Source organism: Danio aesculapii, chromosome 24, assembly GCF_903798145.1.
Source record: "Danio aesculapii chromosome 24, fDanAes4.1, whole genome shotgun sequence".
Lineage (NCBI taxonomy): Eukaryota > Metazoa > Chordata > Actinopteri > Cypriniformes > Danionidae > Danio > Danio aesculapii.
Genome location: NC_079458.1, coordinates 3,601,465 through 3,673,553, shown reverse-complemented (window position 1 = coordinate 3,673,553; position 72,089 = coordinate 3,601,465). Strand labels below are relative to the sequence as shown.

Sequence of the window (72,089 nt, the reverse complement as noted above, 5' to 3'; positions counted from 1 at the left end):
GTTGAGTTTCTTAGTGAAGTTTGCATGCTCTCTCCATGTTTGTGTGGATTTCCTTCGGGTGCTCCGGTTTTACCAATGCACACATGCGCTATTGGTGAATTGGGTAAGCTAAATTGTAGTGTATGTGTGTGAATGAGTGTGTATGGATGTTTACCAGTGATGGGTTGCAGCTGGAAGGGCATCCGCTGCGTAAAAACATATGCTGATAAGTTGGCGGTTCATTCCGCTGTGGCGAATCCAAATTCATAAAGGGACTACGTCAAAAACAAAATTAATGAAAGAGTGTGGGTGTGAATGAGTGTGTATGGGTGTTTCCCAGTACTGGGTTGTGACTGGAAAGGTATCCGCTGCATAAAACATGTTTGAATAGTTGGTGGATCATTCCGCTGTGGCGGCCCCTGATAAATAAGGGGCTAAGCCGAAGGAAAATGAATGAATGAATGAAGATATACACAAATACTTTTTCAGAAAAAAATGAAGAAATTTCCTCCAAAAAGGATTTTAAAAGTCCCATGAAATTAAAATAAAGTTTTTTAGATGTACTATATTAATATTGTTAGTGTTTAGGTTATCTATAAGCTAGTGTGCTCCAAACCTGTGACAAAATCTGCATTTAGGAGATATAAAACTGATATAAACATGTAAAGCTTGTAGTTTGTCACTTCCACCTAAATGAATTCAATGGTTTTATTCACCCCACTTAATCTGACTAAAGTCATAACTGAACTAAACAGAAATGGAATTAAGACATGTGGAGGATGCAGATATTAGCGGCATTACTGAAGTAAACACCGCAATCAAACTATTACCGTCATGTAGGACTTTTAGCCGCATTTTGTGACAAGATCCACACACACGGCTGTCAGTAAATGACCGCACACACACACACACACACACACCACACACACACACACACACACAAACACACACACACATACACACGCACGCACACACACACGCACGCTCAAGTTTTTTTTCTCTCCAATCGACGTGCAGTATCAATAAAGCAACCTCTTCCACCAGTCCTTCATATTCGCGTCTAAAACCCCAGATAGTCATGGGGGCATGAATGAAATGTTCATGAGTGAAAGTTAAACTGCCGAACTGCAGTTAAAGTCGAGAAATTAAAGATGAAACACCCAAAATTACATGAAACTCTGCAGGAAATGTGAATAACGGTGACGCAACATTCAAAAAGTAATTATATTATTGTCTTATTCAGATTAAGGCAAATATCTATTACAGACGTCCATGTAAACATAGTCAGTAGTATCTTCAAAGTAAGTGAAAGATGCTGAAGGGCATCCTGCTGATTTGATTCAGAAGGGCACTGTTTTGTCAGACGGCTCACCGGTTTGACTTCCATTCACTCACCGTCATTAGTTTTAAAAAGCACCCGCTCCATTTTATTTGTATATATTTTACTGGAACGCATTGACTCTACAGGTGCCTGATAGTTAGCTGTGGAGCTAACGTTAATCATTATTCCCTCTAGTGAACGAATAAAAATCGTCATCATAATTTACTCGAGTGCACGCCTCAATGTCTCGCGCCTCCCTTAATAGGTGCGCCCCACAGTTTGAAGACCCCTGATGTAGCATGTTGTAAGGAGACGAGGTTACAATGTAACCTGCTCACCTAATGTTTCACTTGTAATATTTATATGATTTGCTAATTAATAACCTCATGTGGAACTCTGAATCTGCGTCTCATTTCAGAGTCTGCTACTGTCCACCGGAGGTCCAGTATCGGTTACAAACACACCTGAGAGAGCCTTCCTGATTGAATGAAATACGCTGTTGTCCAACAAGGCAACCTGAGGTGCTGAAATTTAATTGGCTTATCTGGCAGTGGGCTGGTTAAAGAGACCAAAACAAAGACGGGACGTGACACACATGTTCAAAGCAGAATATCTTTTTCAGATAAACAAGAATGTTCACTTAGCATGTTTAGAAGAGTCAAAACAGCATCTTTAAATGTATATTTTTGATATATAATGAGTGACTATATCCAGAACACTGTCTCCAAATCTGCCAGGTTTGTTGGAAGGCCCTTCAAAACCCAAATGGATGCTGATTCAAAATGAAACCAAAATAACAGGAAAATGCTAGATTAGTCAAGTCAATCTCTCCCTTCAGCGGACATGTTTTTCATCTCTTAAACTGGTGTTCAACTGAACGGGCACCTCACTTGCTGAAGAGTGACTCACAGCGAAACTCTCAGAAACAGGCAACAGCTGGAAGTTTCTTCTTTCAAGGTTTGGCACGGGACGGTGTAGTGCAAAACTAGCGACGTTGATGAGTTACAGACACGCCGTCGTTATTTCTTGCTGGAGATCTCCGACTAAATGCTAGGTTTTATAAGCTTTATATTTGTTTTGAAATGTCACGATACTTACACTCACATAAAACGGAGTAATAGTGCACTGAGAGTGCTTTATTTTAATTTACTTAATTGGTTACATGTGTTTAGGCCAGCCAAACATGAAAGGTGGCATTTAGTATATTTTTGGGGGGGTTTACAGCATCTTTCAGACTGTTTAGATACTGCCGCGCTCAACAGGAAATATGGAGTCCAAATTTTTAGGTGGCTTTGGTTTTACGCGAGCACAAACAATTTTTTTTAACAAGTTCTCCGACAAATGTGTGCTTTGAATTGCTGCACGCAAAGAAACAACAATCGACAAGCTGGTTTCGAAACACATAATCGTTGGCAGACTAACAAATAAACAGGAAGATAACACATCTCTACAAGGTTCCTCCACAGCGTCACAGCTTTATATCATTAACGCTCTGTTGTGGCGTTTTTTTTTTCTCCCTCGGAAACAGCATGTTTGGTTTGTGACGTATAGGAAATCTAAGGCAGTAAAGTGGGCTTGTGTGTGTTTTAATGAGGATATGTTAGTACTCATACTTCCAGTGTCCTGTGCAGGTGGCCATGAGTGGCATACATATATTACGTGCAGAGATGGAAAGAAACTAGAGCTGCACAATTAATCGAAAAAGATCGCGATCTCGATTCGCACCCCCTAGACCAGGGTCGGGAACCGTTTTCAGCAAAGAGCCATTTCTGATTTATTACTCAAATGTATTTTTTAAAGAGCCATGGGGGTGTGTATATAAACAAAACGTTTATTTATTAATAAACAAAACTTTGGTTTATGTTTATGACCAACTCAAAAATAAACAAATAGTACGCATCACAATGTATGAACAAAGGACAACTTTTAGATTTTTTTTCTTTTTGCCATCGCCACTCATGAATGTTGTTTGAAATTTACATGCGCAAGGTTACTATAGAAATGTAAGTTGCTTGCCCTTATTGGTGTCACGATTCAAGTTAAACCACAGCACCGCATATGCGCATTGGTTATATAGTCACTTTATTGTAAACTGAGTTCTGATTTATTTTGGGAATAAGAGGGAATTGTAAATTGTAAAAAGGAAATTGTAATTGTATTTTCAATAGGAAACTGATTTCTAGCGACAGATATAATTTTTTAAACTTTAAGGGCACCTATGGTAAAAATCTACTTTTCAAGCTGTTTGGACAGACATATGTGCATGTATGGGTGTATAGACTGTCATATTGGGGTGATATAAACACACCCAGTGCTTTTTTTTTCAATTTAACAACATAAAAACGGTGAACCAATTGGAGCAGTTTTTAAACCGACCGCAACTTTACGTAGAGAGCGGTCCCCCCGCCCACCAATATTGATTGACAGGCACGTCATCATATCCTCAGTTTGTTAATTCACGTCCGCCATTTTCAGCATGAGTCAAAGCGATATCACTAAAGGAACACGCTAGCTCTATTTTTTAGATGCAAGGCTCATTGGGCTCAACACAAGAGCAATATTCTTCATATTATCGCTCTAATCGGAATTATTGGTTGTATCTTTAGGTAGGTTTGCAAACATGTGTACTTCTCATTGAGTCTACCTTATACTTCAGCCGTTTGCATTTCTCGCGATCCCAGAAGCTCCCTGTGATCTTAAATAGCAATGCGTTGTAGAATCTAAACATAGGTTTCTATCAGGGTACACTCAAGTGCTGCAGAAACCTATGTTTAGAATTCAAAATGCGTGGCGCAACGATTCGGGACACTTCATGTTTCTGCCGCGCCATAGAGAGTGTCTGGTGTGCCGTGTTGCGGCTTCGGCGGCACATCTGGTGTGCCTCAGTCAATGTTAATTCAGTGTGCGTGGTTATTAGTTTCTGTGTACAAGCTCGGCACTTAAGACTAGCATACAGTTGGCTGTAAAAACTGTACAAAGACACCATATGATTTTATACTCTCTGCTTGGTCTGTGTCCGAATCGTACATGTACGACTGAATGCTGTACCTCTAACTCCAGCTCGTTCTCCGCAGTCTTCCTGTCAGACTCTGTTGCAAAACGCAGAGACGGGTGAGCTCATGGCCCCGCCCCCTTGTAACGTTGGCGGGAAGCCGAAACTAATCTACATTGTGAAGCAACACACCCATAAATCAGCGAGCTGTGGACACGCCCCCAACATGACACTTTTTAACACATTATAATAAACAATCTGAATTGTGTTTTAAACTGAACCTAAAACTGGCACACTCAGAAGAACCAGAATATTAATATTAAAATCATAAAAAGAGGTAAACTATGTGCCCTTTAACATAAATATCTATACTTTCGACTTCTACTGCCTGTTTGGTGGCACAATGTATACTATTTCCTGGACTATTTAAATTCCTATGTGAATCAATCTAATTTAAACCAAACAGCAAAGCTCATAACACTGTAGTAACCTCATAGCAACACAGCGACATCCCCACATAAAACCCTAGCAACAGTATAGCAACACACTAAACAACAGCTCATAACACCCTAGCAACCTCATAGCAACATACTAACAACAACCACATAACGCCATAGTAACCACATAATAACATAGTGACAGCCACTTATAACACACTAGCAACCACATAACACACTAACAAGCGCCATACATTTCAGAACTCTGTTCAGAACGGCACCCAGCCACGACTCATGACACTGTTCATTTCTCTGCCGCGCCACAGAGCGCCATCTGATTAGTTTCATGTTAAATATCGTGTGAATGTCCGCATCTGGTCTGTCTACCGAGCGGCGCTTCCGGTGTGCGACCTGCTTAACAGTGCACTAACAACAGCTCCTAACACCCCAGCAACTGCATAGCAACACACTGACAACCACTCATAACACTTTAGCAACCCCATAGCAACATACTACACAACAACTCATAACGCCCTAGTAACTGCATAGTAACACACTAACTACCACTCATAACACCTTAGCAAACCATAGCAACACACTAAACAACAGCTCATACCACCCTAGTAACCGCATAGTAAACACACTAACAACAGCCTCCTGACATCATAGTAACCACATACTAACATGCTGACAGCCACTCAACACCGTAGCAAACCACATAACAACACTCTAACAACAGCACATAACACCCTAGCAACACATTAACAACAACCTCTTTACACCATAGTAACGACATAGTAACATAATAACAGCCACTTATAACTCCCTAGCAACCACATAGCAAAGCACTAGCAACAGCTCCTAACACCCCAACACACAAACAAACCACTCATAAAACCTTAGCAATCTCATAGCAACACACTAAACAACAGCTCATAACACCCAAGCAACACCCTAGCAACACACTAACAACACCACCTAACACCATAGTAACCACATACTAACATATTGACAGCCACTCATAACACCCTAGCAACCACATAGCAGCACACGGACATGGCCTCTTAGTTTACACCATAGTACCACCACATAGTAACACACTAACAACCCCTTATGACATTCCAGCAACTGCATAGCAACACACTAACAATGGCCTCTTTAGACCATAGTAACCGCATAGCAACACACTAACACAACCTCTTAGTTTACACCATAGTACCACCACATTATAACACACTAACAGCTTCTCATAAAACCCTTGCAACCGCATAGCAACACAGTAACAACAGCTCATAACACCCTAGCAACCACATTGCAGCACACTAACAGCCCCTCATGACACCCTAGCAACCATGTACTGTAGCAACACACTATCACCAGCTCATAAAAGTCCAGCAATGACTTAGCAATACACTAACATCCAGCCAGAACTCCCTAGCATCCCTATAGCAACAACAACAACACTCTCTAGCACTCTAGCACTTACATAGCAATGCACTAAACAACAGCTCATAACATCCCAGCAACCGCATAGCAACACACTAACACAGCCTCTTAGTTTACACCATAGTACCACCACATAACAACACACAAACAGTCTCACATGAAACCCTAGCAACCACATAGCAACACACTACTGTAACAACAGCGTATAACAACCATATAGCAACCACATAATAACAATCAAACAGCCACTAACAAAACTAACACATTAACAACAGCTCATAACATCCCAGCAACCACATAGCAACACATTAACAACTCATAACACGCTAGCAACCACATAGCATCACACTAACAGCCCCCATGACACCCTAGCAACCACGCACTGTAGCAAAACACTATCATTAGTTTTAAAAAGCCCAGAAATGGCATAGCAATACACTAACATCCATCCAGAACACCCCCAGCAACCCTATAGCAACAACAACACACTCTCTAGCATCGTCAGTTTTGAAGGGCGCACTTTCAACAGAAAATGTAAAGAAAGTAGCTGTGTTTAATTCAACCGTCAGCCTCTCTGCTTGCGGTCCGCCACTCATTAGTCTGTTATAACTCTGCTAATCTCTTTGTCCTTGTTCTCTCAGCTGAACGGGGGGGATGATTTAACGAGATCACACTGAACCACTGCCAGGTCGGGCACAAAATCGGCAGGAGTCCTTGGCGTGTGTCGAGGCGAGAAAACGAGCGAGTGGAGCGTGTACTGGGTAGTCATTCAGAGACGGGGCCACCAAACCACAGGCAGATGCAAGAGCGGAGAGGTGAGAGGAGGCACAAATAGAAAACTCACAGAGCCGCGAATGCATTCTGACTTTCATTTTAGAAAAGAAAACGATTGAGCTTATTCTGAAATGCGGAAGTGCGCTCCTTACTGCAAATGTTTTAGCAAATCCAATTCAGTTGCCTATAGGAGAAATGACTTGGAATGCGAAATGGCAGAAAACACTCCGACTACTTCACATTACAAACTAGTGTGTTTATTAAAATACATGAAACATCAAGTAGATTATCTACTTTAACTACACAGCAAAGCACTGACAACACTCTAGTAACCCCATAGCAACACACCTACAATGCCTCATATCAGCCTAGCAACTGCAGAACAACACACTATCAACAGCTCCTAAAACCCTAGCAACCGCATAGAAACATGGTAACAGTCCCTCATAACATCCTGGCAACACACTACAGCCCCTCATAACACCTTAGCAACTGCAAAGCAACATACTAAACACAGCTCATAACACCCTAGTAACCTCATAGCAACACTAAACAACAGCTCATAACACCCCAGCAACCACATAGCAAAGAATCAACAACAGCTCCTAAAACCCTGGTAACCACATAGTAACACACCAACAGCCCCTCATAACACCCTAGCAACCTCATAGCAACACACTAACAACAGCCTCCTAACACCACAGTAACCACATAGTAACTTACTAACAGCCACACATAACACCCTAACAACCAAACAGCAATGCACCTAAACAACAGTTCATAACACCCCAGCAACCACACAGTAACACACCAACAGCCCCTCAAAACACCTTAGCAACTGCAAAGTAACACACTAAACAACAGCTCATAATACCATAGCAACCTCATTTTAACATATTACAGCAACTCATAACCCCCTAGCAACCCCATTGCAACACACTAACAACAGCCTCCTAACACCATAGTAACATAATAACACTTACTCATACATAAAAAATTCAAAACTGATTTTGTTCTAGCCGAAATAAAACAAATAAGACTTTCTCCAGAAGAAAAAATATTATCAGACATACTGTGAAAGTTTCCTTGCTCTGTTAAACATAATTTGGGAAATTTTTTAAAAAGAAAAGAAAAAAATCAAAGGGGGGGGGGTTTATAATTCTGACTTCAACTGTATATATATATATATATATATATATATATATATATATATATATATATATATATATATATATATATATATATATATATATAAGACCAGCTTCTGCTTTAAACTGGACTGACTGAATATCTACTGTTAAATATCTACTATTCACAAATATACAGACAAATGTAAAATACAGTAAAAACACCCTAAATCTGTTGAAATGTGTTGATCTGATGACGGTTGAGTTTGCAGCTGGATATTAAATGGGAGATCGCTGACAGGAACAGAGCCAGAGCGCGTCTCCAGCTCATATGCAAGTTTATTTTACATTTTATGACAGAAACACCATTGAGCCTCGCTAGATCCTCCTATATGGGCACATTATAAAACACTAACAACACATTATTTTGGACAACTATGCGGATATATTAAATAGTTCACACAAAAATACACAAAGAGAGAGTTTCACTTTCACTTCCCGCATACTTTGTGAATGAAGAGGCTTGCATGTACTAGGTGCAGATGAGATCAGGAGTTTGAAGTAATCAATCAGAGAACAGGAGAAAGTGAGTTACTTTGATCATTTTAATATAGCACATTATTAATGAAATCCAAAAATTATAGCATAATATTGAGAGTTCATTTTAAGCTATCTCCTTAAGCCCACTGGTTGAGTATCCCTGCAGTAGATAGATTTAGGCATTGATGGTGTCAGGGAATATTACTAGGGTACATAAAGAGTATAAACACCATAGTATTTTTATAAAGAGGAAGATACTTCAAAAAGTGCCAAAAAAACATGGTATGACATGATCTGTATAAGTGTAAAGCCACAATCACACTGCACTTTTTGCCCCATAGACTTCCAATCATATGCATGCAGCAGACTGGAAATCTAAGCTCATGCGACAAGTTACGCAGTTACTGGGTTAGTAACTGTACTATGCACCGTTTTGCAGGTGGCCGCTGCCGGTGATCGGATGCTAAGTTGGCAACCTGAGGGTGTTACAAACTGTACCAAAAAGCTGAGGACCGGGGGGTGGGGAGGTTGAAATTACAGGAGTTTTCTGGGAGAAACAACAAAGTAGGAGGGTGGTGGGAGATGGGTCTGAAGTACGGGAGATTCCCGGGAAAAACGAGAGTGTTGGCAGTTATGAATCCAAGATCAAAGCATGACCTTTCTGTACAGAAATTAAAATATAGACCAATCGCTTGCTTTTTTCAATGTCATCTCGTTTAATCCCGCCCCTTTTCACAGCGCTGTACGACAGAATTTGCATGCTCAAACTCTAGAGTGACCGCAATCATATAAACCCATCACACAAGTATAAGATTAAATAATTCAATACATAATAATACATAATTAAACATAAATTATAGTTTCTACTTGATTTGTTTTCTTATTAAACAAATGTTTTACAAAATAAGCAATAGGAAATAAGTAACAGTTTTTAAATTACAAATGTTGCTAATAAAATGTGTTCCAATGCAATAAAACTGTATATAAAAATATAAAAACTACTTCATTGAGTAAAATATTGATGATAATAAGCTTTCAGTAAATTTAATTTGTATTTAATTTGTATTTTTTATTGGGTTTGAGTCAGGTGATTGGCTGGGCCATTCTACAGCTTGATTTTCTTTCTCTGAAAGCATTTGAGTGTTTCCTTGGCTGTGTTTTGGATCATTGTCTTGCTGAAATGTCCATCCTGGTTTCATCTTCATCCTCCTGCTAATGTAGATGCTGGACTGAAGCAGCTGATATTCATTTACACAGAAGAAGGGCAGAGGGTTGCTGAAGAACTACTGAGAGATTTCAGCTGCTGTCTGGGCTTTCACTGCCGAACTACACCTTCCTTTCTTCATGTGTTCAATACTTTTTTCCTGCGTCATTTCATTTTATTACACATAACTTCATTTGCAAACTAATTAATAATGTTATCTTTGGTTATCTTCTGGTGGAGATTTCAAGTCAACGGCCCCTTTAGAAATACGTTTTCTGAGGAAAATGGTGACGTGTTCAAAATGTATTTTCCCCACTAGTTTTGTGCATAGATTTTCATATACTAAACATTTTAATGTTACTACTTAACCAATAATCTGCTGTACAAATGATCTTGATTTACTTAGATTTATATCACCGATAGTCGCCTTTTGGAATCCTTGATTAAATTGAAATGAATTATAAAGGTTTATCAATACATTTTTGTATTTTTAATTACACAACAGTGTTTTAGAGGGCTGAAAATGTGTTTTTTAAGCACACTTTTTTTACAACAGCACCATAATTATCTCTGCACAAAGTATACACTGATTTGAGCACACTGATGTCGCATTAACATTCTCCTAAAGTGTTCAGTGTCCTGCATTTCTGCTTCACACCACTGCACTGCACAGCGTAAATCACTGTTAATATGGACGCCAAAATAAATAAACGTTGCGTTCCCGAGAGGCGCGAAACAGCTCTGACGCTGCTGTCAGTAATGTGGGCTGTTCAGACACGTCCTAAGAGGAGAGTTTATGTAAAGATTAACATACTGTAAGACAGACATACACAAACACAGATCTCCGTCTCGCACTCGTGTGTCAGTCTGTATGTGTTCAGTGGAATGTGTCCAGAATTAATACAGATACAGCTAAAGAGATCCAAGTTCAATAAATCAAGTTCAGACGTGAGATGCCATGAGAATTAACCTTCACGTTTCTGCCAGGTGATGCTTGCGTAACACCACACTGAAGCTCTGTTGAAATGTGCATTGAGCCGCCTATCTAGACAGCATAATTACACTGCTTTAAATGACTTATTTTGGCTTATTTTTATTTCGCATTAAAAAAAGGCAATCTCAGAATTAACATTGGGATGTGAAAATAAGGGATATGCCACCATAACCCCCATCACTTTAAAACTGCACACATCTAACGTTATAATGAAAGCATTTGATTGCTTTCCTAAATGTTATGCTCATTTAGGAGAAAAAACCCCACCAAGACCGACATCTTTAGATGTTATTATTATAATTATGTGTAGATGTCTATTCAAACACGCACCCAAAACACAGACTTTTGTTCCATTTCAAATCGTGTGTACAGATTCCGTTTGGGAAACAGCGTCTGGTTTATCACTATGGAGCGCATCTAACAGTCACACACTGATACATGACTGATACATGACAATTTTATCCTCCTTACACTGGCTGCCTGTTAAGTTTCGTATTGAATTTAAAATATTGCTTCTTACATATAAAGCTTTAAATAATCTAGCTCCTGTTTATCTAACCAACCTTCTGTCTCGCTACAATCCAACTCGCTCTTTAAGATCTCAAAACTCAGGGCTTCTGGTAGTACCTAGAACAGCAAAGTCGAGTAAAGGAGGTCGAGCCTTCTCATTTATGGCTCCTAAACTCTGGAATAGCCTTCCTGATAACGTCCGAGGCTCAGACACACTCTCCCAATTCAAAACTAGATTAAAGACCTCTGTTCAGTAAAGCATACACTCAGTGCACCACTTAGCGGGCTTCCACACAGGTTCTGCATCTTGTTTATATACACTATGAACATCAGCTATGCTAATTATTCTCTTTATATCTCCATTTCCACCTGGGGATACTCTTCCCGAGGCCCTCAGACATTGCAGAGTCACTGATTCGATCCAAGACCAACGACGAGATGATCCCAAGGTTTCCATATCCTGGACCAGGCCGTATCCTGAGCAGCTACTGCGATGGTCATGGAGGAGTGGAGAACACGAGACTGATTCCTGTGACGCTCCAGAGACAGACGAGTCTTCGCTGAGGCCAGCTTCCAGCCTCCGCCGCGAGACTGCAGCTCTGCACAAGACGTTTGGCCAGCGGAGAAATTAAAATGCTCGTGCCCCACTGAGCCTGGTTTCTCTCAAGGTTTTTTTTCTTCACTTTCGCCATTAGTGAAGTTTTTTTTTCCCTCTCCGCTGTCGCACTGGCTTGCATGGTTCGGGATCTGTAGAGCTGCGCATCGTTGGATTTGCTCTTCAGTGTTTGGACTCTCAGTAGTGATTATTAAACCACACTGAACTGAGCTCAACTGAACTTAAACGCTAAAAACTCAACTACACTGTTCCAATTTACTGTGACCTTTTATGTGAAGCTGCTTTGACACAATCTACATTGTAAAAGTGCTATACAAATAAAGGTGTGAATGAATTGAATTGTTTTGAGGATTGCACAGGAGAGGCGCCTATAATGAAAAAGAAAGGACCTAAATAAAACGAACGCAGAGAACAGATTCACATTTAAGTGCAAAGGGGTGTCCCCTGGTGGTTCAGGGGTATGGGTTGCGTATAGGGAGGATCAGCTCTTTAATGTTTATTGCAGGTATGACCCCTGCATACATTTCTGGAGAGCGCGAACTATGTTGCCAGAGGCGCTATGAGGCGGTATGATGGCTCGCCATGTATATTGGCGGACTTGAGACACAGAGCGGAGTTGACTGCAACGACAGGGTTTGAGTCATGCGAAGAACAGTGTTTCAGATAGTGAGTAAGAAAAAACAAGGGCCGAATAATAAAATAAACAAGTAAATAACAGGGTGAGAATGTGGGTAAATCGGAAAACGTGGTAAAATCAGACGGCTGCGGCTTTTCTTTTCTGGATTGCTACTGAAAACACTATCGGTAGTGTTTCGAGAAGGGGGTGATAGTGTCAGTGGGTTTTTAAAAAACACTATCAATTGGGTTTAGGAAAGGGGGTGGGTGGGGGTTATCAGTTGGTCAGTCAGTCGACAGTAACCTCTGGTGGATTTACGCGAGAACAGCAGGTGCGAATGGCACTCATGAGAAAAGTTTGAAAATCGTTAAAAGCGTACACAGCGGCCTCTTGTGAATTTGTGAAAACAAAAACTGCAAAAAAACGTACCTCCCGGGATGTATTTGGCACTTTCCAGAAATGTAGACCAGGGTACGTATCCACAATGAGCCTGGATTGATTAAATCTAATATACAATTAAACTTACTTCAGAGAATCACTTCATTAGATAATCAAAAAGGTATTGTTTTTACTGAAATCAATGCATTATAAATGAATTAAGAGTTTAGCAATGCAACGCAAAAATGATATGACAAAAAGTCATGACAACAAATGATTTTATGTAACTTTAACTTAATTAAGAGCATCAGGTTACAACTTACTTTCTCTAGCTATACAAAGTTAATGTAATATTTTAGTCAGTTCGACCTGATTTAAATTGACATGACTAGATAGTTAGTTTGATTCAACTGAAATATTTAAGGCAGGATGATTATTTTACAGTGCAACAGCTATTAATGTAATGTATTAATGTTCACACTAATGTATGATAATGTTGTCTTGATCACATGAGCTATTACACCTGGTATTAAAGGATTAGTTCACCACAAAATGTTCTTTTACTCTATTTATTCACCCCTCAAGTCACTCCAAACCTTAAGGAGTTTCTTCTTCTGTTCAACACAAAAGAAGATATTTTGAAGAATGTTGAAATCAGGTAACCATTGACTTCCATAGTACAAAAAAAGTTAAATATATTAAAAAAAATAATTATGTTAGCCACGCCACTACCTCAGACAGCCCTAATCTGAGAATTTAACCGAAAACAGGAAGTTTTGATTAAAAAAAAGGGCAAAACTTTTTTGTTCTTGCTGACATACACAGATAATATTGTTCAGCACAAAACTAGCAGTGTGAGCTTACAAAATCAATAGGGTTAGTTTAGATTTCAAGTGTACGTCATAAAGAATAATTTCGTGACTTACGTAAGCACTCGTTGGCCTCTTTCGCCGTCGCCCGCTGCCAGGGTCGGTCATAATGAAACGGCTTACATCGATCACACTCCGGACCCTCAGTGTTGTGTTTGCATTCACACAGCAGCTTCCCGTCCTTCTCCCGCACACACCTGGAGGCGTGGCCATTGCATTTACACCTCCCGCCTACTTGGAAGTCACCAACTGCGTAATAATACGTCGGCAAGCTTCCAGGTGCACCGAGAGCATCTTCACTTTCACGTCCTGACATGGGCAGCGCCCTAGTGTGCTGCGGGCGACTGAAGACCACACCCGAATATCAGTGACCGTCACCCAATCCTGCAGCACAGGACTCGAGTCGAAGTCCTTTCCTGATGGACGCCCATCCAGCGTACTAAACGCAATGAGACCTCCAGACAGTGGGTAGAGATCAGTGTGTCCGTCCGTGCATAAAGCCTCCTGCTCGTTCTGTTTAGTGATCGCCGCTTTGTTGGGTCGGTTATACATGCGACGGCACTGAGACGAGTAGAACTGGTAAGGAGTCCAAGTGCGCCCGTAGTCCATGCTTTTATATATGGCCAACGATTCAGGACGCGGCGAGCCAAACTGAAGGCTCACATAAGTGATCTCAAACTTCTTCCCGAGGGATAATGTGAGCGTTACGTTGAGCGGCGAGCTCTGCAGGTTCTCCGACTGCCAGCAGGTGAGATTATGGGCAGAGTTGAGGTCAGTGAGGTAGCTGGCGGGATGGGCATTGCGGGGATCGGACGCATCACAGATTTGGCATGTGCGAACGGCGGGACGGTCGTCACGCTCTACTAAACTACATGATCTAGAAACTGGTCGGCCACAAACACTCGACACACTGACCTCCTGCCCAAATGCTGCGTTTATGAACTCTGGGATGCACCGGCGGGCAGTACCCGTCTCTTCATAACAGGGGTCTGTTGGAGTCACTTGAGGCCCGCTGAATGGATTAGGGCTGTGGCTGGAGGCTTGGAACACAGTGAGCATAGAAAGCAAAGTCTGAAATCTCCACATGGTGTCACGGGAGCGGATGATGGATGTGATGGGGAGGAACGTATGCAGATGGATGGCAGAGAGAGAAGGGAAGCCAAATAAACAAATATGGTTGTGGAGTCTCCTTAGACTGTCACAGTCTGGCGTATGTGCAGGCGTATGCGCAGGAAAAGACAATCCAGCCAGAAAAATGTCTTGGAGATAGACGACTTTCCCGAAATCGACCCTCGGCAGTGTGCGTCTGGAATGGAAAGGCACAAATTGTCAATAAATCAAAGTAAATCAACCATATTCATACACCATGAGATTTTTGCAGCTCTCTAAGGTACTTCAGAGAGGTACTTCAAGTCCAAAAAAAACATGGCTTTGCAAAAAAATATATATAAATAAATGTTATCAGACCTTTATAGAATTATATATATATTTACAGTTGAAGATCAAACTATTAGTCCTCTTGGGAAATTTTGTATATATATTTTAAGTGTTGTTTAAGAGAGGATTTTTTCAACACATTTCTAAACATAATAGTTTTAATAACTGATTTCTTTTATATCTGCCATCATTGAAGTACATATATTTGACATGATATTTTGCAAGACACTAGTACTGAGCTTAAAGTGACATTAATTAGGTTAATTATGCAAGTCATTGGGCAACAATGCCACTCTCAGAAAAAAATGGTACAATGTTGTACCAAGGAAGGTCAAACCCTTGTCACTGGGGCAGCACCTTTCATGCAACAGAATTGTACCTTAAGACAAAGAAACATATTTGTACCATTGCAGTTTGTACCTTTAAGGACATGATTTGTACCATGGGAGACCAAAATGTACCTTTGGTTTTAAAACCAGCAGATACAATATTGTCCCTTCATCAATTATACAAATGTGATCCATGAAGGTAGCACCACAGTGACAAGACACTTTCTACCATAACAGTGTCAAAAATGCTTACCAAACATTTATTTAAAATGCTTTAAATGTTTAATTTACAATACCTATAGTTTTATGCTTTACCAGTTGTTTTGTATTATAGAAATTAATAATTAATGTTTATGAGTTTCTTTAAACGTATGCTTTTAAATGATGATTCTTGTTTTAATATGGAAATTATCCATAAAATCACTTTGCCTATCCAGTAATATTCATTTCATAGATATTGTAATAAAGTAGTTGTTCAACACTTACGTATGTACAATTTTATGAGCACAATTGTGTACCTTCACTTCAGTTGTACCATAAAAGGTACAGAACAGTATCATAAGAGGTCTTTTCTGTACCATATAAGGTACAACTTTTACAAAAAAGTACAAAAGGTACAAAAAACTTTTCCTGAAGGTGCATTATTTGTACAACCGTGTACCTTTTTTTGAGAGTGTGATTTGTTCTGTAACAAACTGAAAACAAACATTATTAAAGGGGCTAATAATGTTGATCTTAGCCAGTTTTTTTATTTAAAGGGCACCTATGATGAAAACCATCTATTGTAGGCTGTTTGGACAGAACTGTGTGTAGGTATAGTGTGTCCACTGTCATGTTGGAGTGATATAAAAACAAGTCTCTTTTTTTATTTCCTGACGTTAAAATTGTACCCAATCCAGTGATTTCGAGGCCCACTGCAACGTCATGTAGAAGTGCGGTTTCCCCACCCAATTGATTGACATGCGCCATGTTTCTATCGTAACATACAGTTGAAGTCAAATTATTAGCCCCTCTGAATTATTAGCCCCCCTGTTTTTTCTGTTTAACGAAGAGATTTTTTCAACACATTTCTAAACATAATAGTTTTCATAACTCATTTCTAATAACTGATTTATTTTATCTTTGTCATGATGGGAGTAAATAATTTTTAACTAGATATTTTGAAGACACTTCTATACAGCTTAAAGTGACATTAATTTTTTTTATTTATTAGTGGCATTAAAAAATTTTAATTATTATCCTCTTTAAGCTATATTTTTTCAATAGTCCTACAGAACAAACCATCATTAGACAATAACTTGCCTAATTACCCTAACCTGCCTAGTTAACCTAATTAACCTAGTTAAGCCTTTATATGTCACTTTAATCTGTATAGAAGTGTCTTAAAAAATATCTAGTCAAATATTATTTACTGTCATCATGACAAAGATAAAATAAATTAGATATTAGATATTAGATATCAGATTTAATACAATTATTTTGTTTAGAAATGTCTTCTCTCCGTTTAACAGAAATGGGGGGAAAAATAAACAGGGGACTAATAATTTCTGACTTATATATATATAATTAAAAACCTCATCCAAACACAGAACATTTAGTTAAATACTTCACTCAAAGTCATCGCTGTGTTGCATATAAAACATTGTAAATTTCCTAAATGTTAGCATCATTTGTCAAATTGCTTCCTTGGTGCTACTCGGATCAATATGCAGTTACACAGGTGTTCTAATTGGATTTCAGTGTGTTGCTATGTAGTTGCTAGGCTGTTCAAATATCTAGAACAGACTCTAATGTGTGGCTGGGTTCTTCTGGAAACCGGTCTTGCCAAGTTAACTTGGAAGAACGAACTCGGGGACTGCGAGAACAGAGAGCGTGTCCTGTGAAAAATGAGATGCTGTGTTCTTCCCTGGTTCTTCCTGAAGGTCACATGACCATCCCGCGTTTTTAATTGAAAATTATTTAAACATTACAGCATTCATACAACGATTTATTGTTTTTTCCCCTTTTTACAATATATACACTTCACTTTTTCCACATTTTTTTATGTTACAGCCTTCTTCCATAATGGATAAAATTAATTTATTTCCTCAACATTCTACTCACAATACCCCATAATGATAATGTGAAAAGCTAAAAAATCACATGTACATCAGTATTAACAGCCTTTGCCTCAATAATTTGTTGATGCACCTTTGGCAGCAATTACAGCCTCAAGTCTTTCTGAATATGATGCCACAAGCTTGGCACACCTGTCTTTGGGAATTTTGGCCTATTTCTCTTTGCAGTACCTCTCAAGCTCTATCAGGTTGGATGGAAAGCGATGGTGTACAGCCATTTTCAGATCTCTCCAGAGATGTTCAATAGGATTTAGTTCTGGGCTCTGGCTGGGCCACTCAAGGACAATCACCCAGTTGTTGTGAAGCCACTTCATTGATATTTGGGTGATTGTCCTGCTGGAAGATGAACCGTCGCCCCAGTCTGAGGTCAAGAGCACTCTGAAGCAGGTTTTCATTCAGGACGTCTCTGTATATTGCTGCGTCATCTTTCCCTCTATCCTGACTAGTCTTCCAGTTCCTGCTGCTGAAAAACATCCCACAACATGATGCTGCCGCCACCATACTTCACTGTAGGGATGGTATTAGCTTGGTGATGAGCGCTGCCGGGTTTTCTCCAAATGTAACGCCTGGCATTCACTCCAAAGAGTTCAGTTTTAGTCTCATCAGACCAGAGAGTTTAGTTACTTATGGTCTGAGAGTCCTTCAGATGCCTTTGGGCAAATTCCAGGCGGGGAGTGACTTCCGTCTGGCCACTCTACCATACAGGCCTGATTGGTGGATTGCTGCACAGATGGTTGTCCTTCTGTAAGGTTCACCTCTCTCCACAGAAGAACACTGGAGCACAGACAGTGTGACCATCAGGTTATTGATCACCTCCTTGACTAAGGCTCTTCTCCCCCGATCACTCAGCTTAGATGGCCGGCCAGCTCTAGGAAGAGTCCTGGTGGTTCCAAACATCTTCCCCTTACGGATGATGGAGGCCGCTGTGCTCATTGGAACTCTCAGAGCAGCAGAAATGTTTCTGTAACTTTCCCCAGCCTTGTGCCTCGAAACAATCCTGTCTCGGAGGTCTACAGACAATTTCTTTGTCTTCATGCTTGGTTTATGCTTCGACATGCACTATCAACCCTGGGAAATAATATAGACAGTTGTATGCCTTTTAAAATCATGTCCAATCCACTGAATTGACCACAGGTGAACTCCAATGAAGCTGCTGAAACATCTCAAGAATGATCCGTGGAAACAGAATGTACCTGAGCTCTATTTAGAGCCTCACGCCAAAGGCTGTCAATACTGATGTACATGTGATTTTTCAGCCTTTTTGTTTTTAATAAATTTGTTTAAAACAGTTTCAAAACTTTTTTTTCACATTGTCATGATGGGGTATTGTGTGGAGCTGTAACATAAAAAACTGTGGAAAAAGTGAAGCACTATGAATACTTTCTGGATGCACTGTAACTATAACTAATTACTCTTTTAAAGGAACCTCCCCAACACTGAATTTGCCCAATCAGATGAGGTTTTAGTATGTTTAGTCCCGCCCCCCCAGTAGTTGCTGTTTTTTTTTTTATAATAATTTTTCGGGGTTTTCACCTTTAATGGACAGGACAGTATAGAGTATTGACAGGAAAGCATGGGGAGCAGAGAGGGGTAGGATTGGCATAGGAGGCAGGAATCGAACTCGGGTCGCCATGAGCACCAGAGTGCATGTGTCGACGCACTAACCACTAAACCACTGGCGCCGACCAGTAGTTGTTGTTCTGTGAATATTGGTGAACCCAGAGCTGAAAATAAACACTAATGCTGGGAGCTGAAAAGATAGAGCAAAGTGACAACAACCAATCAGAGTCAGAATATCTGCTGAGGTTTTCACTCATAAATGCTTGACACAGTTTTTTTAGTCTGAATTGAATGTATTAGATCTGAAAAATATCTTTTACCTAACCATAGCTAATAAATATAGCCCTTTTCTAGGGGAATGTTATATCATAAGAAATAACGCATTTTCCTAGTATTGTGCAGCCTAATTTCAACCAAAACAGCCATTTTAGGAGAGCAGAAACACACCGCAGATGTTATTTGATGGGTTAATTTTATCTTGGTAAACACATGCTGAGGTTCCTCAGGAGTTTGGGCCGTCGGGAATTTGACTGAGCACATTTAATATAACGTTGCCATGCACAGATGCTTCTCTAGATCGATTGCAAATTAAGATTTCTATGAAAGATGATAGTGATCATGTCTGAAAACAAAGAAAGTGTACTACCTCTACTGCTGGAGGAGTCTGCGGTCACAGTCCATTCCACATCCTATGTGCCATTATCCAGACAGACAGCGAACGCAGAAAACCCGATACTCTCAAACTCTCCTGATGCTTCAGTCTGCAGCTCCACACACATATGATCTGCCGGGAGGGAATCTGATGAGATCCGCTCGCTGTTTAGAGTTAATGAGAAACAGTTTGACATTAGCGCGTATCAGAGCCGAATCACACTTCTCCAGCACTACAAAGAGCAATGACCATGAAACCAGAGTAAAAACTCCTCTCTCAGGACCTGTCAGTGCGTGTGTGTGATGTGAATATCAATGCGGCGCTCTCCGCTCGGGCCTCTTTTGCAACGGACCCTCCAATAATGACTGTAAAAGCAGGCTATACATGACTGCGAAATGTATCGATCAAAACAATAAACGCTCACATGCATGAACATGTTATGTGCTGAAGTGTATAGCGATGAATGGCTCAGATGTTTACAGGTCTCGCATCACAGCTGTTCCCACATCATTCTCTTCCCATGGCCTTACAATGAAGCCGTCACGCATCAAGAACAGCACAAAACACTCATGTGTGCAAGACTTGAGAAAGCATGAGCGACAAACTACACAATTATGATGTTTTTTACTGAGACTCTTATGAAATGTTCTCAGCGAGATGAACTGAATGTTAGAATCACTCCTGGATCATTCTCATGGTTCATTTCCAGAATGCATTAATTCAGTGCCAGCCCATAGGGTTGAGGGACCCTAGGCGAGCTAAATAAATTGGGCCTACTAGTGTACAAACAGTAAGAAGTACAAAAAAATAGTGTAAAAAATTTTATATTTATGTGTAAACATTTTTATTAACTGTAAGATATTTAACCTATAATAAATATGTAAAAATATTTACTCTCAGATTTAAACAAATAAGTTTGCAAAGTATTGTAAAGTACTGTAATGGAAAGTGCAAGTATGTTGTAAACCAGGGGTTCCCAAACTTTTCAGCCTGCGACCCCCAAAATGATAATGCCAGTGACTCGCAACCCCCAATATCCTCTGAGGTGGTTATAAATACAGTGGTTATAATGCAATGGCGCACACACACACCAATAGACCCAAGTCTATTCCTGATTAATTTTTTTAATGTATGTCAGTGCTGTTAATGTGCCAGAAAGTTTAACCTGGTGTTATAGAATCAATCTGCTGCTATTGCTGTGTCTTTAATATAATGTAATTACCCCAGGGGTCGCAATCCAATAGAACTAGCAACTATAACCTACTATAGTAACTATATGGTAACCATGTAGTATATAGTAACTATAAATGACTTATTTTTTCTCTTTAGTAGGTTATGGATAAATATGGTAATTCTTATGGTTTAATAAAAATAAATAAGTTTTTGGAAATCACCAGGCGACCCCCCTTCATTGTCCCGCGACCCCTCTGGGGGTCCCGACCCCCACTTTGAGAACCACTGTTGTAAACAACATAAAATACAAATAAATATATGAAGAAGGGCACAGATTGAACACTTGTGATGTTAAATTACTTAAGATTTAAGACACTTTTTCAGGTTTATATCAGATGTGAACAATCTGGAGAGATTTGTGGAATCTGTGTAGCAATACGTTACGTCACTCTAGTTAACCCAATAGCCGATCGCAAAATATAGTGTAGTGCTGCATTTATTGTTGTGTATTTATTATCGTTTTCAGCATACATTTGTCATATGAGCTATTCTTTTAATGAAATGCTGAGATTTTTTTTCTCAACGTCATTAAGAATTGTATCGCGTTAATGGGGTTTGTGCATTGTTCATGATTTATACGTACATGCTCGCACTTACATTTACAGTAAGGCCCAATCTCTATACCACCCCCTAGCCCTTCCCCTTACCCCTACCCCTCGTTTTGTGCATTTTGTTTTGTGCAAGGGGTAGGGGTGTCCAAATTCTCTTTAGCGTGAAGGCGTAGGGCTAAGGGGTAGGGGTATATACCCCTTCGAACGAAGATTTTTCAGGACCACACTCGAAACCAAGGGGTAAGAAAATTTCCCAGAATACACCAGCCACAGTTGCACACTGGCACAAATTAGTATTTTTTGTCATTGTTACAACAAATTTTTACAACAAACAAGCACGTTTTAAGACATACATAACAGCGTTCGTGTTTTACCGTCATGCTTAAAAAAAACGCTAAAATAAAAACCGATAAATTTCGTGATCTATAATCCCTAATAATAACTCATGTATAGCAGTCCCACAACATTCTGACACTCGACGACACTCATATACCCTGTCAGAAAAGTCTAGTGGCTGGGAATGAGTTTTTTACAAAGTCCTTAAGATTTGAAGACACACTGTTTCGGGTTTATATCAAATGTGAGGAATTTGGAGAGATTTGTGGAATCTGTGTAACAATACGTTGTGTCACTCTAGTTTACCCAATAGCAGATCGCAAAATATAGTGTGGTGCTGCATTTATTAATACTGTTGTTGTGTATTTATTATCGTTTTCAGCATATATTTGTCTTGTATGAATTTTACAGAGCTATTCTTTTAATGAAATGCTGAGATTTTTTTTATCACCGTCATTGTGAATTGTATCGCGTTAATGGGGTTTGTGCATTGTTCATCATTTATACGTACGTGCTCGCACTTGCATTCACAGTAAGGCCCAATCCCAATTCTACCCCTTAGCTCTTCCCCTTACCCGTGAAGGGGTAGGGGTGTCCCAATTCTCTTTAGCGTAAAGGTGTAGGGCTAAGGGGTAGGGGTATATACCCCTTCGAATGAAGATTTTTCAGGACTACACTCGAAACCAAGGGGTATGAAAATTTCCCAGAATACACCAGCCACAGCTACACCCCGGCACAAATTAGTATTTTTTGTCATTGTTACAAATTTTTACAACAAACAAGCACGTTTTAAGACATACATAACAGTGTTCGTGTTTTACCGTCATGCTTTACCCCGGAGCTGCACCCGGAGGTAAGGAGATGCACAAATTAGTATTTTTTGTCATTATTATGAATTTTTACAACATGTTTTAATATATTCATAACCGCATTTGTGTTTTACCGTCATGCTTTAAAATAAAAAAAATGCTAAAATAAAAACCGCTAAATTTCGCGATCTAATATCCCTAATAATAACTCATGTATAGCAGTCCCACAACATTCTGACACCTGATGACACTCATATACCCTGTCAGAAAAGTCTAGTGGCTGGGATTGAGCTATTTACAGTCTGCTATGATGTTAGTGTTGTTTTAGTGTGTTTACATAGATGAATATGGCCACAGTGTAAATACACAGTACAGTTACGATCTTATTGACAACATGACATATGCCTTCAGTGATTTCCTGAAGATAAATACCAAAAAATAACACAACTAGAATAACTACAGCAGTCGCCATCATCGATCTCATATGAAGTAAGAGATCATGATGACATATGATGGCGTGTGCAGGTTCTGTAGTGCTGTCCCATTTCTTAGGGGTAAATTTTGAAGCCCTTCCCCTTCACCCTAAATTTTGAGGACCAAGGGGAAGGGGAAGGGGTCCAAAAATAGAATTGTGATTGGGCCTTATATGCAAGAGTAGCATTCGTGGGGCCCTCGAAGAAACGCGGGGCCCCAGGTGACTGCCTATATTGCCTATTGGATGGGTCGACACTGCATTAATTAATTTAACTGTGAATTCTGGACTGAGTTCAATGCATTTCAGGGTGCTATACACTCCAAAACAATGGTTGTTGCTACACTTGTTAAAACTATGCATTTAAATGAACTGCATCAACACAAATCTTGTGTTTTTTTTGGAACAACTTAATTGTTTAATGTTCAATCCACTTAAATTTGTAGAAACAATTAAGCTAACTTATTGATTTGTGTTGGGACAGCATGAAGCACCTGTGTGGAGCCCACCATTTCTTTACAGTGTACAGTATGTCAAGTTTTCTGGGTAAACAATGATTGTCATTCATTCGTTCATTTTCTTTTTGGCTTAGTGCCTTTATTAATCTGGGGTCGCCACAGCGGAATGAACCGCCAACTTATCCAGCATATGTTTTATTGAGCGGATGCCCTTCCAGCTGCAACCCATCACTGGGAACATCCATACACACTAATTCACACACATACACATACACTACGGCCATTTTTAGCTTACCCAATTCCCCTATAGTGCATGTGTTTGGACTGTAGGGGAAACCGGAGCAACCGGAGGAAAACCACACCAACACGGGGAGAACATGCAAACTCCACACGGAAATGGCAACTGGCCCAGCCGAGGCTCAAACCAGCGACCTTCTTGGTATTATTCTAAATATTTTTTGGTTGTCTGCTTTTTAGTTGTGTTGGTAATTAGTTTTTACTGATGTAAAGCACTTTGGTCAACCTTCATTGTAGTAAGGTGTTATATAAATAAAGGTTGATTGATTGATTGATTGATTGATAAATATTGCAATAATAATGTTATTACCATGTTATAAATAAAGACAAAGATCTTTTTCCTTAGTTTCTCTATCTACACACACACCACACTCATACACTTGTACTTCCCATAGACATAGTCATTTTTATACAGTATGTGTCCTAACAATACGCAATGTGACAAGATTCCAACAACAAGCAATTTGCCTTTCTGCACCAAACGTGACGTGGCATGACAGAAACATTTAAATTCCAGCCACCGCACTTCCAATAAAAAAGGTAAAGGCTTTTAATCTGATTAATCCCTATTAAACCTCTTTAACATTACTAATATTAGTAATGTTAAAGAGGCTACTAAGTGACTGTTGTTGTTGGTTTACACCGAGTTTCAGTTCTGACATTCTCAAACAGTTTGCTAGTTTTATTTTCAAGATCTGAGGTGAACTATCTATCTGCTGCTGCTTTCAGTAGTATGGCAATAAATGTCACGTGAAACTCACATTGAGAGCATTTAGCACTGAATAAAGCACATAATCAGTACCTGAGGTGATCATTGTCATAGTAGTATATGCTGTGGTTCTGCAGATACGTCAAGGAAATAGAAAGCATTTCTAAAATAGAAATTTTGCACAGGTGGTTAGGATGGTTAACAAGCAAAAGGTAGCTTTTATCACGTGTCACGGTGCGCATCATGTGTAGGACACATCGTTATACTGATTACTTTATACCATTTTTTATGCCCTAAACCAACCCTCATAGCAAACAATCTGCATTTTTACATTTCGAAATATTTCATTCTGTGTGATTTTTGAGCCGATTTGCCGAAATTGACTGGTTTTGCTATACTTGTGGGGACATTTGCTTCTCACAACGCAAGATACAAGATACACACACACCACAAGTGTACAGCTATCTTTATGGGTACTTCCCAGTAACGTAGGGATTTTTATACAGTACGTGTCCTAACAACAAACGATGTGACAAGATTCCAGCGACAAGCAATTTGTCTGTCTGCACCAAACACGATGTGGCAGAAACATTTAAACACCAGCTACTAAACTCCCAGCTAAATGTTAAAGACTTTTAATGTAATAATACACATTAAACCTCTTTAACTGAGTGTCTGTTGTTGTTGGCTTGCACAGAGTCACAGACTTTCATTTTCAAACAGTTTGCTAGTTGTTTTATTTTCCAGATCTGATGTGAACTATCTGCTGCTGCTTTCAGTAGTACAGCAATAAATTTCATGTAAAAAAAGCACATAATCTGTACCTGAGGCAGGGGTGTAGCGGACATTTTAAAAGTGTGGGGGGGGGGGGGGGGGGGGCGGCTATATGAGATCATACATTAATCTAATTATTAATCACCTGTTTCTAAATGGTCTGTCTCTAAAAGTGAGGGGGACGGATCCCCCCCCCCCGTCCCCCCTGGTTGCTACGCCCCAGACCTGAGGTGATCATTGACATAGTAGTTCCTGCCACAAAGTTACAGAAATAGAAAGCATTACTAGAATAGAAATTAAGCATCACTTTTGCAGATGGTTAGAACAAAAACATGGAAAATATAACTTTTATCCCATGTTGCAGTGCTATGTTGTATGTTGTTAGGACACAGTGTTATACTGGTTACTTTATACAGATTTTTATACGCTAAACCAACATTTTTACATTTCAAAATAGTTTATTCTGTGTAATTTATGAGCAGATTTCAAAATTGACTGGTTTTGCTATACTTGTGGGGACATTTGCTCCCCACAACACAAGCAATACAAGATACACACACACACACACACACACACACACACCTCTTCAGTCACACATCTGCAAACAGAATTAAGCTGATTGTTTGACCCTCACGCTGTCAGTAGAACTCTCTCACCCACCCTCTCTCTCAGCAGCGCGCTCCATCATTCTAGCAGAAACACACAGACACATAAAAGTGTAAGACCACTACTGAAAAGCCTTGTGTTTAGCATCTAATTCAATGCAAAAATAGAGCATGGGCCAAAAAATAAGACTGGAGGGTTTTTTTTAGGTTAACAGCGTCTGCAGCATGTTGTTTTGCACATACAGTATTAGTGGCCAATCAATGCAGATATTACGTAAGTGGCCAACAGAGTGCCTAAATACAATGCAAAAGTAAAATCTTTCTTTTTTTTTTAATTGTGGAATTTAAATGAACACTCATTTGACACAATATTTGGATATATCACTCACTTACACTCATTTAAGACAAGTATGGGTTTATTTATATACTTAAACTATATAAAAGTCTGATTTTGTTGTCTACGTCATACTAAAATGTACAAAAATAATTGTAAATGCATTGAATTGCTGGAAACCTGTAACCATTGACTTCTATAGTATTTGTTTTTCCTACTATGGAAGTCAAAAGTTTCATGTTTCAAACATTTTTCAATATGAAAAATTCTTTGCTACCTGGGAACCCTTTCTTGGATACTTAGACCTGAAACGTGCTCTATCCAAATCCAGCACCCTTCATGAAAACTGACTGGCACACTACCTTATAGGACTTTTTGATGTCTACATACTGTGTAACATTACATTTTGTATCCCCACATGTATGGCAATTCATATATTTACCTGCAAAGTGTGTATATTCTGTGACAATATTGTTTGTGGTGTTCTGTTGTACTTAAAAAACTTTAAAATAAAAGTATAAAAAAAAAAAAAAACATTTTTCAAAGTATCTTCTTCTCTGATAAAGCAGAAAAAGGAAACTCATGTGAGTGCGAGTACATTTTTATTTTTGGTTGAACTTCCCCCTTTAATGCTCAATCAGTAAATAAAAAAAATTAAATCAAACAGGACCAAAAGTTGATTTATTTACCAGAATTAAAAGTCACAAAAATGTCAAAGTTGTCATTTCAACCCCATTTTATGTATACACACATATTCTGATTGTGTGGTCCTTTAGTGTTTACACAGTGTGTGTGTCTGTGTGTGTCCATGCCATAACATCATTTACTGACGGCCCCGTTTGACTGTGAGGAAAGAAAACACAAATGTCTGAATCACACATACACACACACACACGCACACACACACACACACACACACACACACACACACACACACACACACACACACACACACACACACACACCGGGAGCATGAGGCAGAAATAGGTGAAAGGTTTGAGACAAACAGAGGGACAAATATGGTCAGCGCTGAGGAAAAGGGCCAGTGTGTATGTGTGGGTGTGTGTGTGTGTGTGGTGGATTAAAAAGACAGATAGAGGCTGAAGATAAAGGACATGAAGTATATGGGAGTAAAGGACAGAGAGATTGATCATAATGAAGAATAAACCTCTCTTTCAGAATAACTAAATATGGAGAGTCGGGTTTCTCAACAGAGAAAGAGAGAGAGAGAGAGGTGTGTGTGTATGTGTGTGTGTGTGTGTGTGTGTGTGCGTGCGTGCGTGTGTCTTATATTAATAATAACAACATTATTATGCATCATCTTCCTCATTTTCCACCCCAAATGTTCATTTCCAGATTCATTTCCAAATCTTCTGAAATGAATTTCTTTTATGTTTCATGAGGATAAGTAATAATGTTGCCTAATATTTAAGTCAACATTTGGGCATTCTGGTTTTGTTAATTAGAATAAAAAATATTACATATACAACAACAACAACAACAACAACAACAACAACAAAAGAATATTGGATGAAAAACAAATGTGTTTCACAGACTTCCTGAAATACTAGGAATGAAGGAAGAAAGGAAGGAAGGGTAATTAGGAGAGGAAGGAATGAAGTAAGGAAGGAAGCATGAAAGAAAGGAAAGGAAGGCGAGGAAGGACGGAAGAAAATAAATAAAAAGAGGAAGGAAGGAAGGAAGGAAGGAAGGAAGGAAGGAAATGAGAGAAGGGAAGGAAGGAAGGAAGTAAGGAAGGAAGGAAGGAAGAGAGCAAGTAAGGTAGGAAGGAAGGGAGGAAGGAAGAAAGAAAGAAAGAAAGAAAGAAAGAAAGAAAGAAAGAAAGAAAGAAAGAAAGAAAGAAAGAAAGAAAGAAAGAAAGAAAGAAAGAAAGAAAGAAAGAAAGAAAGAAAGAAAGAAAGAAAGAAAAAAAGAAAGAAAGAAAGAAAGAAAGGAAGGAAGGAAGGAAGGAAGGAAGGAAGGAAGGAAGGAGGGAGGGAGGGAAGGAAAGGAAGGGAGGGTAATTAGGAGAGGAAGGAATGAAGAAAGGAAGGAGGCATGGAAGAAAGGAAAGGAAGGAGAGGAAGGACGGAAGAAAATAAATAAAAAAAGGAAGAAAGGAAGGAAGGAAGTAAGGAAGGAAGGAAGGAAGGATGGATGAGAGCAAGTAAGGTAGGAAGGAAGGGAGGAAGAAGGAAGAAAGAAAGAAAGAAAGAAGAAAGAAAGAAAGAAAGAAAGAAAGAAAAAAAAGAAAGAAAGAAAGAAAGAAAGAAAGGAAGGAAGGAAGGAAGGAAGGAAGGAAGGAAGGAAGGAAGGAAGGAAGGAAGGAAGGAAGGATTGAAGGAAGGAAGGATGGAAGGAGAGGAAGGAATGAAGGAAGGAAGGAAGTAAGCATGGAAGGAATGAAGGAAAGAAATTAAGGAAGGAGAGGAAGGAAGGAAGGAAGGAAGGAAGGAAGGAAGGAAGGAAGGAAGGAAAGAAGTAAAAGAAAGAATGTGATAGAATTGTAACTGAAAGTGTAAAAATAAAAGTGAATTCAAAATGTGAATAAAACCATAAAAACATCAATTCTACAACATAAACTACTGTTTATCTCTGCACTGTAAAAGCATTTAAACTTAAACACGCCAGTCAAAACGCCATAAAACCAACACGTGGACTCGTCCTGTAATCATTCGGAAAGTTGACTTAAGGTATATATAAGCTCAATAAGTCAATCCATTCACACACATTTTGTAAATAAAGTCAAATAATTGCTTTAAGGCAACATGTTTACTCACTATTTAAAGGAACGTTTTGAAGACTTCTCATAATCCAGCCAGTTCCAGTCACACGTTTTAAAAGTACAATTCTTGCTATTAACAAACCATTAAACATGACTCTTAGCTCAATAAACAGCTAATTAGCTGCTTATTAGCGGTTATTAAGGCAGTTATGTATAGAGTAGGATTAGGGATATAGAATAAGATCCTACTTTATAAGTATCCAGTGGTTAATAATACAATTACTCACAGCGGTCCTATTATGCTTGTTTTTACAAGATGTAAAATAAATCTCTGATGTCCCTAGTGTGTGTGTGTGTGTGTGTGTATGAAGTTTCAGCTCAAAATACCACACAAATAATGTGCTATAACTCTCTGAAACTGACCCTTTTAGGCTTTGATACTAATTGTGTTGTTTTGGTGACTGTCGCTATACATTTAAATGAGATTGTGCTCTTTTTCAAAAGAGGGCGGAGCTATAAATGCCTATGTGTCAGAATAGTGGCAGATTCAAGATAAGACTAACGTCCTATGTTAATGAGGGAGAGATGGTCACTAGTGGGCGGGGCTTTCCCTCTTTGCTAACGTGTACAAACGGATAATGTCAGTCACAGTGTTTCTGCAGACTTTGTAAACAAAAAAATTTTATACATTTTTACCATTAGAAGCTGCTTATATTCCCGACAACTGTGTTTAAACCCCTTACAGAAGTGATTTAGCATAATAGGTCCCCTTTAAACAACCAATATTCTTTCAGAATATCTTTTTTCATTTGGAAATGCATCTTAAACTAAAGATATCAACTAAAAATGAGTAGTGAATGTACTGGAGTTTCTTGATGATTTTAATGGAAACGAGAGAGAGAGAGAGAGAGAGAGAGAGAGAGAGAGAGAGAGAGAGAGAGAGAGAAATTGGTCTGGACAAACTAATCCAGTGGGGAATAATCACATGTGTGTCGCTCCCACTCTTCAATATGAATTCTCCTTTAAGAACTCAAGATTATAATATTAAGATACAACACTGAGGCGTGTTCACCGTCAGCACAAATGAGTCCAAAGAAAACGGATTATCAGTGTTGATCTTAGGTGGAAAAGTGTTGACTTGCTCTGCTTTTTCTCTATTATTTGGGTTATCGAGTTTCGGGTGAATCTGCGGGATTTTTTTTCACCTGTATATTGTGTAACAGATGAAAATGGTGCGTCTGATCGCTTCAGCTTGATTTTGAAGAGCTGTTCGTGTCTAAAGGCGCTTGGTTTTTTGATTATTAAAACTGATGTAAGTCACATGTGGCTGAATGAGCAGTTAAACGCATGTCTGCAAATGGAAAGAAAAGCGGCTGGTTAAAGAATGCAGGCACCCTTCCTTCACACACACCCCAAGCCCTAACTAAAACAGCAAAACCTGATCCTCAGTCACACACACACACACACACACACACGATGACCGGGTTGTACATTGATTGCTGATTTGAAAATAATTTGAAGATCATTTTAGAAATCTGTGTTGCAATGCATCATGGGTTGCATCACAGTTCTGCAATTTCACTTTGGGGATAGAAATGGTTCACTTAAAGAGACAGATCACCCAAAAATGAAAATTTAAACTCCCCGGCCACTTTATTAGGCACATCTTACTAGCACTGGGTTGGAGCCCTTTTGCCTTCAGAACTGCCTTAATCCTTTGTGGCACCGATTCAACAAGATACTGGAAATATTCCTCAGAGATTTTGCTTCATATTGACATGATAGCATCACACAGTTGCTGCACATTTGTCAGCTGCACATCCATGATTCAAATCTCCCGTTCCACCACATCCCAAAGGTGCTCTATTGGATTTAGTTCTGGTGACTGTGGAGGCCATTTGAGTACAGTGAACTCATTGTCACGTTCAAGAAACCAGTCTGAGATGATTCTGTTGTCATAAAGGGCTGGACATGATCAGCAACAATACTCAGGTAGGCTGTGGCATTGACAAAATGCTTAAATGGTACAAATGGGTCCAAAGTGTGCCAAGAAAATATCCCCCACACCATTAATCCACCACCACCAGCCTGAACCGCTGATACAAGGCAGGATGGATCCATACTTTAATGTTGTTGACTCCAAATTCTGACCCGACCATATGGATGTGGCAGCAGAAATGGAGACTCATCAGACCAGGCAACGTTTCTCCAATCTTCTATTGTCCAGTTTTGGTGAGCCTGTTTACATGTCTACATGCCTAAATGCATTGAGTTGCTGCCATGTGATTGGCTGATTAGACATTTGCATAAACGAGCAGTTGGACAGGTGTACCTAATAAAGTGGCCGGTGAGCGTACTTGTTCTTTTTTAATTGCTTTGTTAAACAAAAAAAAACAAGATGTTCTGAGAAAAGTTGTCATTGACATCCTTAGTAGGAACAATAAATAAAAAGTCAATTGGTGTTTTTTTACAGCATTCTTCAAAATATCTTCTTTTGTGTTCAACAGTAGAAAGAAACATCATGGTTATGTGCATTTCACATAGTGTGTTATTAGCGTTATTTCAAGAAATAGTAATTTTAGACTCTTTACAATGAAAAAAGATGATTGAATATAAGATTAAAAGCAAACTAAACGTTCTTAACACAACAACTCTTAGAAATAAAATGTAACATTGTATTTCTATGAAAAATCTTTTGGACGCTTTGTTTCACTCTTTTTTTTTACATATTTAATAATTATAAATATCTTAAATATTTATTTTGCACCACAAAAATGGAAATTCACTCACTTTTTACTCATCTTCAAGTCGTTTAAAATCATTGTGAGTTTCTTTTTTTCTTTTCACCACAAAAGATGTTTTGAAGAATGTTAGAGACCGATATAGTGTTATTTAAAGGAATAGTTTTCAAAATCTGTCATTATGTAGTCATTCTTCACTCGTCACAAACATGTTTGAGTTTTTTTTGTTGTTGTTATTTTGTTGTTGAACACAAAAGAAGATAATTTGAAAAATGTTAAAAAACCTGTAACCATTGATTTCCACTGACATCCAAAACAAATACTATAGAAGTCAATGCTTACAGACCTCCAACATTTTTATTTGTGTTCAACAAAAAAAAACAAGGTTTGTGCAAGTGTAAAATGAGCACATGATGATTTTGCAGTTTTGTGTGAACTATCCCTTTAAATAATGCTGCATCAGTTTCTAACATTCTTCAAAACATCTTCTTTTGTGTTCAACAGAAAAAAAAGATTCTGAAAAAAGTTGACATTGGCATTCATAGTAGGAATAAAAAAAAAAGTCAACTAGTCTTTTTTACAGCATTCTTCAAAATATCTTCATTTGTGTTCAACTGAATAAAAAACTCAAGTGGAGGATGAGGAAATTATCATAAGAATGTCTGGGTGAACTATGCTTTTAATCTAATCCATATTTCTTTACAATTGAAGTCCAAATGATGCAATGTGCAACATGTGCAAATGTGTGTGGTTATGAGATTTAATGCGTGTTTTTTTTTTTAAATAGCATGCAAACGTTCACAAACTTACACACCTATTTCCACACGACAACAAAAATGCAACCGCAAGGCATCGCCAGCTTTGAACTCAAGAGGGAAACCACAAATAATTTTATGAAGTGTTCAAATACTGACAAACACATTTCATGCATCACACACGCTCACACACACACACACATGTAGAAAGTCATAAGGTACCAAGGATTCAACAGATTGAATCATTTAACACCATTCTTGACTGGACACACTCTGAGTATGTGTATGCGCATGTGTGTGTGTGTGTTTTTAGGCACACCCCAAAAGTTACAGCACAGGAGCTGCACGGCACAGAATAACATCAAGCACACACACTCCCACAATTACTCTTTTACAGCCGTCACCTGCTATTTTATGACCCCTGACCTCTTGACATGCTTAAAATCACATGCATAAACAGACAGACAAAACACACACACTTGAGGAGAAATGCAGGACTCTCAGAGTGCTCACACCGCCCATTTACAAGATCTTATATGTAGCGTATAGTTTTAAATCTGAGCTCCTTTTTTGCGCCAACGTGCAGTGAAAGCATGAGCAACTCCCCACATTTTAACCTGCTTTGTGCAATATACATGCTCAAATTCGGTCATCTTGAAGGCGATCAGTTGTGGAAGACCATCATCAGTCTTAACATTGTTTTTAAAGTAAGCCTTTTATCTAAAATAGCAATTCATCATATGAACACTTCACAAGAAAGTCCAGGAAAGCAGTTCATTCATTCATTTTCCTTCAGCGTAGTCTCGATTTTAGAGGTTGCCACAGCGGAATGAACCACCAACTATTCCAGCATATTGTTTAACACAGCAGATGCTCTTTCAGCCACAACCCAGTACTAGGAAACACCAATACACACTCATTCGCACACACACTCATAAGGTGCGTCCCAAATGGCATACTTAAGCACTATTCTATTCCATTTTGTAGTATAAATAGTATAAGTAATGCGTTCACATTGGAAACTCTAATAATGAGTGCACTTTAATTACCCGGATGATGCACTAATTCAGTCGGTAAAATGAAGTGTGGAATGATGGACACTTCACCAATACACACTCATTCACACACACACTCATAAGGTGCATCCCAAATGGCATACTTAAGCACTATTCTATTCCATTGTGTAGTATAAATAGTATAAGTAATGCGTTCACATTGGAAACTCTAATAATAAGTGCACTTTAATTACCCGGATGATGCACTAATTCAGCCGGTAAAATGAAGTGTGGAATGATGGACACTTCACCAATACACACTCATTCACACACACACTCATAAGGTGCATTCCAAATGGCATACTTAAGCACTATTCTATTCCATTTTGTAGTATAAATAGTATAAGTAATGCGTTCACATTGGAAACTCTAATAATAAGTGCACTTTAATTACCCGGATGATGCACTAATTCAGTCGGTAAAATGAAGTGTGGAATGATGGACACTTCACACACTTAATGGTCGCAGCTTTGCTCACGTAGCAGAAGGGGCGGAGCTATCGGGCACACATGTTGGATGACTTTAATTATTTTGGATTGTGAAAGCAAAGCGAGAGTGATGATAGCGCCTCCCAATGGTGAATGCGGTTATACTCATGGCTGGCGTTATTTGGTACTTTTGGTCATTTATTTCTCTAATTTGGCGACCATTAAATGTCATCTGGAAAACTGTTTGAATTTCCGCTTAGTAACAAAAAACCATTGGTGTTCCATTTAGGATGACACTACACACATATATTATGCTGTTGAGTGTGTAAGTGCATAAGTACATAGTGAATAAGTGCATAGTGTGCCATTTGGGACGCAGCTATACACTACGGCCAATTAAGTTAATTTAATTCCCCTATAGCGCATGTGTTTGGACTGTGGGGGAAACCGGAGCACATGAAGGAAACCCACAGCAACACGGGGAGAACATGCCAACTTCACACAGAAATGCCAACTGGCTCAGCCGGGAATCGAATCAGCGACCTTCTTGCTAACCACTGAGCCACCGTGCCACCGGAAAGCAGTTCATTACAAAAAGATGCTTTTCATATTTAGAGTTTTTGTCTTATTTCTAGTCAAAATATCTAAACAGGAATTAGATTAAATGTATTGTTAAGTAATGAGTCAATGTTAGGTGTGTTTTCCTTTACAAAAGGGCTAAATAATCTCCTAATGGGGTAAGTAAAATATTATTTCAATTATTTATTCAATAGTTTTTTAATCAATTATCTGAAACCAAAAACTTTTTTTTTCTTACCCCATTGTCAGATAATTTAGCTTGTTTTAAGAGGAAAACACACTTAACTTTGACTTATTATTTCTGAAAACAAGACAATAGTTTTATACATCCTAATTTAAAAGTGTAACTCTTGACTTAGGGATTTTGAGATTTTTGGACTTGAAGCAATCATCCATTTACAAGATCTAATATGTAGCATATATGTTGACGTCTAAGCTCCTTTCTTGCACCAACATGCATGAGCATGAGCAGTTTCCTACGTTTTACTCTGCTTTGTGTAATATAAGTGATGCTCCAGGGACAGATAAGTCTTCGCTGAGGTCCAGCGTTCTCCAGCCTTCGGCGCCTAGACTGCAGCTCTGCACAAGACGTTTGGCCAGAGGAGAAATGGTCGTGCCCAACTGAGTCTAGTTTCTCTCAAGGTTTTTTAATCCTTCACTTTCGCCAATTGGTGAAGTTTTTTCCTCTCCGCTGTCGCCACTGGCTTGCATGGTTCAGGATCTGTAGAGCTGCGCATCGATGAATCTGCTCTTCAGTGTTTGGACTCTCAGTAGTCATTATTAACCACACTGAACTGAGCTAAACTGAACTGAACTTAAACACTACAAACTGAACTGACACAGTTTCAATTCACTATGATCTTCAATGTGAAGCTGCTTTGACACAATCTACATTGTAAAAGCGCTATACAAATAAAGGTGAATTGAAAAATTGAACTGAATAAAGTACTAGCTCAAAGTGGAAGTTTGCATCAGCGTCCTAAAGGTTATTTTTAAAGTCTTTTATCTCAAAGTTTTCTTATTGAGAGTTTTTGTCTTGTTTCTGGTCCAAATATCTAAATAAAACTATTGTTTTGTTGTCAGAAGCAATGAGACAAAGTTAAGTGTGTTTATTCTTAAAATGAGCAAAATAATCTCCCAATGGAGTAAGTCAAATTTTTTTCAATTATTTATTCAATTGTTTTTTATCGATTATTTGAAGACTTTTAATTTAAAACACACTTAACTTAAGGAATACAAAACAATATTTTTTTTACACTTAATTTAAAATTTTGATTCTTGATCAGAAATTTTGTTCGATTATAGGACGAAACATTTATTCATTCATTCATTCATTCATTTTCCTTCGACTTAATCTCTATTTCAGAGGTCACCACAGCGGAATGAACCGCCAACTATTCCAGCATATGTTTTACACAGCGGATGCCCTTCCAGTGCACCACCCATACTTATTCCTTCACACACACGGCTATTTTAGCTTCTTCAATTCCCCTATAGCGCATGTGTTTGGACTGTGGGGGAAAGCGGAACACCCAGAGGAAACCCACACCAACATGGGGAGAACATGCAAACTCCACACAGAAATGCCAACTGGGACTTGAACCAGCGACCTTCTTGCTGTGCTAACCACTGAGCCACCGTGCTGCTGGACTACAAACAAGAACTAAGGAAGAAAAAACTAAAACTAAAGTCAGTGGACCAACTTTTTATTTTTGTTGGTGATAAAAGAGTAAAGGGTGTCATGCGCACACACACACACACAGACACACACACACACACACACACACACACACACACACACACACACACACACACACACACACACACACACACACACACAGATGAAGCTTCCTGTGCTGGAAGAGGAGGAGAGTGAAATATAGGCCATGTTGACTTTAGCTGCTAAGGTGAACCGAGCCAAGACTGTGTCAGATCCAAACCTTTCAGCGAAGTTTAAAAAACGCTGCTCTAATGTTGCCCAGCTCTGAAAAAAAAAGCCAATTATGTCTTAAAATCCAGCTAAAAAGAAGCAAACCATGGCACACACACTAGACGGTATGCATGGAGTGCATACGACCAAAAAAGCAAGATGCGTGCTAATTAAAGAAACGGTGGGACTAAAAATAAAACTCACCCTCGTGTCATGGGAATTTCTTTCCTTCTGCGGAGCACAAAAGATGAACAGATCTGCTCTTTCCACATAATGAAAGCATATGGTGACCAGCCGCTGTCAAACTCCAGAACGGACATCAAACTATATTGTGAAGAAATCCATCTGACCAAAGACTTCGCGAATCAACTGACAGCTTTATGTGAGGAGCGTGATGGTACTGGACGTTTTCAATTTGTTCCCCCCCCAAAAAAAACTAAACATCTTTCACATAGTGTGTTATTAGCGTTAAAGAGATAGATCAAGTAAAAAAACAATAAAGAATCTGTCATTATGTAGTCTTTCATCACTTGTCATGAATCTTTCTTTTTTTAAGACAAAAGAAGATGTTTTGAAGAATGTTCTAAACCGATATAGCATTATTTAATGGGATAGTTCACACAAAAATGAAGAATCTGTTATTATGTAGTCCTTCTTCATTTGTAACGAATCTGTTTCTTTTTTTTTAAAACAAAAGAAGATGTTTTGAAGAATGTTAAAAACCGATATAGCATTATTTAAAGAGATAGTTCACGCAAAAATAAAGAATCTGTCATTATGTAGTCTTTCATCACTTGTCACGAATCTGTTTCTTTTTTTTAAGACAAAATAAGATGTTTTGAAGAATGTTAGAAACCGATATAGCATTATTTAAAGAGATAGTTCACACAAAAAGGAAAAATCTGTCATTATGTAGTCCTACACTTGTCACGAATCTGTTTGAGTTTCTTTTTTAAGACAAAATAAGATGTTTTGAAGAATGTTAGAAACTGATATAGCATTATTTAAAGAGATAGTTCACACAAAAAGGAAAAATCTGTCATTATGTAGTCCTACACTTGTCACGAATCTGTTTGAGTTTCTTTTTTAAGACAAAATAAGATGTTTTGAAGAATGTTAGAAACCGATATTGCATTATTTAAAGGGATAGTTTACGCAAAAATAAAGAATCTGTCATTATGTGGTCCTACGTTTGTCACAAACCTGATTGAGCTTCTTTTTTATGTTGAACACAAAAGAAGATGTTTTGTAGAATGTTACAAACTGATATAGCATGATTTACAGAGATAGTTAATGCAAAAATGAAAAATCTGTCATTATGTACGCATTCTACACTTGTCACAAATCTGTTTGAGTTTCTTTTTTTATTAAACACAAAAGAAGATGTTTTGAAGAATGTTAGAAACCAATATGTTATTAAAAGGGATAGTTCATGCAAAAATTAAAAATCTGTCATTATGTACTCATTATTCTCTGAAACTGTTTAAGATTCTTTTTTTTGCTGTTGTTGTTGAACGCAAAGGAAGATAATTTTAAGAATGTTGGAAACCTGCAGCCATTAATTTCCATTGACTTCCAAATCAAATACTATAGAAGTCAATGGGTACAGGTTTCCAACATTTTTCAAATTATCTTCTTTGGTTCCACAAAAAAAGAAACCCAAACATGTTTGTGAAAAGTGCAAAATGAGTACATAATTTTGCAGTTTTGTGTGAACTACCCTTTAAAAAACATTTTATCGGTCTCTAACATTCTGCAAAACATCTTCTTTTGTGCTGAATAAAAAAGACTCAAACAGAGTTTCAAGGAAGAATGACATATTCGTCATTTTTGCTTGAACTATTCCTTTAAATAACGCTATATTGGATTCTAACATTCTTCAAAACATCTTCTTTTGTGTTCAACAGAAAAAAAGAAACTCATAATGATTTGAAACTACTTGAAGATCCTGGAAAGAGATTAAAATACATTTAGAAGCCATTTTTGAAGTAGAGATTGCTTTCACTTGTGAATATTTATATTTAGGTAATATAAATTTAGATGGATGGATTAATAAAGACAAGAAACTGTTATTTATTCTTCTGGCAGCTCGTAAAAGGTAATTACAAAAAACTGTTCAATTTACAGACACCTACAGCTGAATAATGGATTGATACAGTACACACTATATATGTCATTGGTTTTCTTTTTATTAAGAACACAGACTGAATACTTTTTCCTAATTTGGAGTAAATGGATTGAGTATATTTCACCAATATGTCCAGATTTTTCTTGAATTGTAACTATTAAATGTAATATTATGTGTCTATACATATCTTCTTTAACCCTTGTGCACTGTTCAAATGTACTACCCTATTGTTATGTATAGGGATGAAAGCATCCACTGAATTAACCTGCTGTAAAAATGCATCAGATCATTTTTTTTCTTCAAATTCTTTTGCATAAATCTGTTAATCAACCTCAGTCCAGATCAAAAATACCCAAATTGTTTACAAAATTAACAGGATTTTAACTCTAATTACCATGTTCATGAATGATGTCACTGATTTGGTGAAAAAAAAGATAAAATGGCGTATTTTCAATATAAAAAGTAATTGTGGACTAGATTTTTTTCCTTTTATCACAGTGTTGGACATGTCAACGATTAGTAACAGTATTGGTTTTGATGCATTGCTAGATTTAAATTTTTCTCCCTAATTTACTGTTGGTGACTGTCTTTTCCCCAATTGACTTCCATTATTGTGTGACGGTGCATAAATACACAGTCTTTGTTTTTATTTACTCCGTGTAGTTCTGAGAGCTGAGATGCATATTTTGATTTTCTCAAACAGATCGAGGTAAGTGCATAAAAGTCACTCTCACACACTCACAGACACACATACACACACTTTAGTTTTCTGTTATACTTGATACAAAATCCAGAAACTAAGCTTTTTTTTTTTTTTTGCACAGGCATATCTAAAGGGTTAATGCTGCCAACTGATGATCGACAGGAAAAATTACAAATTTTATCTCTTACCAACAGGGAAAACCACCAACGATCAAAAATACATGATCATATGGTGTTAAGATTTTTTTGATTAAAAAAAAAAAGTGGTTATAAAGGAAGACAATGGGGCAAAAACAGCCACCAACAGTAAATTAGGGAGAAAAAATTAAAATCTAGCAATGCATCAAAACCAATACTGTTACTAATCAGTAATCAGTAATGTAAATTAGGGAGAGAAAAAAGAAAACTAATTAAAAAGAATGCATCAAAAGCAAAGTTGTTTCACATATCCAAGACTTTGATAAAAGGTAAAAAAATCCAGTCCACAATTACTTTTTATATTAAAAATACGTCATTTTGTGTGTTTTTTCACCAAATCAGTGACATCGTTTATGAATTTGGCAATTAAAGAGTAAAAATACTGTCATTTTCTAAGCAATTTAGTAGTTTTGATCAGGATTTATGCAAAAAAAAAAAAAAGAAAACAATATTTATCTGATGCATTTAAACAGCAGTTTAATTCAGTGAATGTTTACATCCCAAACATAACAAAGGGGTAGTCAATTTGCCCAGAGTGTATCATTGAGCTTTATTTTTTAATTCAAAGCATTGTCTCAAAATATGTGTCATAATAAGATTAGTCACCAAAAATCTTTCAAGCTGAAACACAGAAAAAGTTAAGCCTCAAAATCGCCCCAGAGTGGATCAAAACATCCCCAACAGTGCATAAGGGTTAAAGGAAATCTTCTAAAGGATGTGTAGCTCCCCATGTTTTACTGTTTAGTTGTTGTTGTTGTTTGTTTTAAAGGGAAGAAAACACAAAGCATATGCAAGATCTGTAAGTCTCTTTCTGTATGAGCGATTATGTAAGTTATATATGTATTTTCTATTGGAAACCAGTTGAAGAGAAGCCAAAAATGTAATACTTTTCATTTTTTGGTAAACAATCCCTTTAAATATATACAAATGCAGAAAAAAGTGCTCAAAAGCTTACATAAGGGTTTTTCGTTGAAATGCAATATTGCATTATATTTTTAAGAGTTTTATAGTGTTGAGAATGCTTAAACTGCTTTTGATTTGATAGTCAATCATCTTTTTTCATTGTAAAGAGTATTACATTTGTATATTTTCCATTTTAGAAAAGTGCATGCTTTTTCATGAAAACTTAATTACATTTAAGTCTGTTCCTCGCATATTGTCAGGTGACTTCAGAAGACTTTATTTCAGAGGAGAGATTTTTAGGATACTTGTATGTTTGTTTTTGCAGACTGACACCATGTCTGCTTTCAGAACAGTATTTTTTATATCCTTATATCCTTTTACATCCCTCGTGCACTAAAAAGAGGAGGCTAAACATCTTTTGAGTTGCACAGAACAATAAAAAACCCGTGTGGATTTGAAACAACATGAGGTAAATGACGAAATTTCAGTGAACTATTTCTTTAGGTATACAGCGCTGGCTGAGATGTTGAATGTAAGTAGGTCAAGAAACAATCTGACACACGGTTTAGTTATCAGATATCTCTCTCTTTGTCTGCTACACCTCTGACTTTACTGTCAAACACAGCGCTTTTCGTTTTGACAGCTTTGAGTTCTTTTTTTCCCCCTTTTCTTGAGGGCCGGCAGTGGGCAGGATCAGTAAACTGAGCTGGCGTAAATGTTTTTCCCCAAAGTTTAACTCTGCAGTTCATCTGTGACCTCAGGGAAACCAGAGAGGGGCTTCACTGCAATAAAATCACAGGAATCCACACAAACACACAGTCAAACGTGTGTGTGCCACGTCCATCAGGGGAAGCAGAAATCTCGACGGTGTCACGCATACCTAAGAAGACTCGTGAAGAGTTGCTTTGCTTGGCATCGCTCATGGACTGGGAACGAAACACAGTTTGGAGCGCTCTGTTAAATTACCAACAAAAAATAAAAGAGGGAGAGAGTTTTGACTCACCGCTCACCTGTTAGAGAGTATGAGCAGTGCACAGAGCCCTCGGTTGCTCTTTAATCAATATAATCTGATTATTCATAATACAAAATCACTCAATTAACACCTTAATAGTGTGCTAATTTAGAAACCACTCAGTGCTTCATTAATTGCATTTAAAAAAATCATTCACTTAAATCTTTGTCGCTATAATCAGACCACAATACACTCAATAGTAAAGTGTAAACACGTTTCCTAACACTATAAGTGGCCATTATCACTCTATAATTGGTTCACTGTAGAAACAATCACTAGTAAATGGGGTTTGAAAGGGAACTATTACCTAAAAATAAAATTTAAGACATCATTAAAGGGGTAGTTCACCCGAAAATGACAACTTACTCACTTTATACTCTCCCTCAAGTGGTTATAAACCTTTATGGGTTTATTTCTACACAATAGAAGTTATTTTGAAGAAAGCTTAAAAGCATGTAACCATTGATATCAATAGTAGATATAAATACTGTGGAATCCAATTGTTATTTTGCATTCTACAAAACATCTTCTTTTGTGTTCAATAGAAAAAAAGGAGACTCAAAAGAGATTTCAGAACGAGTAAAAGGAAAGTAAATGATGACACTTTTAATTTTTAGGTGAACTATCCCTTTAAATCAACGTAATTAGTAACTAATCAGTCGGAAAACTGATTGTAACCCGTCTAAGCTCTCATTCACATCACTAACCAATCACATGTATACCATAAATATATTATTCCGTACACTTCTCCATTTATTATCACAAAACACATGATGTTGATAGACTTGAAATGTGTGTGGGAACTCACCTGAATTTCTGAATCCCGCCAAACCTCATTCAGGCGCAGATGTGCGTAAAATAAATCCAGATCGCTTGTGATTTAGTCCTGTTGTCTGCTGGTGAATGTAACTCACAGAGCAGCGGTCAGTTCCGTTCATGAGACAGAAACACACTGACACGCGCGCACACGAGAGAGAGAGAGAGAGAGAGAGAGAGAGGAGAGAGAGAGAGAGAGAGAGAGAGAGAGAGAGAGAGAGAGAGAGAGAGAGAGGAGAGAGAGAGGAGAGAGAGAAAGAGGAGAGAGAGAGAGAGAGAGAGAGAGAGAGAGAGAGAGAGGAGGGGTGACCGAGAGCGAGCCAAGGTGAGAAACTCGACTGAGCCCCCTTTCACACACACACACACGCACACACACTATTTCACACACAAACTGCATTGGCGAGAAAGGCTCTGTTTCAAATCCTAGTCAGCCCCCTATCTAGACAGCATTTTAGGGCATCATATTGGTACACGTCTTTTTGGGGGGAATCAGTCTCGTGATTTTTTAAAAATCTTTATGCTTAGCTTTTGATTATAAAATTGTATTTATAGGAGTTGATGTTTGTTTATTGTTATTTTATTGAGTAATGTAAACGCACTGAGAAAAATGATTAATTGGATTCACTAAGTTTTTTTAAGTTAGTCTAAGTGGATGCAGATAATTTATATGGGCTGAATTTAAACAAACATGTTAAACTTAATTTGTTTGTTTAAATTCAGCCAATATAAATAGTTTGCAACCACTTAGCCTACCTTAAATAATTGACTAAATTCAATTAATTTTTTTCAGTGCAACTGGAGAATAAATGCTTTATAAAATGTAAGAAATTATATATGTAAATTAAATGCATGTAAATATGTATGTAAATTACATATGTAAATAAAATAGTTGCTCTTGAATTGAGAGAGCACGCCAATTATGCCATAAAATTAATATTCTGCAGACGCATGCAATGGGTGGTCGCGGGTTTGGCAGTGGCATGTCATAGTTGGGTACAGCTTTTTTTTTTTTTTTTAGTTGTTTATGAATTTCTGGCAAGACGACTTACAAATGATGATAAACGGGCAATTTATCATCAGGAGCTACAGTAATGCTGGCTGAATAGCATGATGGCGGGAATCAGGACACCAGATGCGCGCCTGTACTGAACACCCAATGAGGATGCTGTCTAGGTAGGGAACTAGCTTGGTTTTGAGAGGCGTGTGGTCGGACAGAATGGGAGTATGACTTTAAGGTGGTTAAATAATGCCTTTAAAAGGATTTGCAAGCATCTGTTTAAAATATCAAAATATCACAGTGAATTTTTCGTAGTGCGTAAAAGTTCAGTCAGTATGCTAGGATCCCCTATGAACAAAGACTTTTTATCATAAACAATGTGATATAAAATCTATTGTCAAGTACTACACAACGCAAGCCAATGTCTGTCGTGATTTATCGATTTAAAAACAATGAATTATAACAAATTATCCTTCCTCCTCAGCGGTGAATTCATTATAGTCTGTTTCACAACAGACGGAAATAGGCAATATTATATCTTATAATAGACATTTATTAACACGGAAACACTTTTAAAACATAATAAATTGTTAATCCATAACTAATAACTTTCACAAATACCGCTGGACTGTTTGTTTTAAGCAGTTTGAAGACGGGTGTGGAGGTCAGAGCCAAATAATTCGCACCCTCTTGCATTAGGCGTTTTCTGCGCATGCGGCTTGCGCTCCGCTGATGTTCCGGCGCTCGGTTTGACACTGATGTTTATTTATTTCCCGATACTATCTCAAGGAGTCGTTCAAGAATCCTTTGATTCCAGTAAATCATCGGAAACAGTCGGCGTATGTGTTAGATGGAGTATCCAGATGGCGCGCGTAATGAGAGTATAAAACACGAGACAAACCAAAGACAGTTGCGGTATGTGTGTGCGTGTGTGTGTCTTAAACAGATCAATTATCATAACCGTCCCGCAATACCCGAGTAACAAACTCGGGTGGAATTCCAAAAAAACATTGTGTACACACCCAATCTTGAACATCACGTGATCTTTAGGATGGAATCTCAGAGCTAGGAAAAGCGCACAGGTGGCCACAAATCACTATAAAATTCTCTCCAAAAACATCCTGTCTCATCACCTACGAAGCAACCTCAAATGTTCTCCGGGTTACAGAACTCCATTCCTCACATATGTAATTGAGCTATTTAACATGATACAGAACATGTCAAAGGAAACATTCATCAGCAGAACATTCAGAGCTGATCCTAAACAGTGCTTAGAAGAAGTGCAGGAAATTTCCAAAACAGTAAGTGCACCTCAAAGAACACCATTAAAAAGATGAGTACATGTGGAACAACTATGATTCTGCCCAGAACTGGCCACAATCCACACCTGAGTGTCTGGGCTGAAGGAAATGTTGTAAAGAACAGCAAGAAGCAACAACAGTATCTGGATGCAGCCTTTATGATGCAAGCTGAGATTGCATCATTCAGCAATGCAATGTCAGACACAATGCACTCAAATGGAGCTAGTGATGTCAGTGTGTGGGGTAGGGTTAGGGTGGGGTTAGGTGAGCCCACTCAAAAGCATTTGATGCAGCCCAGATTTCACATGCAGCAGGTCTGCATCCAGACCCCTCTCAGAAGCAACATAACTGTGCATGAGTTTATATACATACACTTAACTATATATTTCACTCACCCTGATGAAGTTCACTCATCTGTGGAAGATAAAAGGTGTTTATTACATATTTTTGCATTAAATGAAAGTAAAAATTCTGAAGGAGACAAAAATGCATATGATTTTGCATGTCCTGTGGAACAGACACAAATTGTTGTTGTTTTACTTATTAATATTTAAATACATTCAAATGAGGCATCAACACATTTCAAAAGTGTAAAAAAGATTCAGTGAAGCAAAAGAACTTCTCTTCTATATTATCTAAACAAAAAAAAACATGTTTTTTACACCATAAGAAGCATCTGTGCAACTGTAATGCACTATGAATGTCATGAGTCTTCTGATATTAATTGTGATTCAACAAAGTGAGGTTTATTAATAAACTAATATCGAGAGGATCACGTGCTTATGATTTATCACAGTCGGTCTCATATTAAGCCAATCAGTATCATCCAATCATATGAGCCATAAGCTACTATAAATAACCACAGTCTTCAGTCCACTTTATCTTCGTTTGGAAGAAACCCCCCTTCCTCCCCGTTCTCCTCCTTCACTTTAGATTGGGCGGCACGGAGGCCCAGTAGTTAGCACTGTTAGCCCCACAGCAAGAACACTGCCAGCCCTGGTCCTGCCAGGTCGGTAGGTGTTTCTGTGAGGAGTTTATATATTCTCCCCGTGTCCGCGTGGGTTTTCCCCGGGTTCTCCGGTTTCCTCCCACCATTCAAATATATACATCATGCATAACAATCAAGCATTTGTCTAGCCCCCTTTTTTTCTCACATTTTCCCTTAGCTACTGCAGACGGGGAGTTCTGAGATCCACCGAGCTCAGGTTCCCCTCTCGCTCTGCAAACGGGAGGAAGCCCCGGGCTTGAGGATCCCTTGAGCTTGGGGCTCTCTCCCAGGACAGCATGCCAAACAAGCTTTTGATGAATCATCGGCTAAGTGTAAACTCTTGAATTTTGGTAGGCAAACCTACAGTGGATTAGAATGATAAAACAAAACCAAAAACAGTAATATGTAAAAGAGCAGCTCAACAAAAGATACAAAGAAATCATGCCAATGATATAACAACTCGGATGTTTTAATTTTAGAGATCTAAACGTTTTTTTAGATCAATCTAGCATGACTACACTGAAAAAAAATCTTTGGATTTTAAATTCTCTTTGGATACTAAATTCTTTAAGGTAAAAGGTTGCAAACAATTTATTTGGGCTGAATGTAAACAAATGAAATTTTGCTGTTGTTTACTTGTTTAAATTGAGCCCATATCAATTGTATGCAAACACTTACCTTAACACTTACTTAAAAACTTGAGTAAATCCAACAATTATTTTTTCAGTAGATGTGAGAGGTCAGAATGTGATAAATTAGTTTCTCTCCAAAGTTAAATCGAAATCGCACATCAGTCAGACGATCAGCTATTCCTCCACCGCGCAGCCCAAAGATGTTTAGCGTATAATTTGTATTAAATGAAAGTAAACATTCTAAGTGCACACAAAGTGGTTTAGTTATAAACTAACTTCGAGAGGATCACGTGCTTATGATTGCTAGCGGCTGGATCTGTATTATCCAATTCTCAATGCACCAATCAGACGACTCCTAAACTATTACAAATACCCTGGGTTCCGTACCACCGCTATCTTCGTTTTGAAGAATCCCCCCATCTACCCCTACTCCTCCTCCTTCCTAGATGGGTGACACGGTGGCCCGGTGCTTAGCACTGTTGCCTCACAGCAAGAATATCTCTGGTTCCAGGCTTTACCAAACCAGCAGACATTTCTGTGCGGAGTTTGCATTTTCTCCCCGTGCTCACGTGGGTTTCCCCCGGGTTCCCCGGTTTCCTCCCACCGCCAAAAAAACATGCAACATAAGTTAATTGACTAATCCAAACCGGCACTATCGACATGCTCCTAGTAAATGGTTATCTCTCAAGAGCAATCACTGGCTGTTCATTGGTTATTACAGCGGGGGAGTTCTCGAGATCTACCTGATCTACCTCAGGGCTCTCTCCCGGGACAGCATGCCAAACCAGCTTATAATTATTCATCAGCTAAGTGTGAACCGTTGAAATAATATTTTTGTTGCTTGTTCAAACTACTTATTCAAAATGAGCTGAAACAACAAAATTCTTGAGATTCCGTTAATTGTTTTATGTTTATTCATTCATTCATTTTCTTTTCGGCTTAGTCCCTTTATTAATCCGGGGTTCCCACAGCGGAATGAACCGCCAACCTATCCAGCACATTTTTGCGCAGTGGATGCCAATCCAGCTGCAACCCATCTCTGGGAAACATCCACAGACAGCCTGCCCAATTCACCTGTACCGCATGTCTTTGGACTGTGGGGGGAAATCGGAGCACCCGGAGGAAACCCACACGAATGCAGGGAGAACATGCAAACTCCACACAGAAACGCCAACTGACCCAGCTGAGGCTCGAACCAGCGACCGACCTTCTTGCTGTGAGGCAACAGCACTACCTACTGCGCCACTCCGTCTCCCTGTTTTATGTTTAATCTACTTTAATTTGTAAAAACTAATAAGCTGACTTTATTCCTACAGTACATGTTGCCCCTACACAAACGGGTTGTGTGGAAACAAAGAGTTTGTACAGTATTGTAAGTGCATACAACTATGCATGTGTTTCAAGTGTAATCCATAATTTTACTCATTATTATTTACAAATATTCATATATAAGGGATCAACACATTTAAAAGTAAATATCCCCCCCCCCCAAAACCCCCCCTTACCCTCAAATCACTCACACTATAACAATACCATTACTAAAATGAAGCATCGGTTGATTTTCCTCCACTACGCAGACTGAAAAACTCTTTAAGGTAATCAAAATGTTAAATGTTACCCAGCAGGCACAGGACGTCAACATGATGTCAGATTGACGTTCTACCCCAACGTCATGGGGCATTGCATTGTGTTTGGAAATGAAAATCCGATTGATGTCAGACACCAACATCAGGTCGATGTCAATGTCCAATGTCAGACAGATGTTGCATTTTGGTTACTTTCCAACGCAAACTAAAAACAACAAAATATAAACGTTTAATGATGCTACAGCTTGATGCTGTGTGGACATTACCAATATGACGTCTATCAGACGATGGATTTTGGTTGCCACACCTGATGAATAAATGTCAGCATTTGACGTCAATATGACATAGGTTTAAGATGTTGGCTCGACGTTAAATTTGGCCACTTTCCAACACAACCTAAAATCAACATAATATCAACGTCATTTCATGTCACTATTGGACATCAAAATAACATGGTTCTTAGAAACTGGCGATCTAAATTTAAGCTAATATTAACGCTCTATGATGTTGTGTGTCTAATGGGTAGTATCACTATGTTAATTTTAAGGATATCCATAAGCTAGTGTGCTTAAAAAATGTAAAAATTCACATTTAGAAGAAATAAACCTGATATAAACATCCAAAGCGTGCAGTTCGTCACTTCAGCCTAAAACGATTTTTTTGACGTCACCTCATACTTCAGTTTCTCATTAAATCTTCTGACCAATCAAATGCTCTCTAGTATCTGACATGCCCCGCCCCTTTTTCTTATTTGCTTTTAATTTGATGCGCTGGCAGAGCTATGATACAACAAAATGCTATTGGCTGTTTTTAAGGGGAGGGGCTAATATATGCCCCGCCCTCTCCTCATATTTCATTTGAGATTACATCAAATATACAATAAAAAATGCACCTTTCAAAGCAGTTCAAGAGACCTTTCAAGAAAGTAGAAAGAAAGATGATGGAATGCTGGAGGAAAACGTGCCGAGCGGTGGGAGCTGGAGGATGATTCGCCTTTCAACACAACAGTAAACCAAAACATACAGCCAAAACCACAGTCAAGTGGCTTCAGACCAGAGGGTTAATGTCCTGGAGAGTTTCAGAGCAAAACCCACTCCATCTAAACATCTGTGGATCTGACTTACACTCCACTTGCTGTTTTTCTCCTACAGTAGTGCTGTTGAGATGATGAGTGGGGAAAACGGATCATGCTTTCAGGGCTGTAACACAATAAATAAACATCTGAGATGCTTTTATATGCTCTATATGGCAAACACAGACTCCCGCTGCTGGTTTTAGGGCGACTCAAAAGATTTAGGATTGCACACTGCGGCGAAATCCAATTGAGTTTTCAGTAATGTGGCGCAAAATAAAGTCAATGAATAGTGTCCATGTGTTTGTGTGTTAAAGTGTGTGTGTTTCTCAGCCATGTGTAAGCTGCTCAACATTCCTGTGGTATTTATGGCACCATCCAGTGTTTTCCTCTGATGAGTGTGTGTGTGTGTGTGTGTGTGTCAGAGTGTGTGAGAGGTCAAGGAATAAAAGAGACAGAAGCAGCCTCCAATAACTCACCACAAACACTTCACACATGCTTATGAAGCTTTCAGGATGATCCGTTTCACACAGGAGTATGTGTATGTGTGTGTGTGTGTGTAGTAGTAGAGAGAGAGCTAGATAAAGTGCTGAGCATAAATGAGTACAGATCCTTTTTACATCGATATTTTTACAGGATGCTTTAATATATTTGTGCATATACAATCACTGGCCACTTTATTAGGTACACCTGTCCAACTGCTCATTAACGCAAATTTCTAATCAGCCAATCACATGGCAGCAACTTAATGCATTTAGGCTTATAGACATGGTCAAGACGATCTGCTGCAGTTCAAACCGAGCATCAGAATGGGGAAGAAAGAGGATTTAAGTGACTTTGACATGGTTGTTGGTGCCAAACAGGCTGGTCTGAATATTTCAGAAACTGCTGATCTACTGGGATTTTCAAGCACAACCATCTCTAGGGTTTGAACTGAGACTGGTCTGAAAAAGAGGAAATATCCAGTGAGCGGCAGTTCTGTGGGAGCAAATGCCTTGTTGATGCCTGAGGTCAGAGGAGAATGGCCAGACTGGTTCCAGCTGATAGAAAGGCAACAGTAACTCAAATAAACACTCGTTACAACCTGCAGAAGAGCATCTCTGAACACACAACACGTCCAACCTTGAGGCAGATGGGCTACAGCAGCAGAAGACCACACCGGGTGCCACTCCTGTCAGCTAAGATCAGGAAACTGAGGCTACAATTCACACAGGCTCACCAGAACTGGACAACAGAAGATTGGAGAAACGTTGCCTTGTCTGATGAGTGTCCATTTCTGCTGCCACATTCGGATGGTCCGGTCAGAATTTGGCATCAACATCATGAAAGCATGGATCCATCCTGCCTTGTATCAACGGTTTAGGCTGGTGGTGGTGGTGTAATGGTGTGGGGGATATTTTCTTGGCACACTTTGGGCCCACTAGTACCAATTGACCATCGTGCCAACGCCACAGCCTACCTGAGTATTGTTGGTGACCATGTCCATCCCTTTATGACCACAGTGTACTCATCTTCTGATGGCTACTTCCAGTAAGATAACGCACCATGTCATAAAGCATAAATCATCTCAGACTGGTTTCTTGAACATGTCAATGAGTTCACTGTACTCAAATGGCCTCCACAGTCACCAGACTCAATCCAATAGAGCACCTGGTGGAATGGGAGATAGGCATCATGGATGTGCAGCAGACAAATCTGCAGCAACTGCGTAATGCTATCATGTCAATATGGTGCAAAATCTCTGTAATATTTCCAGGACATTGTTGAATCTACGCCACGAAGGATTAAGGCAGTTCTGAAGACAAAAGGGCTCCAACCTGGTACTAGTAATTGGCCGGGGAGTGTACATTAGATTAGTCAGGAGCAAAGCCAAAACTGGAACTAATCTAACAAAATAATTTGTACACCCAAACCGATGTATTTCGGGGGGTTTTAAAGTAATTTGTAATAAACAGGAAAAATGAAAAGAAACATTTTTAAAAATTACATTTTGTAGTTTATAATCTCTTTTTTGCAATAACTTGTTTGAATTTTAAATGTATTATCTTTCTATTGCTAAATAGAATAGGAGACCAAACTCTTACTTTAATGGATATTACATGAATGAATGAACTCATTCATTCATTCTTTTTCTTTTCAGCTTCGTCCCTTATTTATCAGGGGTTGCCACAATGAAATGAACCGCCAACTCATTCAGCATATGTTTTATGCTGCAGATGCCCTCCCACTACTGGGAAACACCCATACACACTCTTTCACACACATACACTACAGCCAATTTAGTTTATTCAATTCCCCTATAGCATGCAAACTCCACACAGAAACTGACTTAGCCGGGGCTCGAACCAGCAACCGTCTTGCTGTGAGGTAATTGTGCTACCCACTGCACCACCTTTAATGCAACTATTTTGGAGAAATAGATGCAATTAATAATGATCAAAAACATTATTTTCCGTAAACTCTGTATTTACCATGGCAATACACTGCATTTATTTTTATTATTTTTTTATTAAATGTTTTTTTATATATTATTATTTGTTGTTTATTAAATTTGTTTATTATTATATTGTTATTTTTATTTTTCACAATTTTTTTAATAATCAATATTAGTCTTTTTCTTTTGTGTATATATTGATCAAAGTTCTAATTGTTTTTAAGTATGTATATTTATGTATATGTGTATTACGTAATAATACTATACACAGAGAAGGGCTGCACGTTTTCTCAGTGGTTAGCACTGTCACCTCACAGCAAGAAGGTCACTGGTTTGAGTCCCGGCTGGGTCAGTTGGCATTTCTGTGTGGAGTTTGCATGTGTGTGTGTGAATGAGTGTGCATGAGTGTTTTCCACTACTGGTTGCAGCTTGAAGGGCATCCGCTGTGTAAAACATATGCTGGAATAGTTGGCGGTTCATTCCGCTGTGACGACCTCTGATCAATAAAGGGACTAAGCCAAAGGAGAATAAATGAATGAATTTGAGAGAGAGAAAGAGACATTTAACACACCTTATAATAACATATCATGTAGACATAACCAATAATTAACCTTCATATTAAAAAATATTAGAAATAATATGACATATCTGAACATATATTAAATTATAGCTAATATATTTGAACATATACAGTCAAGCCCGAAATTAATGAATCCCCTGTCAACTTCTGACTTAAAAATTATATATATAGTATTCATATAATTATATTATATATATATATAGTGCTGTTGCCTCACAGCAAACAGGTCACTGGTTTGAGCCTCGGCTGGGTCAGTTGGCGTTTCTGTGTGGAGGGTGCTCCGATTTCCCTCACAGTCCAAAGACATGCGGTACAGGTGAATTGGGTAGACTAAATTGTGTGTGAGTGAGTTTGTGTGGATGTTTCCCAGAGATGGGTTGCAGCTGGAAGGGCATCCACTGTGCTAAACATGTGCTGGATAAGTTGGCAGTTCATTCCGCGGTGGCGACCCCGGATTAATAAAGGGACTAAGCCGAAAAGAAAATGAATGAATATATATATATATATATATATATTTGTGTGTGGATTCATGCCTCTTGTATGTCTTATCTTTTGGGGGTAGCCTGTAAATGAGAGTATCTTTAAGTCAGAATTTGCCAGGGGTATGAATAGTGTCGGGCTTGACTGTACAAATATATAAGCTATAATTCAATATACGTGTCCATATATGTCCCATTTTTCCATGACAGTAGCGCAAACAGCGTGAATAAAATAGACGAGTCCAGTGCGCCACCTGCTGTCTGTTCAGCACACTTACATCTCAAAACTGAGAAAACAACCTTTCATTATGGTGTGGGAGGAGAAATTTACTGTAGTAAAACAATTAATGCCAGAGGAGCAAGAGATTGATCTAAATCACAGGGTGTATTTAAGGTTTTGAGTGAGATCAATGACACAAATGTTTATTTTTCTTGAACTGGCTCGTATTTTAGCGTCATAAATTATGATTGCTTATGACAAAAATGCTTGAGTAGTGTTGAATTTTTGAATTATACTAGTAAAGTGTATTATATAGTACATGTATAGACTAAAAATTGATTAACTGGATTTACTTTGAGGCAAGTGGTTGCAAGCAGTTTATATGGGCATGTGAATGAGTGTGTATGGATATTTCCCAGAGATGCAGCTGGAAGGGCATCCGCTGCGTAAAACGTGTGCTGGATAAGTTGGCGGTTCATTCTGCTGTGGCGACCCCGGATTAATAAAGGGACTAAGCCGAAAAGAAAATGAATGAGTGAATGAGTATTAACTAAAGTGAACTGATCAATTCTGTATTACACTGTACTGTGGTGTATTGTAGAATAGTATACTGTCTAAAGCTGTCGAAAACTAGAACAGCATTGGGTTATTTATATTTCTGGTTATTGTATTGCCATGGTAACTAAAGAATTACAACCAAAGAGATTAATTCAAGTGCTTTACTATAGAATGGGTTAAAAACACTATACAGCATTTACTATAAATTACTATAGTAATTTTAATTTAACGAATTTTTCAACTTAATTTAACGGATATGGTTTATAAAACTGACATAAGGACAAGAGTATAAATCTTCATACTAATAAATTAGTCAGGCTTTGTTTGTTTACAGTATATTATTATTATACAATGGCGGAATATAACTTTAATTTTCAATTTATAATCAAACTACTATTTGTTTTAATTGAGATTTTTGTAATTACAAGGATTATTTTAGACATTCATGTATTCATTTTCTTTTCGGCTTAGTCCCTTTATTAATCTGGGGTCCCCACAGCGAAATGAACCGCCAACTTATCCAGCACATGTTTTAAGCAGCGGATGCCCTTCCAGCCGCAACCCATCCCAGGGAAATGATTTCAGACAGATAATATTAATTAGGACAAAACAACAGTACACAATACAGGAAAGACATCAAAAAGGGAAGACTATAAACAAATTAGTATTAATACGAGAAATGGCTGCAACACTACTATTACAACAGAAGGCGTTGAATTTTAGAGGGTATATTTTAGATTACATGGCTTTGAAATGAAACTGAGAAAAAAATACAGAACAGTCAAGAAAGAACAATCAAGCACAAATGTAAAGAATATTCAGATATAATTAAAGAACCGCAATGTCAAACTAATGTTTTACATGTGTCATTTCATTTTTTTAAATCATTTTAACAATAAACTTTGAACTTATATATTGTAATACACATTAGAATATGTATGTTGCCTCATTTTTATCATTCATTCATTCATTTTCCTTCGGCTAAGTCCCTTTATTCATTAGGAGTCGCCACCGGCAACTATTCCAGCATATGTTTTACACAGCGGATGCCCTTCCAGCTGTAACCCAGTACTGGGAAACACCCATACACACTCATTCACACACACACACACTCATACACTACAGCCACTTTAGCTTCTTTAATTCCCCTATAGCGCATGTGTTTGGACTGTGGGAGAACCCGGAGGAAACCCACGCCAACACGGCGAGAACATGCAAACTCCACACAGAAACACCAACTGACCCAGCCAGGACTCAAACCAGAGACCTTCTAGCTGTGAGGCCACAATGCTAACCACTGAGCCTCCGTGTCGCCTGCCACCTTATTTTTATATAAATATATTTATTTATATTTTTTATCTCACCCATATTCTGACATATTGTCACAAAAGTATGTGAACCTTTAAAACAGACACTTGCATTTAATGCTGTTTATGTAAAAATATCTAAAAAAATCTATTTAAATATTATTTATTATGTTTTTTGCGTAAAAAATAATGTAATTATTTAAAATGTAATAATGTAAAAATATATTAAGTTTTTATTCTTAAGTGGTTGTTAATCAACAACATACTGTTATTCCAAATTAAAGATTTATATTTATCTAAAAGTGGCCAATATATATTTGTTTATTTTTACATTGATTTTAAATTATGTATTTATTTATCATTCATTCATTCATTTTCTTTTTGGATCAGTCCTTTTATTCATCAGGGGTCGAAATAAACTGCCAACTTAGCCAGCATAGGTTTTACACATCCCTTTCCAGCTGCAACCCATCATTGGGAAACACTCATACACACTCATTCACACACATACACTATGGTCAGTTTAGCTTACCCAATTCCCCTATAATGCATGTGTTTGGACTTGTAGGGGAAACCGGAGCACCCGGAGGAAACCCACCCACACCAAGAAAGGGAGAACATGCAAACTCCACACAGAAATGCCAAGTGACTTAGCTGAAGCTCGAACCAGCAACCTTTTTGCTGTTAGGCGACAGCGCTACCCACTGCGCCACCCCATTTATTTATAGTGCAAAACTAATTAATTTTATCTCAAGCTTTAAAAATGTTTTACTTGTTGCGAGTTTGTTACAGTTCTATACACGGTAAAAGTGTTTTCTGTTTATTTACCGTTGGGAATTGCATTATGGGAGCTTGATCTCTGTCCAATTTTGATGATGTTGAGAATTCAGTTTAACAAAGTGACTTATATTGACATTTAAGTAGTTTGAAATTATATAATGTATAAGAAATTATAATATCTAGAGAAATAAGTGTGTAAAATAGCAGAAAATGTGCTGGCAGTTTATTACAAGGTGTTTGTAATGTAATATACAGCACCAACCCAGACCATATATCACTGCAAACCCTTACAAGTGTTTACAAAAGTCACTTTTTTCCAACTTTTCAAGATTAACAGTTGGAAGAAGGATCAAAGCACCAATAATGCAATTCAAAAGTAGATATAAACAGGAATAAATAATAAATAAAAACATGAATCACTAAAATTAAGGATATTTGTACAGTGTAATGTTATTAATAAATCCAGGTGTATGTAGGAATTGCATATGCTTTAAAATCTATTTCTTCTTCATAACGTGTTTCCATATTCAACAGCAATATGACCAGTGGTGTAGTCCTAAAAAAAGGTGGTGTACTTATACACCCGATCCAAATTTTAAATGAAAGTAGGCAAAGAAACGATGAAAGTCAATGTTTCTTTGATTCATTAGCTATAAATAAATAAATATATATATATATATATATATATATATATATATATATATATATATATATATATATATATATATATATATATATATATATATATTTTTTTTTTTTTTTTTTTTTTTTTTTCATTTTTTTACATCAGTTACCTGTAACTATTAACTTTCACGAAAGGAAAGGAAAAGCAAATACTTTGTCAATGTAAGTCAATGGTTACAGGCTTTCAGCATTCTTCAAAATATCTTATTTTGTGTTCAACAAAAGGAAAAAAAGACAAACCGCTTTGGAACAAGTAAAGGTTGAGTACATTTTCATTTTTGGGGAAAACTATCCATTTAAAAATATATATTTTTTAAAAATTGTTCATTTTAAAGGGAGATGCTAATAGTCTAATCCTATTTATCGATTTATGTTTAGCTAATAGTGCCCTCACAGCTGCTGTGGTCGTCGGGGCGGGGAATGGCGCAAGTTGAACAAAACAAAAATGCACCAGTTGCAAAAAATTAGGATGCGAGTTAAAAAACACACACATTTGGTATACAGTTAAAGAGCACATGAATAAACGTAAATTGGGGAAGTTTAATCAGATAAAAAAGTGGGTATGCCGAGGGTATACGCAATTATTGATCCTCAGAAGTGGTAATACCGAAACAGCTCGTGGAAAAAAGTGAAAATACTGAGTATACGTGCGTATAGCCCCGACTACACCACTGAATATGACACCTAATGATGATTTCTAATGTTCATGCAGCATCTTATTTTACCTGTGTTGGTCAGTAGGGGGCAGTGCGATCTGTTAAAACAATGTTTTCTTCATAACCAGAACACGATCTACTGTATGAGTGCGTTACATGCAGCCTTGTTAACATTCTAACAGCTACTTGAATGACAAGTAAACACAAACCGAGATTATAATGCAGACAGAAAACAGAAAGTCTCCTACCAGTGATGCGGAGGGGAAACAGACGGTCACCATGACAACCAATCGACAGCATTCTGTCCATTGATGGGATGTTTGAGTCAGAGCTCGATGATGAGCCACTGACGCCTACAGAAACTAAAAACAAGTTAGGAAAGCACGCGGAGATTCCTGCAGGATGAATAAAGGAAGCATCAAATGCACAGTGGTGATTTCCAGAAATGAGGAACACTTTGCTTCCCACTAAACATTTCCGACACATTTCTAGACTGTGCATGAGCAGACACATGGCTGAAGACAAAAATTAAACAGATTCACAATATATAGTGATCATATTTGCCAGGATAAAAATGTAATACGCAGACATTTATCATTAATTTCCATTTGCGGACACTAAGCTTTAGTTTTTGAAGTCTCCTCTATTCGACGAAGCTGCATTTACTTGACCTAAAAATAACCTGTTTTTGTAATATTTAAGCATATATTTATAATATTGTACGCATGTGATTCAAAGCCGAATATTCAGAGTAATTACTGTACGTGTCATTGTCACGTGATCCTTCAGAAATCCTCCAAATACACTGATTTACGCGTCACTTAATAAACAATAACGAATGCTCTGCTGTTAATGGGTTTTTCTTTTTGTAAAAACACATTAAATGAATAGAAAGTAAAAAAAAACAGTATTTAATTCAAACTAAAATCTTGTGTAAAGTTATTAAACTTATACAATCAATTAAAAGCATCATGTTAAGTTACTTCAAAAAGTAATTAACCTCTATTTACATAATTTAATGTGTATTTATATTACTTTTATTACCTTGTATGAGAAGTAATTTAATTACTCTAATTACGTGACTCAAAACTACTTAAAAAATCCACACAAATAACAGCTATTAAACTCTTAATGTATATTTGCGTAAAATTTGGCCTTTTAGCTTTATTTAACACTATTAATTTATTAACTATAAATACTTATGCATTTTAAATACAATCATAACGTTCTCTAGTTAACAAAAATAATTAATTCATTTATTTTCTTTTCAGCTTAGTCCCTTTATTAATCTGGGGTCGCCACAGCGGAATGAACCGCCAACTTATCCAGCATATGTTTTACGCAGCAGATGCCCTTCCAGCTGCAACCCATCTCTGGGAAACCCATACACACTCAATCACACACATACATACACTATGGACAATTTAGCCTACCCAATTCACCTGTACCACATGTCTTTGGACTGTGGGGGAAACCAGAGCACCCGGAGCAAACCTACACGAACGCAGGGAGAACATGCAAACTCCACACTGAAATGCCAACTGACCCAGCCGAGGCTCGAACCAGCAACCTTCTTGCTGTGAGGCGACAGCACTACCTACTGCGCCACTGCATCGCCACAAAAATAATTATTCAACAAAAAATAAATACTTATGTATGTAAATTAATAATTATTATTGCTTAGTCATTTGCAAGTGTCTTGATAAATTTAACCTTTAATTGAAAAATATTAATATTCTGCATAACAAAGAAATACTTCTCTAAATTGATTTATAATAACTGTTCGATTGATTTAAAGTATACTATATGTAACCCCACCGGTCCTACACCACCTAACCCGCTCCGAGCTGGGATCGAACCGGCAACTTTCCGCATGGGCGTCGGTTGCTCTAAAAAGGAGGCTAAAGACCATCCCCTATAGTCTCTGTCACCAGAGCACCTTTAGAGGTCAGAGGAGTGAGGTTTACCTGCACAGCACCTACTAGCTGGCCTCTGTTACACTCATCCCCCTAAACCTCACTCCCATCTGGGTCACAGCACCAATGTAACCTCGCCAGTCCTACACCACCAAACCTGTTCGAGCTGGGATCGAACCGGTGGGCTTCTGCATGGGAGTCTGTTGCTCTAACAAGTAGGCTAAAGACCATGGCTTCTAGTGTCTGTCGTTAGAGCACCTTTAGAGGTTAGAGGAGTGAGGTTTACCTGCACAGCACCTATAGCTGGCCTCTGTTACATATATAAGTAACTGTAATTAAATTACCTAAAAATGAAGTTATCCTTTACTTTTGTGCTTAATTACAGCAGTTAGTTACATTGTAATTACACTCAAACCTGCACGTCAGGATATATGTCTAACTTTTGAATGTTATTTAATGCTTATTTAATTTTTACACCCAACACAGGTAAAATTCTACTCCTGACTACTGAAGTTCTCTGGATAGTGTAAAATCTCTTCTCGGACATCAGAAAAAGTGCATCATTATATTAATGCACTGGTGACTTTCTCATGGTCAGCTTGATGGAGCAGTCTTAATTATAGGAAAAACTCACTAACAGCCTAACCAGTTTTACTTATTTCCAACAAATGGGTTTAAATAAGCACTTAAATGCTTTGCCAATATTATAATAATCTGTTCTCAGACCTGTATCTGAAAAACCTGGTATCCCAGACACCCTAAAAGTATTTGTGCTGGCAAGAGACATTTATGAATGTCCGAATGTCATTGAATAAGATGCTCAAATGCTTTCTTTTGACTGATATCTGTGTTTGAACAGTTTTAAATTATTTTAATGCATACATAAGCATTCAAAGAGAGTTACATTTTTAACACAACATTTGTTTTAACATTTTTCAGCCCTATAATCAGTTTATTCTTTTTGATTGAGTTAAGTATATTTCTGTTACTTTTAAAGTGAGCAGTAAAAGTGACAGTATGATGACAACTACAGTATTTACCCTTAAAAGGTGTATACCTTAGAGCAGTGTTTCCCAACCCTGTTCCTGAAGGCACACCAACAGTTCATCTGTTGGATGTCTCTCTTATCTGAACCATTCATTTCAGGTTTTCAAGTCTCTTCTAATGTTCTGATGATTTGATTCAGGTGTATTTGAATAGGGAGAGATTGAAAATGTGTACTGTTGGTGTGCCTTCAGGAACAGGGTTGGGAAACACTGCCTTAGAGTATAAACCTTTAAGGAATTCCGATAAACCCTTCAAGGATAAAAAAGGTACAAGTGTGAATATTTTTAGGCCAGCGTTGAGGGTAATGCATTAGTTACATGATGTGATGCAAGGTATGTAATCGGATTACTTTCTCAAGTAACTAATAAAATAATGCATTACTTTTTCCTTTTCTTGATTTTCTCATTAATTAACTGACGTTTATTCCCCAGTCCTTCTGTAGAGAGAAATCAGAAATAAGGCCAGATGTGTGTGTTGTGTATGATGTGTAAACGTGAGACTTACTGTAGCACTAGATTAATTGTGAACTTGTATTTAGTCATCTCGATTGCACAAACACAGATTCAGAACAGTTTAGAATTTAAGAGTGTTACGCGCCATTTTCATGCATCCTATTCTTCATGTGGTCCAGAAAGGCAAACATTTTGTTTCTTCGAGCTTCGCCACAACTACAGACATGAACAGTATTGGGGAAAGTTACTTTAGAAACTAATGCATTACAATATTGAGTTACTCCTTACTAGTTGTGTTACTTTTGATGTTACTTAAGTTACTTTTGCGTTACTTTCTCTGACCTGGCTGAGGCTTGATCTCTTTCAGAACTTGCAGGTTTTTTTTTTTAAATAGAGGAGCTCTGCAATTAACAACACACCGTATAAACTTCATTTAACTTTAAAATAAAACACTTTAAAAAATTAAATGTAGGTTAATGTTATCTTTGGAGAACCTCCTGACCCCATGCTGTATTTACAGATTGATGACAGTTTAAAGCAATGTGTTTGCTACTTTTGTACTTTCTGCCTTATTAAAAAGTAAATCACTGCACATTCAGATACTCCTCTTCTCCTTTTCTTCCATCTGTTCAAAATAATGAGAATATTTCCATCGCGGAACTGTAAGGCTCTGCCGTCTTTACTTCTGTCTGTTCTTGCATTCTCTCATTTCAACACAGGCTCATTGTGAAAATGTAGCCCTTTATATATTCTGGAGATCACGAATTATGTAGCCTAGAAGTTTGTATAGCTGCATTTCATCTTTGAAACGAACGCTACGGGGAAGTATGATGCCGTTCCTTTTTGAGCTTACCCGCTGACCGCTTACCTCCATTTGGGCGGCTTTTCCGCTGTTTGGGTTTGCCCATGTAGCTCGTCACGTACATCAGCGGACTTGAGATGCAGAGGCTTTGACCACGACAACTTGATTCAAGTCCAGTGAAAAAGGTTCCAGAAAGCGAGTAAGACAAAAACAGAAGCCAAAAAAATAAATAAACAAGTAAATAATAAGGTGAGAATATGGTAAAATCTGAAAACGTGGTAAAAATCAGGCGAGGGCTTTTCTTTTTCTGGATTGCTTTTTAAGACTGTCGGTTGGGTTTAGGAAAGTAGGTGGGCGTGGTTTAATCGGTGCTTTTGAAAACACTATTGGTTGGTCTAGGGAAGGAGGAGGGTGGGTCAGTCAATCGGTCAGTCAATCGGTCAGTCAGTCAGTCATTACTGCAGCCTCTAGTGGATTTACGTGAGAACAGCAGGCACAAATGGCACTCGTGAGAGAAATTTGAGATCTGAAAAAGCATACACAGCGGCCTCTGGTGGACTGTGAAAACAAAAACTGCAAAAAACACAACTCCTGGGACGAATTTCGCGATCTCCAGAAATGTATATAGCGGCACGTTTTCAGAATGAGCCTGGGTTGTCTCATTGTGTGCAGGATTCAACGTGACTACATTCATTTTAATTCAGCAATGTATTTTTTTTAAGTGAATTAACTAAACTAAAAAGTAACTCACGTTACATTTTTTAAAAGTAGCTCAGATATTATTACTTCATTTTGAAAAGTAATGCGTTACTTTACTCGTTACTTAGAAAAGTAATATTATTAGTAGCTTGCATTACTTGTAATGCGTAACCCGACATGAATTTATATTTCCTTCAGCCTGAGCATTATTCACTTCACATTTCACTTTTGCAGTAAAATGCTCTACATTTAAAAAAAAAAATGAAGTTATTTTATTATTACAAACAAGCAACCCCAGGCCAGACTAAAAATGTAATACAAAAGTAACACATTTAGTATACTTTATTTATAAAGAAGTAGTGCAAGATGACAACATATTACTTTTAAAATGTATTTTTTCCATCTGTGATACTGTGAGGTGATATTATGAGAAATGACATAAATACTCATACATTCTAAACATGCTGGGTTTGTTTTAAACCAACTTTGGGTCGAAAATAAACAAAATAAACCATTGGATTAAAAAGTGTTGTTTTTATATGTTGGATTTTATCATATTTGACCAGCATTGGGTTAAAACAATTAAGCAGTTTTTGTAAACTGTATCAACATTTATTTCTGATCAGCATAGTATGAAATTCAATCTGGATTTAACATCCTTCAGTTCTCGCCCTAGTTGATGTGTGAACTTCCCATTGCTTACCTTTCTACCCCCTCTCCTGGACGGATGTGGAAAGAAAGAGACCATCATCTGGCTCATACAACAGCCCCATCCCCATGACTGATTTATTCAAGCAAATAATGAAGAAGAATAGCATTTGGACTCACAAGCAACTATTAAACGGAAGCAGATTTAGAGACTCACACACATGCATATACTTTAAGTCACACACACACACACACACACAAACACAGACAGAGAGAGAGAGAGAGAGAGAGAGAGAGAGAGAGAGAGAGAGAGAGAGAGAGAGAGAGAGAGAGAGAGAGAGAGAGAGACATCATGAGTTAAGGCAACTGTTGGTGGTCCCAAAGCGCAGTGTGAATGTCACCCACAAGACTAATGGAAACATCTCCCACACACACACGAGTTTGTCTTTATGAATTGTGGGGACATTCCATAGCTTTTCATATTTTCAATTACCCTAAACCTAAAAGGAAAGTATTTAAAGATAAAAACAAATCATTCTATGTGATTTTTAAGCATTTAGAAAATCGGGAACATGAGTCCTCATATTTCACCATCTCCATGTAATTATATTGCACACACACACTCTCAACATACATCAAAAGCAGAACAAATCAAACCAAAACACTATTAGAGACACGTAGAAGATCAACTGTTCAACTTTTACACGGGTCCCCCCTCATATAGCTGTAATTCATCCCATTAAGTGAGCTGTTTTGCTTTTGTTTTCGCAGCACAGTCTCCATGCACACTGCAAACTGGAGCATTCGCTGCATTCTGTATCTCACTGGCCTCTGCCAAGGACAGAAAACATTGTGTTTAACTTTGGTCTCAAAGAACTCCCTGATTCACTCCAGCTTGGGTCATATTTTTAATGATGAATACCCCCCCCCTCCTCCTCCTCCTCCTCACAGAAGGCTGAAGTGCTCCGCCAGTCTGACGGCTGTGTGTTTTGAGGGCTAGTTTGTCGGGGATTGGCTTTCACACACACAGGCTGAAAGGGTTACTGTTCAATCTATTCTGCGCTCGCCAGAGTGCGCGGCCGAGTGGCGCCGGCGCGTCACACACACACACACACATACACTCGCGCATACGTACACACTCTCAGCCTCCTCCAAAAAGCTCTAGACATCATCAAGAAACAGAGCTGACAACTGCCCCCACCCAGCGCCAAAACACAGCACCAGCAGTGTGTCTGTCACAATAACTTCAGCAATAACGCGCGCGCGCACACATGCACTTTCACTCGCTTTAAATGACAGGCGTGATTCACTGCGAGCGTGCACGTGAGTCTCTGGAAGACGGCGAGTGTGTGTGTGTGTGTGTGTTAAAGCTGCGTTTTTACGAGTCTCGCATCTCTTGAACTCGCAGACAGTGTGTTTGCTGACTAATTAACAGTCTGGTACCGTCAGCATCAGTTCACAGTCATTGTAGAGGGTTGCAGTGTTTCTCACGCCGAGACTTTTGGACAAGAATCGGGCTCAGATTTCTGTCTCTCAGACTTTTTTTTTCTTCCCCCCCTTCCCTTTCCCTTTCCAGAAGCAGTACGCCAGGAGCTGCTGGCTCTCCCTGCTCTATTTCACCAATGACAGTGTTTGAAAATGGCTGCATCATATTTTAGAGCTGTGTTAACATCGGCGCGCTTTTACGCACGGCGAAGAACTGACGGTTCCAAGCGGCCCCTGTGGAGTATTTCCACACCTAAAGAGGGTTATTGGAGCACTGGATGTCATTCAGAAACACCACCTATTTATCATACGCTTATGCAACATATGCATCAGTTAGTACTGCGGGAAAAAACAACATCAGAACACAGGCATTTCTCAGATCCTTCACACTCAGTCCACGTTTAATAGATTTTATTGCTAAAACCATGGCATTTTACACTGACATGTTAATTATTATTATTAATAATATTAATATTCTCTTAAATTCATCTTTAAAACTTTTCAAGTAGAATTTCTGGTATATTCTATTCTCTTCTCTTTATCTATACTCACAACCGTTAAAACAATAAATAAACCGTACACATGTGTGTCTTTTTACTAAAATACTATATGATTTCCAAAAGAAAATAATAAAAGCCGAGTTCACCGTATAACTTTCAGCCCAGCCTCTTTTTTTCCACAATTATTGACATTAATATTTGTACAAAACGTCTAGGCATCACCGCAGTGTTCTTCAGTCTCTATAAATAGAGTTCGACAGAAGGAGGAAAGTGAAGTTCTCTCTTTCGTCTTCGCAATAACTTCATAAAAATAACCACGAGCTGAAGTGCTCCTCGTGAGAATATGGTCCTGATCCTTTAACAAAAATAGCTGCATTCTTCTTTCTTCGACTTAAATATGTACATATATGTCATATATCTTGAATTAAAAAGCTATATATATATACACATATAAAAATAGAATCGCTATGTGGCGCCACACATCCCTCTGTCCGTGGGTAAACAGTGCAATCATTCATATTGGATAAACCCTTTCGCGCACGCGCAGCTCAGCACGAGCACTTGCACTGGGAGATGATGGGATACTGCACCTGTATCCACGTGCAGTATTTCTGCCGCATGAAGCCCTGGCAGTACCACCGCAGGAAGGTCTTGGTCACAGCCTTGACCGGTTTGCAGGACATGCCTTCGGGAAAGGAGCACGAGCGCTCGCTGAAGCAGTTCCCCTCCTTGATGTAGCGTGGCCAGAAGCGCAAGCCCAGGTCCTTCCAGGTGTAAAGCACCGGGCAGTGCGTGTACATCCACAGCCACTGCAGAAACTTCCGCCGCGCCTTCTTGCCCACCTTGACGCGCCTCCCGTACGGCGTCTCCGTGAGGTCCAGCTTCTTGAGCTCCGCGGGCATGGGGAGGCGCGGCAGCTCCGGCGGCGCGCTGGCGTTCAGCTGCGCGGGCAGGTGGATGGACATGAAGTTGGCGTCGAAGTTGCTGCCCAGCTTTTTGAGCAGGGTCTTCTCCGAGAGGTCCTGCTCGCGCGGGTCGTGCTCCGGGTCGGGGTCCTCGATGAGGCCTGGGACGGGCAGACCGTCGCTGGGCAAGGGCCTGAGGCGCAGGTGGTGCTGGGCTGCGGTGCCGTGCGCGCACAGGAGCAGCAGGAGCAGCAGCGGCAGCGCGCGTGTGATGCTGCCCATGACTTGTCTTCTGTCTGTTTACGGAGTGGAGTTGGCCCTCACTGCGCCCACGTGCATAAATAGTCCGAGGGACAGCACGAGCGAGATCTTTTAATAGATGGCCGCGTGGCCGGGTGTGACATGGGACATGAGCTGCTTTTCTTTTTCTTTTCTCTTTTATTCAGGGATACTCGCTCAGGTGAGGCGTGCAAAGGGTTCAAATGCGTAACCTCATCAGATTTTCTTCTAGCGACTGGTTACCATGGTAACCAGTCACGATGGGATGGCACCGTTTCTACAGCCTGCTCGGGTATATGTTGCCGGGTGCCACCCAAACTGGCGTTTGAAATGTCAGCGCGCCCGCGGAATGGAGCGCGTCTTAGCCAATGTTATTTTTACGCTCTCTCTCTCTCTCTCTCTCTCTCTCTCTCTCTCTCTCTCTCTCTCTCTCTCTCTCTCTCTCTCTCTCCTGAGCAGAGAGGCTCCAGTGCGTCCCGCCGAACCGGCGCTGCTAACCCAGGACGTGAACCGCTCAGTCTCTTCACAGCGCGGGCAGATCCTGCTGAACTCCGCGCGCAATCGTAACTTCAGAAGCGCCTAGAACATGTTGGCTGTCAGTCCGGTATAATATCAGGCTCCTGTCAGCTCCTCTACAAGTCAAGCGTCCCCAATGAATATCTGCTGCATGTTCTCCAGACGCGGCTGCGGTGCTTTCAAATCCCCGCCGTGTCACAAATCCGTCCGGAAAACTCGCCTGGTCCTGATCTGGGACAGAAGAGAATGAGCGCGTCTGGAGGAGAGCTCCTCTCTTTCCCAAGTTAAATATCCCCTCCCCTTCCCTCCCCCCGTCAGCTTCAAGAACGCGCGCGTGAGTGAGTGAGAGTGTGTGCGCGCGCGCGCGGGGCCAGCTCACCAAGAACCCTCATTCTGACTGACAGCAGAGCACACACACACACATACAATGAGACCCCCCTCCCAACCTACTGCACACATACACACATCCCACCACAACAGCTCTAGATTTATCACAGGCTGCTAAAGAACACCAGAAAACACACATTTGGGATTTTCCATATCTTGCACATTCCGTGACACTTAACCCACCTATTATGATCGTCTTGCATAAATAATGTTCAAGTGGAAACCTTATAATTCATTCATACCACACTGAAATTACACTCTGTGCTGGATGCTTCAGTCACCGGGGACTTTTGCACACATTGGCACACGATGCACAGAGAAATGTTAAAGAATCATTATTGAAATGCTTTTCTTTCCCCCAATAAAGGCAGCCTGACATGAGCAGTTGTGCCACACACACACACACACACACAGAGGCGACATCACTTTTCCCAAGGAAAAAGAAAAACAAAGTGAAGTGCTTAGGAATCCAATAATTGGTCCATTAAAGCGCCTCTGGTTTGTGTGGAGGTTTGTGGATTCGGCTTCGACCTTTGCTCTTGCCACTGGCAGGAACCAACATGCATGAACTCTTGGGGTCACCAAATAAACGGCCGCAATTAAGTGTTTAAACGGGCCACATAGAGAGACGTGTCACCTCTCACGGTGCCAGAACTCCAGCTCCACAAGCAGCATGATGCTCCAATGAAAAGCACAAATTCAGCACCAACATCGCCATCAACCAACCAGAAGCCGAGCGGCTCACAGGTCAACATGAAGCATTATCTCTCTGACAAAACAACCGCAAATGTTCAATCGCAATTGTGCATAAAAAACGTCAAATAAGTCATCAACAATATAAATGGAGCTGAATAGGATTGCTCAAAAGTTGCAGTGTTGTTTGCTAATATTAGTAAAGAGTATGAATAATAGACAGATAGAGACATATAAATGCATGGATACACTATAAAAACAAACTATGAAAATTGCTGGTTTGTTTTAAACCAACTTGGGTCAAATATAACCCCAACATTGGTACAATTACTTTTAAATGAAATTGAAATGACACTTTTTAAGAGTGGGACTGGTCCACATGTGAGCCAACATTGGGTTGAATAGGATTGCTCAAAAGCAGCGGTGTTGTTTGCTTATATTATTAATGAGCGTGTTATTTTAAGCGACTCGGTTCTGTTGTGTTGTGTTGTGGATTGCAGAGGCTGGAGGGATATCCCTCTGTGAGCTGTGGGCTTCATGACATGAGGAGTGTGAGGCATGTAAAGCAGGGCCCCAGCAGTCTGTGGATCGGTGGCAGACTGTCTGGCTGCGGTTCTGTGGTTCTGCGGTTCAGCTGCCGGTGCAGAGCTGCATTTTGGCCGCTAGAGAGCACGAGCGAGAGCACGGCTGGAGCCTTCACAAACAGATCATCAGCTTGAGCACACTCACACAGCTAGAGATGTCCTGACATTTTGGCTCTCAGCTTTTCAGATTTGAACTTGAACAGCTTCTGATCTTTGGCAGTGTATCATTTAAACTGATGATCTGATAATTGTTATAAAGTGCTGCAAGAAAACTCAAACCTTTACTTTAATTCTTGCACACTCATTCCTTTGGTTTGGTTAAAGCCAAGAACTGTATCCATCCACTGCCAGTATCTCAAGTATCTCGCGCTAGCATTCACTTCACATTCACATTCAGATTCAAAGTGATATTCAATTCTAAAATACAGTACAAACCTCTTAAATACAAGCCTTACAGGCTCATTGTGAAAATATACCCCTATATACATTTCAGGAGATCGCGAATTATATAGCCAGAGGTACGTATGGCTTCATTTCTTCTTTAAAACAGACGCTATGGGGTGGTATGATGCTGTTCTTTTTCACACTAGCAGCTGACAGCTTACCTCCGCATGGACTGCTTTCCTGCTGTTACCAGTTTATTCAGTGATTTGCTGTGTACGTCGACAGACTTGAGATGCAGAGAAGAGCTGACTGCAACAATGGGGTTTGAGTCCGGCGAAGAACGGTTTCAGAATGCAGGTAAGACAAAAACAGAACCCAAAAAATTAAATAATCAAGTAAATAACAGGGTGAGAATGTGGTAAAATCTCAAAATAGGGTAAAAAAAATCAAAGGGGGGGGGGGGGGGTGTTCTTTTTCTGAAATTGTTTTGAAAACGCTGTCGATTGGGTTCAGCGAAGTTGGTGGGCAGGTCAATCGGTGCTTTTTAAAACGGTTGGGCTTAGGGACGGAGGAGAATTGGTCAGTTGATCAGTCAGTCAGTCAGTCAGTCAATAGCGGCCTCTGGTGGATTTACGTGAGAACAGCAGGTGCAAATGGCACTCATGAGAGAAATCTGACATCTGAAAAAGTGTCCACAGCGGCCTCTGGTGGATTCGTGAAAACAAAAACTGCAAAAAACTTACCTCCTGGGACGTATTTGGTGCTCTCCAGAAATGTATATAGGGGTACATTTTTAGAATGAGCCTGGGTTGAATACAACACACAGGTATTGAAAGAACCAAAAAATGTAATAAAGTAATACAAAACAATACAAATGCTATTTCTGTCAATATTTAAAAAAAACTACGTTCATCATTTTGAAAGAACCTTCCAGAACGTTGTATTAACCCAACATTGGGTCAAATATGGCCAAAGCTGACATTGAGTATATTTTTAATTCAATTTAAATAACTTTTTTTAACACTTTTAACCTTATGTTTGAGTTACAAATTGACCCATCATTGGTTTACAACAACCCAGCATTTTCTTAGAGAGTAAAGTTGCGAGAATGACAGACCGATAGGTAGAAATAAAGACACAGTGATAGATAAAAGAATAGACTCGTAAAAATATTAGAAACAAAACTAGTTTGTTTTAACCCAACTTGGGTTACATATGGACAAACCCAAAGTTGGGTTAATTTTCTAATTAAATTTAAATTCAAGTTTTTTATTTCTAACCAATTGTTTGTCCACATCTGACCCAGTGTTGGGGTTAATACAACCCAGATTATTTGAGAGTGTAAAGTTGCGAAAATGACTGACCGAGAGACTGATTGATAGAAATAAATATATAGTCGGACTGATAGATGCATGGATGGTTTGCTGTAACCCAACATTGGGTCAAATATGGTCAAACCCAACAAAGGGGAAAAATTCAATAAATTGAAACAACACATTTTTCACACTTTTAAACCCAACTGTTGAGTTGATGATCCATATTTGACCCAATATTGGGTTACAACAACCCATCATTTTTTTAGAGTGTAAAATTCTGAGAATGATAGACAGATAGATACATATAAATGGATGCATAAAAAAACGATTAAAAAATGCTGGTTTGTTGTAACCCAATGTTGGGTCAAATATGAACAAACCCATCATTGAAATAATGTTTTTCAATTAAATATCAATGACACTTTTTAACAGTATTGGGAAAAAAACAACCCAGCATATTTAGAGTGTCAGGAAGAATGATAGACAGATAGAAACAAAGATACAGATAGAGAGATACATTTAAATGGATGGATACACTCTAACAATTATATTAAAAATGCTGGTTTGTTTAACCCAACTTGGGTCAAATATGAACATATCCAACATTGGCACAATTTTTTCAGATTAAATTGAAATGACACCTTTTAACCAACACAGGCTCATTGTGAAAACGTACCCTGCATACATTTCTGGAGATCGCAAATTAGGTAGCCAGAGGTGTGTATGGTTGCATTTCATCTTTAAAATGAATTATACGGGGCGGTAAGACGCCGCCAATGGCTTCTGTTTCATTTCATGCTACCAGCTGACCGCTTACCTCCATGTGGATGGCTTCTCCGCTGTTAGCAGACTTCAGACACAGAGCGGAGTTGACCGTGATGACAGAGTTCGAGTCAGGCGAAGAATGGTTCCAGAAAGCAGGTAAGACAAAAGGTGAAAAATAAAACAAGTAAATAACAGAATGAGAATGTGGTAAGATCTGAAAACGTGGTAAAAATCAGGCAGCCCCAAGGACTTTTCCTTTTTTTTGGACTGCTTTTTGAAAACACTGTCAGTTGAATTTATGGAAGGGGGTGGGTGGGGGATTGGTCAGTCGGTCAGGCAGTCAGTCGACAGCAGCCTCTGGTAAATTTATTCAAGAACAGCAGGCGCGAATGGCACTCACAAGAGAAATTTGAGATCTGAAAAAGCGTACACAGCGGCCTCTGGTGGATTCGTGAAAACAAAAACTGCAAAAAAAACATACCTCCTGGGTCATATTTCGCGATCTCCAGAAATGTATATTGGGGTACATATCAATAATGAGCCTGGGTTGTTTTTAACAGTTGGACTGGTCCATATTTGACCCAACATTGGGTTAAAACAACCCAGTATTTTTTAGAGCAGTGGTCCTCAACCACCAGGCCGTGGACTGCACAAGAAATCTTCCGTTTTATTTATTACCTGAGTCTGATGATCTTTTATTTTGAAAAGTCTTTTATTTTGAAAAATGACCGTATTCTCTTGATTACATCTCAGTCAATTGAGCGCCCAAATTTAACCCACAAGCAGCAAAATGAGTAAGAAACAGGCGTCATTTTAGAAATTCTCTGCTAAGGGGAAAATACCCAGTGAACAACCCACAAACTGCCAAGAAATAGATCCCCAACCCATTTGTCAAGTAATCAGGTGAATCCAGCATGTCTGTGCAAGAAGATCAACTGATGGAGATCGCAATTGACTGGGACCTTTTAGGGGCCGTTCACATATCGCATCTTTTCTAGAGTCTGCACAAGTTTGTTGTTTCAAATGGAGGTGCGCGGCTTACGCTCGTGCCTTCCAGACGCACACAGTTGAATGACTCCCGCGAGCGCACCACGAGTCATGTGACAAGAATCGACCGATCAGCTTCAGCTTGTATGGAATATACACATTTCGGTAAGACTAATTATCCCAGACATACACAGAACACTCTAACACTGCAGTGCTTTGTAATTTTCTCCGTAAATAAAACTTGTATCAGAGTTACAGCAATGTTTTGTCATCTTGACATCCTCTGAGAAAATGGTTGATGGTCAGCAACCTACAACCTACACAGAAGTCATTATAGTTGGTAAACTTAGAGCGCAGTGAGTGGGAGAATACAACAAATCTTTAATTTACAAAGCTATTTGCTGAAATAATAAGAGAAAATCTCCATGATTGTGTTATCAAGACTTGCAGTAATAGTGTAATAGTGTGAGACTAATAACAGCAGCTAGAAGAGAGAACACCGTCACGTTTACTGTCCCACCCCATAGAACTGCATTACAAACACCTCACTTCAGTGGTAAGTCGTTTTCTTTTCACAAAGATGATATAATACATACATAAATCCATATAAATTTACATACAATTAAAAAAATGTAAAGATTAAAACTTTCAAGGATTTAAGATGCTGATGAGCGTTAAACGTGTCATAACAGGCTTGTGAAAAGGCTCCATTGCTAGAATAAATCAAATGTAAAAGCGTGAATATTTCTTGATTCTGCTCATTGTGACGAGTGTAATCAGAGTAAACAGTTCTCGCTCATCTCTCTGGCTCGACTGCGGCTGTAACTCAAAGCAGATGCTGGAAGCAGCATTGAGAAATCTGGGCTCGCTTATAGCGCTGCCTGTTTGAAGATTTCCTCTTTCTTCTTTCTGAAGCTTTTCACTGTACGCCTTGTAAACAGCATCAAACTGATGAATCTCTCTGGTGACAGCCACCAGGTCTGATGTTCAGCGAGCGCTCAA

The 72,089-nt window shown here is 38.7% G+C and overlaps 1 protein-coding gene and 1 pseudogene across 1 annotated transcript; both read right to left on the bottom strand.

Annotated features, from left to right (window-relative positions):
- Window positions 1–13,531: 13,531 nt before the first annotated feature.
- LOC130218934 (netrin-3-like) lies at window positions 13,532–42,574 on the bottom strand (annotated as a pseudogene).
- Window positions 42,575–62,294: 19,720 nt separating this feature from the next.
- Window positions 62,295–66,238, bottom strand: nog2 (noggin 2). Its single transcript, XM_056451027.1, has one exon. It carries the CDS (start codon window positions 65,456–65,458, stop codon window positions 64,820–64,822), a length of 639 nt encoding a protein of 212 aa, XP_056307002.1. The 5' UTR covers window positions 65,459–66,238; the 3' UTR covers window positions 62,295–64,819.
- Window positions 66,239–72,089: the final 5,851 nt, after the last annotated feature.

Bases quoted from the DNA above. Each gene is read 5' to 3' on its own strand.
- nog2 (XM_056451027.1), bottom strand. From the start codon at position 65,458: ATGGGCAGCATCACACGCGCGCTGCCGCTGCTGCTCCTGCTGCTCCTG.